Genomic DNA, 72,089 nt, shown 5'->3' on the forward strand with positions numbered 1-72,089 from the left:
AGGTGGGTGCTGTGGTACCAGGAAAGATTTACAAAAGGGGGTGGTGATGAACAGAGTGTCTGAATAGAGCAGACCACTCTTACCCAGTCCAAAGATCAGGGCTTGATCCATCACCGTTATTTATCTCACTGCCCCATCCCAGCTCAGAACCTGGCTATATGCAAATCAGTCTGTCCCTGGCCCAGTGCATCATGGGAACAGGGCAGACTAAACTACCAAGCCAATTCTTTACCAGAAAGGAGACAAGCTACCGGGGACCGGTTTCTGGCATTTCAGCCGTCTTCGGCCCGGCTTGCTTGAATCCTGATGGAGCAGTGAGAAAGGGACTCATGTCTGAGTATACCCTGCCACACCTATAGTGGCCAAAATCGATTTACAAAAGGGGGTGGTGATGAACAGAGTGTCTGAATAGAGCAGACCACTCTTACCCAGTCCAAAGATCAGGGCTTGATCCATCACTGTTATTTATCTCACTGCCCCATCCCAGCTCAGAACCTGGCTATATGCAAATCAGTCTGTCCCTGGCCCAGTGCATCATGGGAACAGGGCAGACTAAACTACCAAGCCAATTCTTTACCAGAAAGGAGACAAGCTACCGGGGACCGGTTTCTGGCATTTCAGCCGTCTTCGGCCCGGCTTGCTTGAATCCTGATGGAGCAGTGAGAAAGGGACTCATGTCTGAGTATACCCTGCCACACCTATAGTGGCCAAAATCGATTTGCAAAAGGGGGTGGTGATGAACAGAGTGTCTGAATAGAGCAGACCACTCTTACCCAGTCCAAAGATCAGGGCTTGATCCATCACGTTATTTATCTCACTGCCCCATCCCAGCTCAGAACCTGGCTATATGCAAATCAGTCTGTCCCTGGCCCAGTGCATCATGGGAACAGGGCAGACTAAACTACCAAGCCAATTCTTTACCAGAAAGGAGACAAGCTACCGGGGACCGGTTTCTGGCATTTCAGCCGTCTTCGGCCCGGCTTGCTTGAATCCTGATGGAGCAGTGAGAAAGGGACTCATGTCTGAGTATACCCTGCCACACCTATAGTGGCCAAAATCGATTTACAAAAGGGGGTGGTGATGAACAGAGTGTCTGAATAGAGCAGACCACTCTTACCCAGTCCAAAGATCAGGGCTTGATCCATCACCGTTATTTATCTCACTGCCCCATCCCAGCTCAGAACCTGGCTATATGCAAATCAGTCTGTCCCTGGCCCAGTGCATCATGGGAACAGGGCAGACTAAACTACCAAGCCAATTCTTTACCAGAAAGGAGACAAGCTACCGGGGACCGGTTTCTGGCATTTCAGCCGTCTTCGGCCCGGCTTGCTTGAATCCTGATGGAGCAGTGAGAAAGGGACTCATGTCTGAGTATACCCTGCCACACCTATAGTGGCCAAAATCGATTTACAAAAGGGGGTGGTGATGAACAGAGTGTCTGAATAGAGCAGACCACTCTTACCCAGTCCAAAGATCAGGGCTTGATCCATCACCGTTATTTATCTCACTGCCCCATCCCAGCTCAGAACCTGGCTATATGCAAATCAGTCTGTCCCTGGCCCAGTGCATCATGGGAACAGGGCAGACTAAACTACCAAGCCAATTCTTTACCAGAAAGGAGACAAGCTACCGGGGACCGGTTTCTGGCATTTCAGCCGTCTTCGGCCCGGCTTGCTTGAATCCTGATGGAGCAGTGAGAAAGGGACTCATGTCTGAGTATACCCTGCCACACCTATAGTGGCCAAAATCGATTTACAAAAGGGGGTGGTGATGAACAGAGTGTCTGAATAGAGCAGACCACTCTTACCCAGTCCAAAGATCAGGGCTTGATCCATCACCGTTATTTATCTCACTGCCCCATCCCAGCTCAGAACCTGGCTATATGCAAATCAGTCTGTCCCTGGCCCAGTGCATCATGGGAACAGGGCAGACTAAACTACCAAGCCAATTCTTTACCAGAAAGGAGACAAGCTACCGGGGACCGGTTTCTGGCATTTCAGCCTTCTTCGGCCCGGCTTGCTTGAATCCTGATGGAGCAGTGAGAAAGGGACTCATGTCTGAGTATACCCTGCCACACCTATAGTGGCCAAAATCGATTTACAAAAGGGGGTGGTGATGAACAGAGTGTCTGAATAGAGCAGACCACTCTTACCCAGTCCAAAGATCAGGGCTTGATCCATCACCGTTATTTATCTCACTGCCCCATCCCAGCTCAGAACCTGGCTATATGCAAATCAGTCTGTCCCTGGCCCAGTGCATCATGGGAACAGGGCAGACTAAACTACCAAGCCAATTCTTTACCAGAAAGGAGACAAGCTACCGGGGACCGGTTTCTGGCATTTCAGCCGTCTTCGGCCCGGCTTGCTTGAATCCTGATGGAGCAGTGAGAAAGGGACTCATGTCTGAGTATACCCTGCCACACCTATAGTGGCCAAAATCGATTTACAAAAGGGGGTGGTGATGAACAGAGTGTCTGAATAGAGCAGACCACTCTTACCCAGTCCAAAGATCAGGGCTTGATCCATCACCGTTATTTATCTCACTGCCCCATCCCAGCTCAGAACCTGGCTATATGCAAATCAGTCTGTCCCTGGCCCAGTGCATCATGGGAACAGGGCAGACTAAACTACCAAGCCAATTCTTTACCAGAAAGGAGACAAGCTACCGGGGACCGGTTTCTGGCATTTCAGCCGTCTTCGGCCCGGCTTGCTTGAATCCTGATGGAGCAGTGAGAAAGGGACTCATGTCTGAGTATACCCTGCCACACCTATAGTGGCCAAAATCGATTTACAAAAGGGGGTGGTGATGAACAGAGTGTCTGAATAGAGCAGACCACTCTTACCCAGTCCAAAGATCAGGGCTTGATCCATCACTGTTATTTATCTCACTGCCCCATCCCAGCTCAGAACCTGGCTATATGCAAATCAGTCTGTCCCTGGCCCAGTGCATCATGGGAACAGGGCAGACTAAACTACCAAGCCAATTCTTTACCAGAAAGGAGACAAGCTACCGGGGACCGGTTTCTGGCATTTCAGCCGTCTTCGGCCCGGCTTGCTTGAATCCTGATGGAGCAGTGAGAAAGGGACTCATGTCTGAGTATACCCTGCCACACCTATAGTGGCCAAAATCGATTTGCAAAAGGGGGTGGTGATGAACAGAGTGTCTGAATAGAGCAGACCACTCTTACCCAGTCCAAAGATCAGGGCTTGATCCATCACGTTATTTATCTCACTGCCCCATCCCAGCTCAGAACCTGGCTATATGCAAATCAGTCTGTCCCTGGCCCAGTGCATCATGGGAACAGGGCAGACTAAACTACAAAGCCAATTCTTTACCAGAAAGGAGACAAGCTACCGGGGACCGGTTTCTGGCATTTCAGCCGTCTTCGGCCCGGCTTGCTTGAATCCTGATGGAGCAGTGAGAAAGGGACTCATGTCTGAGTATACCCTGCCACACCTACAGTGGCCAAAATCGATTTACAAAAGGGGGTGGTGATGAACAGAGTGTCTGAATAGAGCAGACCACTCTTACCCAGTCCAAAGATCAGGGCTTGATCCATCACCGTTATTTATCTCACTGCCCCATCCCAGCTCAGAAACCTGGCTATATGCAAATCAGTCTGTCCCTGGCCCAGTGCATCATGGGAACAGGGCAGACTAAACTACCAAGCCAATTCTTTACCAGAAAGGAGACAAGCTACCGGGGACCGGTTTCTGGCATTTCAGCCGTCTTCGGCCCGGCTTGCTTGAATCCTGATGGAGCAGTGAGAAAGGGACTCATGTCTGAGTATACCCTGCCACACCTATAGTGGCCAAAATCGATTTACAAAAGGGGGTGGTGATGAACAGAGTGTCTGAATAGAGCAGACCACTCTTACCCAGTCCAAAGATCAGGGCTTGATCCATCACCGTTATTTATCTCACTGCCCCATCCCAGCTCAGAACCTGGCTATATGCAAATCAGTCTGTTCCTGGCCCAGTGCATCATGGGAACAGGGCAGACTAAACTACCATGCCAATTCTGTACCAGAAAGGCGACAAGCTACCGGGGACCGGTTTCTGGCATTTCAGCCGTCTTCGGCCCGGCTTGCTTGAATCCTGATGGAGCAGTGAGAAAGGGACTCATGTCTGAGTATACCCTGCCACACCTATAGTGGCCAAAATCGATTTACAAAAGGGGGTGGTGATGAACAGAGTGTCTGAATAGAGCAGACCACTCTTACCCAGTCCAAAGATCAGGGCTTGATCCATCACCGTTATTTATCTCACTGCCCCATCCCAGCTCAGAACCTGGCTATATGCAAATCAGTCTGTCCCTGGCCCAGTGCATCATGGGAACAGGGCAGAATAAACTACCAAGCCAATTCTTTACCAGAAAGGAGACAAGCTACCGGGGACCGGTTTCTGGCATTTCAGCCGTCTTCGGCCCGGCTTGCTTGAATCCTGATGGAGCAGTGAGAAAGGGACTCATGTCTGAGTATACCCTGCCACACCTATAGTGGCCAAAATCGATTTACAAAAGGGGGTGGTGATGAACAGAGTGTCTGAATAGAGCAGACCACTCTTACCCAGTCCAAAGATCAGGGCTTGATCCATCACCGTTATTTATCTCACTGCCCCATCCCAGCTCAGAACCTGGCTATATGCAAATCAGTCTGTCCCTGGCCCAGTGCATCATGGGAACAGGGCAGACTAAACTACCAAGCCAATTCTTTACCAGAAAGGAGACAAGCTACCGGGGACCGGTTTCTGGCATTTCAGCCTTCTTCGGCCCGGCTTGCTTGAATCCTGATGGAGCAGTGAGAAAGGGACTCATGTCTGAGTATACCCTGCCACACCTATAGTGGCCAAAATCGATTTACAAAAGGGGGTGGTGATGAACAGAGTGTCTGAATAGAGCAGACCACTCTTACCCAGTCCAAAGATCAGGGCTTGATCCATCACCGTTATTTATCTCACTGCCCCATCCCAGCTCAGAACCTGGCTATATGCAAATCAGTCTATCCCTGGCCCAGTGCATCATGGGAACAGGGCAGACTAAACTACCAAGCCAATTCTTTACCAGAAAGGAGACAAGCTACCGGGGACCGGTTTCTGGCATTTCAGCCGTCTTCGGCCCGGCTTGCTTGAATCCTGATGGAGCAGTGAGAAAGGGACTCATGTCTGAGTATACCCTGCCACACCTATAGTGGCCAAAATCGATTTACAAAAGGGGGTGGTGATGAACAGAGTGTCTGAATAGAGCAGACCACTCTTACCCAGTCCAAAGATCAGGGCTTGATCCATCACTGTTATTTATCTCACTGCCCCATCCCAGCTCAGAACCTGGCTATATGCAAATCAGTCTGTCCCTGGCCCAGTGCATCATGGGAACAGGGCAGACTAAACTACCAAGCCAATTCTTTACCAGAAAGGAGACAAGCTACCGGGGACCGGTTTCTGGCATTTCAGCCGTCTTCGGCCCGGCTTGCTTGAATCCTGATGGAGCAGTGAGAAAGGGACTCATGTCTGAGTATACCCTGCCACACCTATAGTGGCCAAAATCGATTTGCAAAAGGGGGTGGTGATGAACAGAGTGTCTGAATAGAGCAGACCACTCTTACCCAGTCCAAAGATCAGGGCTTGATCCATCACGTTATTTATCTCACTGCCCCATCCCAGCTCAGAACCTGGCTATATGCAAATCAGTCTGTCCCTGGCCCAGTGCATCATGGGAACAGGGCAGACTAAACTACCAAGCCAATTCTTTACCAGAAAGGAGACAAGCTACCGGGGACCGGTTTCTGGCATTTCAGCCGTCTTCGGCCCGGCTTGCTTGAATCCTGATGGAGCAGTGAGAAAGGGACTCATGTCTGAGTATACCCTGCCACACCTATAGTGGCCAAAATCGATTTACAAAAGGGGGTGGTGATGAACAGAGTGTCTGAATAGAGCAGACCACTCTTACCCAGTCCAAAGATCAGGGCTTGATCCATCACCGTTATTTATCTCACTGCCCCATCCCAGCTCAGAACCTGGCTATATGCAAATCAGTCTGTCCCTGGCCCAGTGCATCATGGGAACAGGGCAGACTAAACTACCAAGCCAATTCTTTACCAGAAAGGAGACAAGCTACCGGGGACCGGTTTCTGGCATTTCAGCCGTCTTCGGCCCGGCTTGCTTGAATCCTGATGGAGCAGTGAGAAAGGGACTCATGTCTGAGTATACCCTGCCACACCTATAGTGGCCAAAATCGATTTACAAAAGGGGGTGGTGATGAACAGAGTGTCTGAATAGAGCAGACCACTCTTACCCAGTCCAAAGATCAGGGCTTGATCCATCACAGTTATTTATCTCACTGCCCCATCCCAGCTCAGAACCTGGCTATATGCAAATCAGTCTGTTCCTGGCCCAGTGCATCATGGGAACAGGGCAGACTAAACTACCATGCCAATTCTGTACCAGAAAGGCGACAAGCTACCGGGGACCGGTTTCTGGCATTTCAGCCGTCTTCGGCCCGGCTTGCTTGAATCCTGATGGAGCAGTGAGAAAGGGACTCATGTCTGAGTATACCCTGCCACACCTATAGTGGCCAAAATCGATTTACAAAAGGGGGTGGTGATGAACAGAGTGTCTGAATAGAGCAGACCACTCTTACCCAGTCCAAAGATCGGGGCTTGATCCATCACCGTTATTTATCTCACTGCCCCATCCCAGCTCAGAACCTGGCTATATGCAAATCAGTCTGTCCCTGGCCCAGTGCATCATGGGAACAGGGCAGACTAAACTACCAAGCCAATTCTTTACCAGAAAGGAGACAAGCTACCGGGGACCGGTTTCTGGCATTTCAGCCGTCTTCGGCCCGGCTTGCTTGAATCCTGATGGAGCAGTGAGAAAGGGACTCATGTCTGAGTATACCCTGCCACACCTATAGTGGCCAAAATCGATTTACAAAAGGGGGTGGTGATGAACAGAGTGTCTGAATAGAGCAGACCACTCTTACCCAGTCCAAAGATCAGGGCTTGATCCATCACCGTTATTTATCTCACTGCCCCATCCCAGCTCAGAACCTGGCTATATGCAAATCAGTCTGTCCCTGGCCCAGTGCATCATGGGAACAGGGCAGACTAAACTACCAAGCCAATTCTTTACCAGAAAGGAGACAAGCTACCGGGGACCGGTTTCTGGCATTTCAGCCTTCTTCGGCCCGGCTTGCTTGAATCCTGATGGAGCAGTGAGAAAGGGACTCATGTCTGAGTATACCCTGCCACACCTATAGTGGCCAAAATCGATTTACAAAAGGGGGTGGTGATGAACAGAGTGTCTGAATAGAGCAGACCACTCTTACCCAGTCCAAAGATCAGGGCTTGATCCATCACCGTTATTTATCTCACTGCCCCATCCCAGCTCAGAACCTGGCTATATGCAAATCAGTCTGTCCCTGGCCCAGTGCATCATGGGAACAGGGCAGACTAAACTACCAAGCCAATTCTTTACCAGAAAGGAGACAAGCTACCGGGGACCGGTTTCTGGCATTTCAGCCGTCTTCGGCCCGGCTTGCTTGAATCCTGATGGAGCAGTGAGAAAGGGACTCATGTCTGAGTATACCCTGCCACACCTATAGTGGCCAAAATCGATTTACAAAAGGGGGTGGTGATGAACAGAGTGTCTGAATAGAGCAGACCACTCTTACCCAGTCCAAAGATCAGGGCTTGATCCATCACCGTTATTTATCTCACTGCCCCATCCCAGCTCAGAACCTGGCTATATGCAAATCAGTCTGTCCCTGGCCCAGTGCATCATGGGAACAGGGCAGACTAAACTACCAAGCCAATTCTTTACCAGAAAGGAGACAAGCTACCGGGGACCGGTTTCTGGCATTTCAGCTGTCTTCGGCCCGGCTTGCTTGAATCCTGATGGAGCAGTGAGAAAGGGACTCATGTCTGAGTATACCCTGCCACACCTATAGTGGCCAAAATCGATTTACAAAAGGGGGTGGTGATGAACAGAGTGTCTGAATAGAGCAGACCACTCTTACCCAGTCCAAAGATCAGGGCTTGATCCATCACTGTTATTTATCTCACTGCCCCATCCCAGCTCAGAACCTGGCTATATGCAAATCAGTCTGTCCCTGGCCCAGTGCATCATGGGAACAGGGCAGACTAAACTACCAAGCCAATTCTTTACCAGAAAGGAGACAAGCTACCGGGGACCGGTTTCTGGCATTTCAGCCGTCTTCGGCCCGGCTTGCTTGAATCCTGATGGAGCAGTGAGAAAGGGACTCATGTCTGAGTATACCCTGCCACACCTATAGTGGCCAAAATCGATTTGCAAAAGGGGGTGGTGATGAACAGAGTGTCTGAATAGAGCAGACCACTCTTACCCAGTCCAAAGATCAGGGCTTGATCCATCACGTTATTTATCTCACTGCCCCATCCCAGCTCAGAACCTGGCTATATGCAAATCAGTCTGTCCCTGGCCCAGTGCATCATGGGAACAGGGCAGACTAAACTACCAAGCCAATTCTTTACCAGAAAGGAGACAAGCTACCGGGGACCGGTTTCTGGCATTTCAGCCGTCTTCGGCCCGGCTTGCTTGAATCCTGATGGAGCAGTGAGAAAGGGACTCATGTCTGAGTATACCCTGCCACACCTACAGTGGCCAAAATCGATTTACAAAAGGGGGTGGTGATGAACAGAGTGTCTGAATAGAGCAGACCACTCTTACCCAGTCCAAAGATCAGGGCTTGATCCATCACTGTTATTTATCTCACTGCCCCATCCCAGCTCAGAACCTGGCTATATGCAAATCAGTCTGTCCCTGGCCCAGTGCATCATGGGAACAGGGCAGACTAAACTACCAAGCCAATTCTTTACCAGAAAGGAGACAAGCTACCGGGGACCGGTTTCTGGCATTTCAGCCGTCTTCGGCCCGGCTTGCTTGAATCCTGATGGAGCAGTGAGAAAGGGACTCATGTCTGAGTATACCCTGCCACACCTATAGTGGCCAAAATCGATTTACAAAAGGGGGTGGTGATGAACAGAGTGTCTGAATAGAGCAGACCACTCTTACCCAGTCCAAAGATCAGGGCTTGATCCATCACCGTTATTTATCTCACTGCCCCATCCCAGCTCAGAACCTGGCTATATGCAAATCAGTCTGTCCCTGGCCCAGTGCATCATGGGAACAGGGCAGACTAAACTACCAAGCCAATTCTTTACCAGAAAGGAGACAAGCTACCGGGGACCGGTTTCTGGCATTTCAGCCGTCTTCGGCCCGGCTTGCTTGAATCCTGATGGAGCAGTGAGAAAGGGACTCATGTCTGAGTATACCCTGCCACACCTATAGTGGCCAAAATCGATTTACAAAAGGGGGTGGTGATGAACAGAGTGTCTGAATAGAGCAGACCACTCTTACCCAGTCCAAAGATCAGGGCTTGATCCATCACTGTTATTTATCTCACTGCCCCATCCCAGCTCAGAACCTGGCTATATGCAAATCAGTCTGTCCCTGGCCCAGTGCATTATGGGAACAGGGCAGACTAAACTACCAAGCCAATTCTTTACCAGAAAGGAGACAAGCTACCGGGGACCGGTTTCTGGCATTTCAGCCGTCTTCGGCCCGGCTTGCTTGAATCCTGATGGAGCAGTGAGAAAGGGACTCATGTCTGAGTATACCCTGCCACACCTATAGTGGCCAAAATCGATTTGCAAAAGGGGGTGGTGATGAACAGAGTGTCTGAATAGAGCAGACCACTCTTACCCAGTCCAAAGATCAGGGCTTGATCCATCACGTTATTTATCTCACTGCCCCATCCCAGCTCAGAACCTGGCTATATGCAAATCAGTCTGTCCCTGGCCCAGTGCATCATGGGAACAGGGCAGACTAAACTACCAAGCCAATTCTTTACCAGAAAGGAGACAAGCTACCGGGGACCGGTTTCTGGCATTTCAGCCGTCTTCGGCCCGGCTTGCTTGAATCCTGATGGAGCAGTGAGAAAGGGACTCATGTCTGAGTATACCCTGCCACACCTACAGTGGCCAAAATCGATTTACAAAAGGGGGTGGTGATGAACAGAGTGTCTGAATAGAGCAGACCACTCTTACCCAGTCCAAAGATCAGGGCTTGATCCATCACCGTTATTTATCTCACTGCCCCATCCCAGCTCAGAACCTGGCTATATGCAAATCAGTCTGTCCCTGGCCCAGTGCATCATGGGAACAGGGCAGACTAAACTACCAAGCCAATTCTTTACCAGAAAGGAGACAAGCTACCGGGGACCGGTTTCTGGCATTTCAGCCGTCTTCGGCCCGGCTTGCTTGAATCCTGATGGAGCAGTGAGAAAGGGACTCATGTCTGAGTATACCCTGCCACACCTATAGTGGCCAAAATCGATTTACAAAAGGGGGTGGTGATGAACAGAGTGTCTGAATAGAGCAGACCACTCTTACCCAGTCCAAAGATCAGGGCTTGATCCATCACCGTTATTTATCTCACTGCCCCATCCCAGCTCAGAACCTGGCTATATGCAAATCAGTCTGTTCCTGGCCCAGTGCATCATGGGAACAGGGCAGACTAAACTACCATGCCAATTCTGTACCAGAAAGGCGACAAGCTACCGGGGACCGGTTTCTGGCATTTCAGCCGTCTTCGGCCCGGCTTGCTTGAATCCTGATGGAGCAGTGAGAAAGGGACTCATGTCTGAGTATACCCTGCCACACCTATAGTGGCCAAAATCGATTTACAAAAGGGGGTGGTGATGAACAGAGTGTCTGAATAGAGCAGACCACTCTTACCCAGTCCAAAGATCAGGGCTTGATCCATCACCGTTATTTATCTCACTGCCCCATCCCAGCTCAGAACCTGGCTATATGCAAATCAGTCTGTCCCTGGCCCAGTGCATCATGGGAACAGGGCAGACTAAACTACCAAGCCAATTCTTTACCAGAAAGGAGACAAGCTACCGGGGACCGGTTTCTGGCATTTCAGCCGTCTTCGGCCCGGCTTGCTTGAATCCTGATGGAGCAGTGAGAAAGGGACTCATGTCTGAGTATACCCTGCCACACCTATAGTGGCCAAAATCGATTTACAAAAGGGGGTGGTGATGAACAGAGTGTCTGAATAGAGCAGACCACTCTTACCCAGTCCAAAGATCAGGGCTTGATCCATCACCGTTATTTATCTCACTGCCCCATCCCAGCTCAGAACCTGGCTATATGCAAATCAGTCTGTCCCTGGCCCAGTGCATCATGGGAACAGGGCAGACTAAACTACCAAGCCAATTCTTTACCAGAAAGGAGACAAGCTACCGGGGACCGGTTTCTGGCATTTCAGCCTTCTTCGGCCCGGCTTGCTTGAATCCTGATGGAGCAGTGAGAAAGGGACTCATGTCTGAGTATACCCTGCCACACCTATAGTGGCCAAAATCGATTTACAAAAGGGGGTGGTGATGAACAGAGTGTCTGAATAGAGCAGACCACTCTTACCCAGTCCAAAGATCAGGGCTTGATCCATCACCGTTATTTATCTCACTGCCCCATCCCAGCTCAGAACCTGGCTATATGCAAATCAGTCTGTTCCTGGCCCAGTGCATCATGGGAACAGGGCAGACTAAACTACCATGCCAATTCTGTACCAGAAAGGCGACAAGCTACCGGGGACCGGTTTCTGGCATTTCAGCCGTCTTCGGCCCGGCTTGCTTGAATCCTGATGGAGCAGTGAGAAAGGGACTCATGTCTGAGTATACCCTGCCACACCTATAGTGGCCAAAATCGATTTACAAAAGGGGGTGGTGATGAACAGAGTGTCTGAATAGAGCAGACCACTCTTACCCAGTCCAAAGATCAGGGCTTGATCCATCACCGTTATTTATCTCACTGCCCCATCCCAGCTCAGAACCTGGCTATATGCAAATCAGTCTGTCCCTGGCCCAGTGCATCATGGGAACAGGGCAGAATAAACTACCAAGCCAATTCTTTACCAGAAAGGAGACAAGCTACCGGGGACCGGTTTCTGGCATTTCAGCCGTCTTCGGCCCGGCTTGCTTGAATCCTGATGGAGCAGTGAGAAAGGGACTCATGTCTGAGTATACCCTGCCACACCTATAGTGGCCAAAATCGATTTACAAAAGGGGGTGGTGATGAACAGAGTGTCTGAATAGAGCAGACCACTCTTACCCAGTCCAAAGATCAGGGCTTGATCCATCACCGTTATTTATCTCACTGCCCCATCCCAGCTCAGAACCTGGCTATATGCAAATCAGTCTGTCCCTGGCCCAGTGCATCATGGGAACAGGGCAGACTAAACTACCAAGCCAATTCTTTACCAGAAAGGAGACAAGCTACCGGGGACCGGTTTCTGGCATTTCAGCCTTCTTCGGCCCGGCTTGCTTGAATCCTGATGGAGCAGTGAGAAAGGGACTCATGTCTGAGTATACCCTGCCACACCTATAGTGGCCAAAATCGATTTACAAAAGGGGGTGGTGATGAACAGAGTGTCTGAATAGAGCAGACCACTCTTACCCAGTCCAAAGATCAGGTCTTGATCCATCACCGTTATTTATCTCACTGCCCCATCCCAGCTCAGAACCTGGCTATATGCAAATCAGTCTATCCCTGGCCCAGTGCATCATGGGAACAGGGCAGACTAAACTACCAAGCCAATTCTTTACCAGAAAGGAGACAAGCTACCGGGGACCGGTTTCTGGCATTTCAGCCATCTTCGGCCCGGCTTGCTTGAATCCTGATGGAGCAGTGAGAAAGGGACTCATGTCTGAGTATACCCTGCCACACCTATAGTGGCCAAAATCGATTTACAAAAGGGGGTGGTGATGAACAGAGTGTCTGAATAGAGCAGACCACTCTTACCCAGTCCAAAGATCAGGGCTTGATCCATCACTGTTATTTATCTCACTGCCCCATCCCAGCTCAGAACCTGGCTATATGCAAATCAGTCTGTCCCTGGCCCAGTGCATCATGGGAACAGGGCAGACTAAACTACCAAGCCAATTCTTTACCAGAAAGGAGACAAGCTACCGGGGACCGGTTTCTGGCATTTCAGCCGTCTTCGGCCCGGCTTGCTTGAATCCTGATGGAGCAGTGAGAAAGGGACTCATGTCTGAGTATACCCTGCCACACCTATAGTGGCCAAAATCGATTTGCAAAAGGGGGTGGTGATGAACAGAGTGTCTGAATAGAGCAGACCACTCTTACCCAGTCCAAAGATCAGGGCTTGATCCATCACGTTATTTATCTCACTGCCCCATCCCAGCTCAGAACCTGGCTATATGCAAATCAGTCTGTCCCTGGCCCAGTGCATCATGGGAACAGGGCAGACTAAACTACCAAGCCAATTCTTTACCAGAAAGGAGACAAGCTACCGGGGACCGGTTTCTGGCATTTCAGCCGTCTTCGGCCCGGCTTGCTTGAATCCTGATGGAGCAGTGAGAAAGGGACTCATGTCTGAGTATACCCTGCCACACCTATAGTGGCCAAAATCGATTTACAAAAGGGGGTGGTGATGAACAGAGTGTCTGAATAGAGCAGACCACTCTTACCCAGTCCAAAGATCAGGGCTTGATCCATCACCGTTATTTATCTCACTGCCCCATCCCAGCTCAGAACCTGGCTATATGCAAATCAGTCTGTCCCTGGCCCAGTGCATCATGGGAACAGGGCAGACTAAACTACCAAGCCAATTCTTTACCAGAAAGGAGACAAGCTACCGGGGACCGGTTTCTGGCATTTCAGCCGTCTTCGGCCCGGCTTGCTTGAATCCTGATGGAGCAGTGAGAAAGGGACTCATGTCTGAGTATACCCTGCCACACCTATAGTGGCCAAAATCGATTTACAAAAGGGGGTGGTGATGAACAGAGTGTCTGAATAGAGCAGACCACTCTTACCCAGTCCAAAGATCAGGGCTTGATCCATCACCGTTATTTATCTCACTGCCCCATCCCAGCTCAGAACCTGGCTATATGCAAATCAGTCTGTTCCTGGCCCAGTGCATCATGGGAACAGGGCAGACTAAACTACCATGCCAATTCTGTACCAGAAAGGCGACAAGCTACCGGGGACCGGTTTCTGGCATTTCAGCCGTCTTCGGCCCGGCTTGCTTGAATCCTGATGGAGCAGTGAGAAAGGGACTCATGTCTGAGTATACCCTGCCACACCTATAGTGGCCAAAATCGATTTACAAAAGGGGGTGGTGATGAACAGAGTGTCTGAATAGAGCAGACCACTCTTACCCAGTCCAAAGATCGGGGCTTGATCCATCACCGTTATTTATCTCACTGCCCCATCCCAGCTCAGAACCTGGCTATATGCAAATCAGTCTGTCCCTGGCCCAGTGCATCATGGGAACAGGGCAGACTAAACTACCAAGCCAATTCTTTACCAGAAAGGAGACAAGCTACCGGGGACCGGTTTCTGGCATTTCAGCCGTCTTCGGCCCGGCTTGCTTGAATCCTGATGGAGCAGTGAGAAAGGGACTCATGTCTGAGTATACCCTGCCACACCTATAGTGGCCAAAATCGATTTACAAAAGGGGGTGGTGATGAACAGAGTGTCTGAATAGAGCAGACCACTCTTACCCAGTCCAAAGATCAGGGCTTGATCCATCACCGTTATTTATCTCACTGCCCCATCCCAGCTCAGAACCTGGCTATATGCAAATCAGTCTGTCCCTGGCCCAGTGCATCATGGGAACAGGGCAGACTAAACTACCAAGCCAATTCTTTACCAGAAAGGAGACAAGCTACCGGGGACCGGTTTCTGGCATTTCAGCCTTCTTCGGCCCGGCTTGCTTGAATCCTGATGGAGCAGTGAGAAAGGGACTCATGTCTGAGTATACCCTGCCACACCTATAGTGGCCAAAATCGATTTACAAAAGGGGGTGGTGATGAACAGAGTGTCTGAATAGAGCAGACCACTCTTACCCAGTCCAAAGATCAGGGCTTGATCCATCACCGTTATTTATCTCACTGCCCCATCCCAGCTCAGAACCTGGCTATATGCAAATCAGTCTGTCCCTGGCCCAGTGCATCATGGGAACAGGGCAGACTAAACTACCAAGCCAATTCTTTACCAGAAAGGAGACAAGCTACCGGGGACCGGTTTCTGGCATTTCAGCCGTCTTCGGCCCGGCTTGCTTGAATCCTGATGGAGCAGTGAGAAAGGGACTCATGTCTGAGTATACCCTGCCACACCTATAGTGGCCAAAATCGATTTACAAAAGGGGGTGGTGATGAACAGAGTGTCTGAATAGAGCAGACCACTCTTACCCAGTCCAAAGATCAGGGCTTGATCCATCACCGTTATTTATCTCACTGCCCCATCCCAGCTCAGAACCTGGCTATATGCAAATCAGTCTGTCCCTGGCCCAGTGCATCATGGGAACAGGGCAGACTAAACTACCAAGCCAATTCTTTACCAGAAAGGAGACAAGCTACCGGGGACCGGTTTCTGGCATTTCAGCTGTCTTCGGCCCGGCTTGCTTGAATCCTGATGGAGCAGTGAGAAAGGGACTCATGTCTGAGTATACCCTGCCACACCTATAGTGGCCAAAATCGATTTACAAAAGGGGGTGGTGATGAACAGAGTGTCTGAATAGAGCAGACCACTCTTACCCAGTCCAAAGATCAGGGCTTGATCCATCACTGTTATTTATCTCACTGCCCCATCCCAGCTCAGAACCTGGCTATATGCAAATCAGTCTGTCCCTGGCCCAGTGCATCATGGGAACAGGGCAGACTAAACTACCAAGCCAATTCTTTACCAGAAAGGAGACAAGCTACCGGGGACCGGTTTCTGGCATTTCAGCCGTCTTCGGCCCGGCTTGCTTGAATCCTGATGGAGCAGTGAGAAAGGGACTCATGTCTGAGTATACCCTGCCACACCTATAGTGGCCAAAATCGATTTGCAAAAGGGGGTGGTGATGAACAGAGTGTCTGAATAGAGCAGACCACTCTTACCCAGTCCAAAGATCAGGGCTTGATCCATCACGTTATTTATCTCACTGCCCCATCCCAGCTCAGAACCTGGCTATATGCAAATCAGTCTGTCCCTGGCCCAGTGCATCATGGGAACAGGGCAGACTAAACTACCAAGCCAATTCTTTACCAGAAAGGAGACAAGCTACCGGGGACCGGTTTCTGGCATTTCAGCCGTCTTCGGCCCGGCTTGCTTGAATCCTGATGGAGCAGTGAGAAAGGGACTCATGTCTGAGTATACCCTGCCACACCTACAGTGGCCAAAATCGATTTACAAAAGGGGGTGGTGATGAACAGAGTGTCTGAATAGAGCAGACCACTCTTACCCAGTCCAAAGATCAGGGCTTGATCCATCACCGTTATTTATCTCACTGCCCCATCCCAGCTCAGAACCTGGCTATATGCAAATCAGTCTGTCCCTGGCCCAGTGCATCATGGGAACAGGGCAGACTAAACTACCAAGCCAATTCTTTACCAGAAAGGAGACAAGCTACCGGGGACCGGTTTCTGGCATTTCAGCCGTCTTCGGCCCGGCTTGCTTGAATCCTGATGGAGCAGTGAGAAAGGGACTCATGTCTGAGTATACCCTGCCACACCTATAGTGGCCAAAATCGATTTACAAAAGGGGGTGGTGATGAACAGAGTGTCTGAATAGAGCAGACCACTCTTACCCAGTCCAAAGATCAGGGCTTGATCCATCACCGTTATTTATCTCACTGCCCCATCCCAGCTCAGAACCTGGCTATATGCAAATCAGTCTGTCCCTGGCCCAGTGCATCATGGGAACAGGGCAGACTAAACTACCAAGCCAATTCTTTACCAGAAAGGAGACAAGCTACCGGGGACCGGTTTCTGGCATTTCAGCCGTCTTCGGCCCGGCTTGCTTGAATCCTGATGGAGCAGTGAGAAAGGGACTCATGTCTGAGTATACCCTGCCACACCTATAGTGGCCAAAATCGATTTACAAAAGGGGGTGGTGATGAACAGAGTGTCTGAATAGAGCAGACCACTCTTACCCAGTCCAAAGATCAGGGCTTGATCCATCACTGTTATTTATCTCACTGCCCCATCCCAGCTCAGAACCTGGCTATATGCAAATCAGTCTGTCCCTGGCCCAGTGCATCATGGGAACAGGGCAGACTAAACTACCAAGCCAATTCTTTACCAGAAAGGAGACAAGCTACCGGGGACCGGTTTCTGGCATTTCAGCCGTCTTCGGCCCGGCTTGCTTGAATCCTGATGGAGCAGTGAGAAAGGGACTCATGTCTGAGTATACCCTGCCACACCTATAGTGGCCAAAATCGATTTGCAAAAGGGGGTGGTGATGAACAGAGTGTCTGAATAGAGCAGACCACTCTTACCCAGTCCAAAGATCAGGGCTTGATCCATCACGTTATTTATCTCACTGCCCCATCCCAGCTCAGAACCTGGCTATATGCAAATCAGTCTGTCCCTGGCCCAGTGCATCATGGGAACAGGGCAGACTAAACTACCAAGCCAATTCTTTACCAGAAAGGAGACAAGCTACCGGGGACCGGTTTCTGGCATTTCAGCCGTCTTCGGCCCGGCTTGCTTGAATCCTGATGGAGCAGTGAGAAAGGGACTCATGTCTGAGTATACCCTGCCACACCTACAGTGGCCAAAATCGATTTACAAAAGGGGGTGGTGATGAACAGAGTGTCTGAATAGAGCAGACCACTCTTACCCAGTCCAAAGATCAGGGCTTGATCCATCACCGTTATTTATCTCACTGCCCCATCCCAGCTCAGAACCTGGCTATATGCAAATCAGTCTGTCCCTGGCCCAGTGCATCATGGGAACAGGGCAGACTAAACTACCAAGCCAATTCTTTACCAGAAAGGAGACAAGCTACCGGGGACCGGTTTCTGGCATTTCAGCCGTCTTCGGCCCGGCTTGCTTGAATCCTGATGGAGCAGTGAGAAAGGGACTCATGTCTGAGTATACCCTGCCACACCTATAGTGGCCATAATCGATTTACAAAAGGGGGTGGTGATGAACAGAGTGTCTGAATAGAGCAGACCACTCTTACCCAGTCCAAAGATCAGGGCTTGATCCATCACCGTTATTTATCTCACTGCCCCATCCCAGCTCAGAACCTGGCTATATGCAAATCAGTCTGTTCCTGGCCCAGTGCATCATGGGAACAGGGCAGACTAAACTACCATGCCAATTCTGTACCAGAAAGGCGACAAGCTACCGGGGACCGGTTTCTGGCATTTCAGCCGTCTTCGGCCCGGCTTGCTTGAATCCTGATGGAGCAGTGAGAAAGGGACTCATGTCTGAGTATACCCTGCCACACCTATAGTGGCCAAAATCGATTTACAAAAGGGGGTGGTGATGAACAGAGTGTCTGAATAGAGCAGACCACTCTTACCCAGTCCAAAGATCAGGGCTTGATCCATCACCGTTATTTATCTCACTGCCCCATCCCAGCTCAGAACCTGGCTATATGCAAATCAGTCTGTCCCTGGCCCAGTGCATCATGGGAACAGGGCAGACTAAACTACCAAGCCAATTCTTTACCAGAAAGGAGACAAGCTACCGGGGACCGGTTTCTGGCATTTCAGCCGTCTTCGGCCCGGCTTGCTTGAATCCTGATGGAGCAGTGAGAAAGGGACTCATGTCTGAGTATACCCTGCCACACCTATAGTGGCCAAAATCGATTTACAAAAGGGGGTGGTGATGAACAGAGTGTCTGAATAGAGCAGACCACTCTTACCCAGTCCAAAGATCAGGGCTTGATCCATCACCGTTATTTATCTCACTGCCCCATCCCAGCTCAGAACCTGGCTATATGCAAATCAGTCTGTCCCTGGCCCAGTGCATCATGGGAACAGGGCAGACTAAACTACCAAGCCAATTCTTTACCAGAAAGGAGACAAGCTACCGGGGACCGGTTTCTGGCATTTCAGCCTTCTTCGGCCCGGCTTGCTTGAATCCTGATGGAGCAGTGAGAAAGGGACTCATGTCTGAGTATACCCTGCCACACCTATAGTGGCCAAAATCGATTTACAAAAGGGGGTGGTGATGAACAGAGTGTCTGAATAGAGCAGACCACTCTTACCCAGTCCAAAGATCAGGGCTTGATCCATCACCGTTATTTATCTCACTGCCCCATCCCAGCTCAGAACCAGGCTATATGCAAATCAGTCTGTCCCTGGCCCAGTGCATCATGGGAACAGGGCAGACTAAACTACCAAGCCAATTCTTTACCAGAAAGGAGACAAGCTACCGGGGACCGGTTTCTGGCATTTCAGCCGTCTTCGGCCCGGCTTGCTTGAATCCTGATGGAGCAGTGAGAAAGGGACTCATGTCTGAGTATACCCTGCCACACCTATAGTGGCCAAAATCGATTTACAAAAGGGGGTGGTGATGAACAGAGTGTCTGAATAGAGCAGACCACTCTTACCCAGTCCAAAGATCAGGGCTTGATCCATCACTGTTATTTATCTCACTGCCCCATCCCAGCTCAGAACCTGGCTATATGCAAATCAGTCTGTCCCTGGCCCAGTGCATCATGGGAACAGGGCAGACTAAACTACCAAGCCAATTCTTTACCAGAAAGGAGACAAGCTACCGGGGACCGGTTTCTGGCATTTCAGCCGTCTTCGGCCCGGCTTGCTTGAATCCTGATGGAGCAGTGAGAAAGGGACTCATGTCTGAGTATACCCTGCCACACCTATAGTGGCCAAAATCGATTTGCAAAAGGGGGTGGTGATGAACAGAGTGTCTGAATAGAGCAGACCACTCTTACCCAGTCCAAAGATCAGGGCTTGATCCATCACGTTATTTATCTCACTGCCCCATCCCAGCTCAGAACCTGGCTATATGCAAATCAGTCTGTCCCTGGCCCAGTGCATCATGGGAACAGGGCAGACTAAACTACCAAGCCAATTCTTTACCAGAAAGGAGACAAGCTACCGGGGACCGGTTTCTGGCATTTCAGCCGTCTTCGGCCCGGCTTGCTTGAATCCTGATGGAGCAGTGAGAAAGGGACTCATGTCTGAGTATACCCTGCCACACCTATAGTGGCCAAAATCGATTTACAAAAGGGGGTGGTGATGAACAGAGTGTCTGAATAGAGCAGACCACTCTTACCCAGTCCAAAGATCAGGGCTTGATCCATCACCGTTATTTATCTCACTGCCCCATCCCAGCTCAGAACCTGGCTATATGCAAATCAGTCTGTCCCTGGCCCAGTGCATCATGGGAACAGGGCAGACTAAACTACCAAGCCAATTCTTTACCAGAAAGGAGACAAGCTACCGGGGACCGGTTTCTGGCATTTCAGCCGTCTTCGGCCCGGCTTGCTTGAATCCTGATGGAGCAGTGAGAAAGGGACTCATGTCTGAGTATACCCTGCCACACCTATAGTGGCCAAAATCGATTTACAAAAGGGGGTGGTGATGAACAGAGTGTCTGAATAGAGCAGACCACTCTTACCCAGTCCAAAGATCAGGGCTTGATCCATCACCGTTATTTATCTCACTGCCCCATCCCAGCTCAGAACCTGGCTATATGCAAATCAGTCTGTCCCTGGCCCAGTGCATCATGGGAACAGGGCAGACTAAACTACCAAGCCAATTCTTTACCAGAAAGGAGACAAGCTACCGGGGACCGGTTTCTGGCATTTCAGCCGTCTTCGGCCCGGCTTGCTTGAATCCTGATGGAGCAGTGAGAAAGGGACTCATGTCTGAGTATACCCTGCCACACCTATAGTGGCCAAAATCGATTTACAAAAGGGGGTGGTGATGAACAGAGTGTCTGAATAGAGCAGACCACTCTTACCCAGTCCAAAGATCAGGGCTTGATCCATCACCGTTATTTATCTCACTGCCCCATCCCAGCTCAGAACCTGGCTATATGCAAATCAGTCTGTTCCTGGCCCAGTGCATCATGGGAACAGGGCAGACTAAACTACCATGCCAATTCTGTACCAGAAAGGCGACAAGCTACCGGGGACCGGTTTCTGGCATTTCAGCCGTCTTCGGCCCGGCTTGCTTGAATCCTGATGGAGCAGTGAGAAAGGGACTCATGTCTGAGTATACCCTGCCACACCTATAGTGGCCAAAATCGATTTACAAAAGGGGGTGGTGATGAACAGAGTGTCTGAATAGAGCATACCACTCTTACCCAGTCCAAAGATCAGGGCTTGATCCATCACCGTTATTTATCTCACTGCCCCATCCCAGCTCAGAACCTGGCTATATGCAAATCAGTCTGTCCCTGGCCCAGTGCATCATGGGAACAGGGCAGACTAAACTACCAAGCCAATTCTTTACCAGAAAGGAGACAAGCTACCGGGGACCGGTTTCTGGCATTTCAGCCGTCTTCGGCCCGGCTTGCTTGAATCCTGATGGAGCAGTGAGAAAGGGACTCATGTCTGAGTATACCCTGCCACACCTATAGTGGCCAAAATCGATTTACAAAAGGGGGTGGTGATGAACAGAGTGTCTGAATAGAGCAGACCACTCTTACCCAGTCCAAAGATCAGGGCTTGATCCATCACCGTTATTTATCTCACTGCCCCATCCCAGCTCAGAACCTGGCTATATGCAAATCAGTCTGTCCCTGGCCCAGTGCATCATGGGAACAGGGCAGACTAAACTACCAAGCCAATTCTTTACCAGAAAGGAGACAAGCTACCGGGGACCGGTTTCTGGCATTTCAGCCTTCTTCGGCCCGGCTTGCTTGAATCCTGATGGAGCAGTGAGAAAGGGACTCATGTCTGAGTATACCCTGCCACACCTATAGTGGCCAAAATCGATTTACAAAAGGGGGTGGTGATGAACAGAGTGTCTGAATAGAGCAGACCACTCTTACCCAGTCCAAAGATCAGGGCTTGATCCATCACCGTTATTTATCTCACTGCCCCATCCCAGCTCAGAACCTGGCTATATGCAAATCAGTCTGTCCCTGGCCCAGTGCATCATGGGAACAGGGCAGACTAAACTACCAAGCCAATTCTTTACCAGAAAGGAGACAAGCTACCGGGGACCGGTTTCTGGCATTTCAGCCGTCTTCGGCCCGGCTTGCTTGAATCCTGATGGAGCAGTGAGAAAGGGACTCATGTCTGAGTATACCCTGCCACACCTATAGTGGCCAAAATCGATTTACAAAAGGGGGTGGTGATGAACAGAGTGTCTGAATAGAGCAGACCACTCTTACCCAGTCCAAAGATCAGGGCTTGATCCATCACTGTTATTTATCTCACTGCCCCATCCCAGCTCAGAACCTGGCTATATGCAAATCAGTCTGTCCCTGGCCCAGTGCATCATGGGAACAGGGCAGACTAAACTACCAAGCCAATTCTTTACCAGAAAGGAGACAAGCTACCGGGGACCGGTTTCTGGCATTTCAGCCGTCTTCGGCCCGGCTTGCTTGAATCCTGATGGAGCAGTGAGAAAGGGACTCATGTCTGAGTATACCCTGCCACACCTATAGTGGCCAAAATCGATTTGCAAAAGGGGGTGGTGATGAACAGAGTGTCTGAATAGAGCAGACCACTCTTACCCAGTCCAAAGATCAGGGCTTGATCCATCACGTTATTTATCTCACTGCCCCATCCCAGCTCAGAACCTGGCTATATGCAAATCAGTCTGTCCCTGGCCCAGTGCATCATGGGAACAGGGCAGACTAAACTACCAAGCCAATTCTTTACCAGAAAGGAGACAAGCTACCGGGGACCGGTTTCTGGCATTTCAGCCGTCTTCGGCCCGGCTTGCTTGAATCCTGATGGAGCAGTGAGAAAGGGACTCATGTCTGAGTATACCCTGCCACACCTATAGTGGCCAAAATCGATTTACAAAAGGGGGTGGTGATGAACAGAGTGTCTGAATAGAGCAGACCACTCTTACCCAGTCCAAAGATCAGGGCTTGATCCATCACCGTTATTTATCTCACTGCCCCATCCCAGCTCAGAACCTGGCTATATGCAAATCAGTCTGTACCTGGCCCAGTGCATCATGGGAACAGGGCAGACTAAACTACCAAGCCAATTCTTTACCAGAAAGGAGACAAGCTACCGGGGACCGGTTTCTGGCATTTCAGCCGTCTTCGGCCCGGCTTGCTTGAATCCTGATGGAGCAGTGAGAAAGGGACTCATGTCTGAGTATACCCTGCCACACCTATAGTGGCCAAAATCGATTTACAAAAGGGGGTGGTGATGAACAGAGTGTCTGAATAGAGCAGACCACTCTTACCCAGTCCAAAGATCAGGGCTTGATCCATCACCGTTATTTATCTCACTGCCCCATCCCAGCTCAGAACCTGGCTATATGCAAATCAGTCTGTTCCTGGCCCAGTGCATCATGGGAACAGGGCAGACTAAACTACCATGCCAATTCTGTACCAGAAAGGCGACAAGCTACCGGGGACCGGTTTCTGGCATTTCAGCCGTCTTCGGCCCGGCTTGCTTGAATCCTGATGGAGCAGTGAGAAAGGGACTCATGTCTGAGTATACCCTGCCACACCTATAGTGGCCAAAATCGATTTACAAAAGGGGGTGGTGATGAACAGAGTGTCTGAATAGAGCAGACCACTCTTACCCAGTCCAAAGATCGGGGCTTGATCCATCACCGTTATTTATCTCACTGCCCCATCCCAGCTCAGAACCTGGCTATATGCAAATCAGTCTGTCCCTGGCCCAGTGCATCATGGGAACAGGGCAGACTAAACTACCAAGCCAATTCTTTACCAGAAAGGAGACAAGCTACCGGGGACCGGTTTCTGGCATTTCAGCCGTCTTCGGCCCGGCTTGCTTGAATCCTGATGGAGCAGTGAGAAAGGGACTCATGTCTGAGTATACGCTGCCACACCTATAGTGGCCAAAATCGATTTACAAAAGGGGGTGGTGATGAACAGAGTGTCTGAATAGAGCAGACCACTCTTACCCAGTCCAAAGATCAGGGCTTGATCCATCACCGTTATTTATCTCACTGCCCCATCCCAGCTCAGAACCTGGCTATATGCAAATCAGTCTGTCCCTGGCCCAGTGCATCATGGGAACAGGGCAGACTAAACTACCAAGCCAATTCTTTACCAGAAAGGAGACAAGCTACCGGGGACCGGTTTCTGGCATTTCAGCCTTCTTCGGCCCGGCTTGCTTGAATCCTGATGGAGCAGTGAGAAAGGGACTCATGTCTGAGTATACCCTGCCACACCTATAGTGGCCAAAATCGATTTACAAAAGGGGGTGGTGATGAACAGAGTGTCTGAATAGAGCAGACCACTCTTACCCAGTCCAAAGATCAGGGCTTGATCCATCACTGTTATTTATCTCACTGCCCCATCCCAGCTCAGAACCTGGCTATATGCAAATCAGTCTGTCCCTGGCCCAGTGCATCATGGGAACAGGGCAGACTAAACTACCAAGCCAATTCTTTACCAGAAAGGAGACAAGCTACCGGGGACCGGTTTCTGGCATTTCAGCCGTCTTCGGCCCGGCTTGCTTGAATCCTGATGGAGCAGTGAGAAAGGGACTCATGTCTGAGTATACCCTGCCACACCTATAGTGGCCAAAATCGATTTACAAAAGGGGGTGGTGATGAACAGAGTGTCTGAATAGAGCAGACCACTCTTACCCAGTCCAAAGATCAGGGCTTGATCCATCACCGTTATTTATCTCACTGCCCCATCCCAGCTCAGAACCTGGCTATATGCAAATCAGTCTGTCCCTGGCCCAGTGCATCATGGGAACAGGGCAGACTAAACTACCAAGCCAATTCTTTACCAGAAAGGAGACAAGCTACCGGGGACCGGTTTCTGGCATTTCAGCCGTCTTCGGCCCGGCTTGCTTGAATCCTGATGGAGCAGTGAGAAAGGGACTCATGTCTGAGTATACCCTGCCACACCTATAGTGGCCAAAATCGATTTACAAAAGGGGGTGGTGATGAACAGAGTGTCTGAATAGAGCAGACCACTCTTACCCAGTCCAAAGATCAGGGCTTGATCCATCACTGTTATTTATCTCACTGCCCCATCCCAGCTCAGAACCTGGCTATATGCAAATCAGTCTGTCCCTGGCCCAGTGCATCATGGGAACAGGGCAGACTAAACTACCAAGCCAATTCTTTACCAGAAAGGAGACAAGCTACCGGGGACCGGTTTCTGGCATTTCAGCCGTCTTCGGCCCGGCTTGCTTGAATCCTGATGGAGCAGTGAGAAAGGGACTCATGTCTGAGTATACCCTGCCACACCTATAGTGGCCAAAATCGATTTGCAAAAGGGGGTGGTGATGAACAGAGTGTCTGAATAGAGCAGACCACTCTTACCCAGTCCAAAGATCAGGGCTTGATCCATCACGTTATTTATCTCACTGCCCCATCCCAGCTCAGAACCTGGCTATATGCAAATCAGTCTGTCCCTGGCCCAGTGCATCATGGGAACAGGGCAGACTAAACTACCAAGCCAATTCTTTACCAGAAAGGAGACAAGCTACCGGGGACCGGTTTCTGGCATTTCAGCCGTCTTCGGCCCGGCTTGCTTGAATCCTGATGGAGCAGTGAGAAAGGGACTCATGTCTGAGTATACCCTGCCACACCTACAGTGGCCAAAATCGATTTACAAAAGGGGGTGGTGATGAACAGAGTGTCTGAATAGAGCAGACCACTCTTACCCAGTCCAAAGATCAGGGCTTGATCCATCACCGTTATTTATCTCACTGCCCCATCCCAGCTCAGAACCTGGCTATATGCAAATCAGTCTGTCCCTGGCCCAGTGCATCATGGGAACAGGGCAGACTAAACTACCAAGCCAATTCTTTACCAGAAAGGAGACAAGCTACCGGGGACCGGTTTCTGGCATTTCAGCCGTCTTCGGCCCGGCTTGCTTGAATCCTGATGGAGCAGTGAGAAAGGGACTCATGTCTGAGTATACCCTGCCACACCTATAGTGGCCAAAATCGATTTACAAAAGGGGGTGGTGATGAACAGAGTGTCTGAATAGAGCAGACCACTCTTACCCAGTCCAAAGATCAGGGCTTGATCCATCACCGTTATTTATCTCACTGCCCCATCCCAGCTCAGAACCTGGCTATATGCAAATCAGTCTGTTCCTGGCCCAGTGCATCATGGGAACAGGGCAGACTAAACTACCATGCCAATTCTGTACCAGAAAGGCGACAAGCTACCGGGGACCGGTTTCTGGCATTTCAGCCGTCTTCGGCCCGGCTTGCTTGAATCCTGATGGAGCAGTGAGAAAGGGACTCATGTCTGAGTATACCCTGCCACACCTATAGTGGCCAAAATCGATTTACAAAAGGGGGTGGTGATGAACAGAGTGTCTGAATAGAGCAGACCACTCTTACCCAGTCCAAAGATCAGGGCTTGATCCATCACCGTTATTTATCTCACTGCCCCATCCCAGCTCAGAACCTGGCTATATGCAAATCAGTCTGTCCCTGGCCCAGTGCATCATGGGAACAGGGCAGACTAAACTACCAAGCCAATTCTTTACCTGAAAGGAGACAAGCTACCGGGGACCGGTTTCTGGCATTTCAGCCGTCTTCGGCCCGGCTTGCTTGAATCCTGATGGAGCAGTGAGAAAGGGACTCATGTCTGAGTAGACCCTGCCACACCTATAGTGGCCAAAATCGATTTACAAAAGGGGGTGGTGATGAACAGAGTGTCTGAATAGAGCAGACCACTCTTACCCAGTCCAAAGATCAGGGCTTGATCCATCACCGTTATTTATCTCACTGCCCCATCCCAGCTCAGAACCTGGCTATATGCAAATCAGTCTGTCCCTGGCCCAGTGCATCATGGGAACAGGGCAGACTAAACTACCAAGCCAATTCTTTACCAGAAAGGAGACAAGCTACCGGGGACCGGTTTCTGGCATTTCAGCCTTCTTCGGCCCGGCTTGCTTGAATCCTGATGGAGCAGTGAGAAAGGGACTCATGTCTGAGTATACCCTGCCACACCTATAGTGGCCAAAATCGATTTACAAAAGGGGGTGGTGATGAACAGAGTGTCTGAATAGAGCAGACCACTCTTACCCAGTCCAAAGATCAGGGCTTGATCCATCACCGTTATTTATCTCACTGCCCCATCCCAGCTCAGAACCTGGCTATATGCAAATCAGTCTGTCCCTGGCCCAGTGCATCATGGGAACAGGGCAGACTAAACTACCAAGCCAATTCTTTACCAGAAAGGAGACAAGCTACCGGGGACCGGTTTCTGGCATTTCAGCCGTCTTCGGCCCGGCTTGCTTGAATCCTGATGGAGCAGTGAGAAAGGGACTCATGTCTGAGTATACCCTGCCACACCTATAGTGGCCAAAATCGATTTACAAAAGGGGGTGGTGATGAACAGAGTGTCTGAATAGAGCAGACCACTCTTACCCAGTCCAAAGATCAGGGCTTGATCCATCACTGTTATTTATCTCACTGCCCCATCCCAGCTCAGAACCTGGCTATATGCAAATCAGTCTGTCCCTGGCCCAGTGCATCATTGGAACAGGGCAGACTAAACTACCAAGCCAATTCTTTACCAGAAAGGAGACAAGCTACCGGGGACCGGTTTCTGGCATTTCAGCCGTCTTCGGCCCGGCTTGCTTGAATCCTGATGGAGCAGTGAGAAAGGGACTCATGTCTGAGTATACCCTGCCACACCTATAGTGGCCAAAATCGATTTACAAAAGGGGGTGGTGATGAACAGAGTGTCTGAATAGAGCAGACCACTCTTACCCAGTCCAAAGATCAGGGCTTGATCCATCACCGTTATTTATCTCACTGCCCCATCCCAGCTCAGAACCTGGCTATATGCAAATCAGTCTGTCCCTGGCCCAGTGCATCATGGGAACAGGGCAGACTAAACTACCAAGCCAATTCTTTACCAGAAAGGAGACAAGCTACCGCGGACCGGTTTCTGGCATTTCAGCCGTCTTCGGCCCGGCTTGCTTGAATCCTGATGGAGCAGTGAGAAAGGGACTCATGTCTGAGTATACCCTGCCACACCTATAGTGGCCAAAATCGATTTACAAAAGGGGGTGGTGATGAACAGAGTGTCTGAATAGAGCAGACCACTCTTACCCAGTCCAAAGATCAGGGCTTGATCCATCACCGTTATTTATCTCACTGCCCCATCCCAGCTCAGAACCTGGCTATATGCAAATCAGTCTGTCCCTGGCCCAGTGCATCATGGGAACAGGGCAGACTAAACTACCAAGCCAATTCTTTACCAGAAAGGAGACAAGCTACCGGGGACCGGTTTCTGGCATTTCAGCCGTCTTCGGCCCGGCTTGCTTGAATCCTGATGGAGCAGTGAGAAAGGGACTCATGTCTGAGTATACCCTGCCACACCTATAGTGGCCAAAATCGATTTACAAAAGGGGGTGGTGATGAACAGAGTGTCTGAATAGAGCAGACCACTCTTACCCAGTCCAAAGATCAGGGCTTGATCCATCACCGTTATTTATCTCACTGCCCCATCCCAGCTCAGAACCTGGCTATATGCAAATCAGTCTGTCCCTGGCCCAGTGCATCATGGGAACAGGGCAGACTAAACTACCAAGCCAATTCTTTACCAGAAAGGAGACAAGCTACCGGGGACCGGTTTCTGGCATTTCAGCCATCTTCGGCCCGGCTTGCTTGAATCCTGATGGAGCAGTGAGAAAGGGACTCATGTCTGAGTATACCCTGCCACACCTATAGTGGCCAAAATCGATTTACAAAAGGCGGTGGTGATGAACAGAGTGTCTGAATAGAGCAGACCACTCTTACCCAGTCCAAAGATCAGGGCTTGATCCATCACCGTTATTTATCTCACTGCCCCATCCCAGCTCAGAACCTGGCTATATGCAAATCAGTCTGTCCCTGGCCCAGTGCATCATGGGAACAGGGCAGACTAAACTACCAAGCCAATTCTTTACCAGAAAGGCGACAAGCTACCGGGGACCGGTTTCTGGCATTTCAGCCGTCTTCGGCCCGGCTTGCTTGAATCCTGATGGAGCAGTGAGAAAGGGACTCATGTCTGAGTATACCCTGCCACACCTATAGTGGCCAAAATCGAATTACAAAAGGGGGTGGTGATGAACAGAGTGTCTGAATAGAGCAGACCACTCTTACCCAGTCCAAAGATCAGGGCTTGATCCATCACCGTTATTTATCTCACTGCCCCATCCCAGCTCAGAACCTGGCTATATGCAAATCAGTCTGTCCCTGGCCCAGTGCATCATGGGAACAGGGCAGACTAAACTACCAAGCCAATTCTTTACCAGAAAGGAGACAAGCTACCGGGGACCGGTTTCTGGCATTTCAGCCGTCTTCGGCCCGGCTTGCTTGAATCCTGATGGAGCAGTGAGAAAGGGACTCATGTCTGAGTATACCCTGCCACACCTATAGTGGCCAAAATCGATTTACAAAAGGGGGTGGTGATGAACAGAGTGTCTGAATAGAGCAGACCACTCTTACCCAGTCCAAAGATCAGGGCTTGATCCATCACCGTTATTTATCTCACTGCCCCATCCCAGCTCAGAACCTGGCTATATGCAAATCAGTCTGTCCATGGCCCAGTGCATCATGGGAACAGGGCAGACTAAACTACCAAGCCAATTCTTTACCAGAAAGGAGACAAGCTACCGGGGACCGGTTTCTGGCATTTCAGCCGTCTTCGGCCCGGCTTGCTTGAATCCTGATGGAGCAGTGAGAAAGGGACTCATGTCTGAGTATACCCTGCCACACCTATAGTGGCCAAAATCGATTTACAAAAGGGGGTGGTGATGAACAGAGTGTCTGAATAGAGCAGACCACTCTTACCCAGTCCAAAGATCAGGGCTTGATCCATCACCGTTATTTATCTCACTGCCCCATCCCAGCTCAGAACCTGGCTATATGCAAATCAGTCTGTCCCTGGCCCAGTGCATCATGGGAACAGGGCAGACTAAACTACCAAGCCAATTCTTTACCAGAAAGGAGACAAGCTACCGGGGACCGGTTTCTGGCATTTCAGCCGTCTTCGGCCCGGCTGCGTTGAATCCTGATGGAGCAGTGAGAAAGGGACTCATGTCTGAGTATACCCTGCCACACCTATAGTGGCCAAAATCGATTTACAAAAGGGGGTGGTGATGAACAGAGTGTCTGAATAGAGCAGACCACTCTTACCCAGTCCAAAGATCAGGGCTTGATCCATCACCGTTATTTATCTCACTGCCCCATCCCAGCTCAGAACCTGGCTATATGCAAATCAGTCTGTCCCTGGCCCAGTGCATCATGGGAACAGGGCAGAATAAACTACCAAGCCAATTCTTTACCAGAAAGGAGACAAGCTACCGGGGACCGGTTTCTGGCATTTCAGCCATCTTCGGCCCGGCTTGCTTGAATCCTGATGGAGCAGTGAGAAAGGGACTCATGTCTGAGTATACCCTGCCACACCTATAGTGGCCAAAATCGATTTACAAAAGGGGGTGGTGATGAACAGAGTGTCTGAATAGAGCAGACCACTCTTACCCAGTCCAAAGATCAGGGCTTGATCCATCACCGTTATTTATCTCACTGCCCCATCCCAGCTCAGAACCTGGCTATATGCAAATCAGTCTGTCCCTGGCCCAGTGCATCATGGGAACAGGGCAGACTAAACTACCAAGCCAATTCTTTACCAGAAAGGAGACAAGCTACCGGGGACCGGTTTCTGGCATTTCAGCCGTCTTCGGCCCGGCTTGCTTGAATCCTGATGGAGCAGTGAGAAAGGGACTCATGTCTGAGTATACCCTGCCACACCTATAGTGGCCAAAATCGATTTACAAAAGGGGGTGGTGATGAACAGAGTGTCTGAATAGAGCAGACCACTCTTACCCAGTCCAAAGATCAGGGCTTGATCCATCACCGTTATTTATCTCACTGCCCCATCCCAGCTCAGAACCTGGCTATATGCAAATCAGTCTGTCCCTGGCCCAGTGCATCATGGGAACAGGGCAGACTAAACTACCAAGCCAATTCTTTACCAGAAAGGAGACAAGCTACCGGGGACCGGTTTCTGGCATTTCAGCCGTCTTCGGCCCGGCTTGCTTGAATCCTGATGGAGCAGTGAGAAAGGGACTCATGTCTGAGTATACCCTGCCACACCTATAGTGGCCAAAATCGATTTACAAAAGGGGGTGGTGATGAACATAGTGTCTGAATAGAGCAGACCACTCTTACCCAGTCCAAAGATCAGGGCTTGATCCATCACCGTTATTTATCTCACTGCCCAATCCCAGCTCAGAACCTGGCTATATGCAAATCAGTCTGTCCCTGGCCCAGTGCATCATGGGAACAGGGCAGACTAAACTACCAAGCCAATTCTTTACCAGAAAGGAGACAAGCTACCGGGGACCGGTTTCTGGCATTTCAGCCGTCTTCGGCCCGGCTTGCTTGAATCCTGATGGAGCAGTGAGAAAGGGACTCATGTCTGAGTATACCCTGCCACACCTATAGTGGCCAAAATCGATTTACAAAAGGGGGTGGTGATGAACAGAGTGTCTGAATAGAGCAGACCACTCTTACCCAGTCCAAAGATCAGGGCTTGATCCATCACCGTTATTTATCTCACTGCCCCATCCCAGCTCAGAACCTGGCTATATGCAAATCAGTCTGTCCCTGGCCCAGTGCATCATGGGAACAGGGCAGACTAAACTACCAAGCCAATTCTTTACCAGAAAGGAGACAAGCTACCGGGGACCGGTTTCTGGCATTTCAGCCGTCTTCGGCCCGGCTTGCTTGAATCCTGATGGAGCAGTGAGAAAGGGACTCATGTCTGAGTATACCCTGCCACACCTATAGTGGCCAAAATCGATTTACAAAAGGGGGTGGTGATGAACAGAGAGTCTGAATAGAGCAGACCACTCTTACCCAGTCCAAAGATCAGGGCTTGATCCATCACAGTTATTTATCTCACTGCCCCATCCCAGCTCAGAACCTGGCTATATGCAAATCAGTCTGTCCCTGGCCCAGTGCATCATGGGAACAGGGCAGACTAAACTACCAAGCCAATTCTTTACCAGAAAGGAGACAAGCTACCGGGGACCGGTTTCTGGCATTTCAGCCGTCTTCGGCCCGGCTTGCTTGAATCCTGATGGAGCAGTGAGAAAGGGACTCATGTCTGAGTATACCCTGCCACACCTATAGTGGCCAAAATCGATTTACAAAAGGGGGTGGTGATGAACAGAGTGTCTGAATAGAGCAGACCACTCTTACCCAGTCCAAAGATCAGGGCTTGATCCATCACCGTTATTTATCTCACTGCCCCATCCCAGCTCAGAACCTGGCTATATGCAAATCAGTCTGTCCCTGGCCCAGTGCATCATGGGAACAGGGCAGACTAAACTACCAAGCCAATTCTTTACCAGAAAGGAGACAAGCTACCGGGGACCGGTTTCTGGCATTTCAGCCGTCTTCGGCCCGGCTTGCTTGAATCCTGATGGAGCAGTGAGAAAGGGACTCATGTCTGAGTATACCCTGCCACACCTATAGTGGCCAAAATCGATTTACAAAAGGGGGTGGTGATGAACAGAGTGTCTGAATAGAGCAGACCACTCTTACCCAGTCCAAAGATCAGGGCTTGATCCATCACCGTTATTTATCTCACTGCCCCATCCCAGCTCAGAACCTGGCTATATGCAAATCAGTCTGTCCCTGGCCCAGTGCATCATGGGAACAGGGCAGACTAAACTACCAAGCCAATTCTTTACCAGAAAGGAGACAAGCTACCGGGGACCGGTTTCTGGCATTTCAGCCGTCTTCGGCCCGGCTTGCTTGAATCCTGATGGAGCAGTGAGAAAGGGACTCATGTCTGAGTATACCCTGCCACACCTATAGTGGCCAAAATCGATTTACAAAAGGGGGTGGTGATGAACAGAGTGTCTGAATAGAGCAGACCACTCTTACCCAGTCCAAAGATCAGGGCTTGATCCATCACCGTTATTTATCTCACTGCCCCATCCCAGCTCAGAACCTGGCTATATGCAAATCAGTCTGTCCCTGGCCCAGTGCATCATGGGAACAGGGCAGACTAAACTACCAAGCCAATTCTTTACCAGAAAGGAGACAAGCTACCGGGGACCGGTTTCTGGCATTTCAGCCGTCTTCGGCCCGGCTTGCTTGAATCCTGATGGAGCAGTGAGAAAGGGACTCATGTCTGAGTATACCCTGCCACACCTATAGTGGCCAAAATCGATTTACAAAAGGGGGTGGTGATGAACAGAGTGTCTGAATAGAGCAGACCACTCTTACCCAGTCCAAAGATCAGGGCTTGATCCATCACCGTTATTTATCTCACTGCCCCATCCCAGCTCAGAACCTGGCTATATGCAAATCAGTCTGTCCCTGGCCCAGTGCATCATGGGAACAGGGCAGAATAAACTACCAAGCCAATTCTTTACCAGAAAGGAGCCAAGCTACCGGGGACCGGTTTCTGGCATTTCAGCCATCTTCGGCCCGGCTTGCTTGAATCCTGATGGAGCAGTGAGAAAGGGACTCATGTCTGAGTATACCCTGCCACACCTATAGTGGCCAAAATCGATTTACAAAAGGGGGTGGTGATGAACAGAGTGTCTGAATAGAGCAGACCACTCTTACCCAGTCCAAAGATCAGGGCTTGATCCATCACCGTTATTTATCTCACTGCCCCATCCCAGCTCAGAACCTGGCTATATGCAAATCAGTCTGTCCCTGGCCCAGTGCATCATGGGAACAGGGCAGACTAAACTACCAAGCCAATTCTTTACCAGAAAGGAGACAAGCTACCGGGGACCGGTTTCTGGCATTTCAGCCGTCTTCGGCCCGGCTTGCTTGAATCCTGATGGAGCAGTGAGAAAGGGACTCATGTCTGAGTATACCCTGCCACACCTATAGTGGCCAAAATCGATTTACAAAAGGGGGTGGTGATGAACAGAGTGTCTGAATAGAGCAGACCACTCTTACCCAGTCCAAAGATCAGGGCTTGATCCATCACCGTTATTTATCTCACTGCCCCATCCCAGCTCAGAACCTGGCTATATGCAAATCAGTCTGTCCCTGGCCCAGTGCATCATGGGAACAGGGCAGACTAAACTACCAAGCCAATTCTTTACCAGAAAGGAGACAAGCTACCGGGGACCGGTTTCTGGCATTTCAGCCGTCTTCGGCCCGGCTTGCTTGAATCCTGATGGAGCAGTGAGAAAGGGACTCATGTCTGAGTATACCCTGCCACACCTATAGTGGCCAAAATCGATTTACAAAAGGGGGTGGTGATGAACAGAGTGTCTGAATAGAGCAGACCACTCTTACCCAGTCCAAAGATCAGGGCTTGATCCATCACCGTTATTTATCTCACTGCCCCATCCCAGCTCAGAACCTGGCTATATGCAAATCAGTCTGTCCCTGGCCCAGTGCATCATGGGAACAGGGCAGACTAAACTACCAAGCCAATTCTTTACCAGAAAGGAGACAAGCTACCGGGGACCGGTTTCTGGCATTTCAGCCGTCTTCGGCCCGGCTTGCTTGAATCCTGATGGAGCAGTGAGAAAGGGACTCATGTCTGAGTATACCCTGCCACACCTATAGTGGCCAAAATCGATTTACAAAAGGGGGTGGTGATGAACAGAGTGTCGGAATAGAGCAGACCACTCTTACCCAGTCCAAAGATCAGGGCTTGATCCATCACCGTTATTTATCTCACTGCCCCATCCCAGCTCAGAACCTGGCTATATGCAAATCAGTCTGTCCCTGGCCCAGTGCATCATGGGAACAGGGCAGACTAAACTACCAAGCCAATTCTTTACCAGAAAGGAGACAAGCTACCGGGGACCGGTTTCTGGCATTTCAGCCGTCTTCGGCCCGGCTTGCTTGAATCCTGATGGAGCAGTGAGAAAGGGACTCATGTCTGAGTATACCCTGCCACACCTATAGTGGCCAAAATCGATTTACAAAAGGGGGTGGTGATGAACAGAGTGTCTGAATAGAGCAGACCACTCTTACCCAGTCCAAAGATCAGGGCTTGATCCATCACCGTTATTTATCTCACTGCCCCATCCCAGCTCAGAACCTGGCTATATGCAAATCAGTCTGTCCCTGGCCCAGTGCATCATGGGAACAGGGCAGACTAAACTACCAAGCCAATTCTTTACCAGAAAGGAGACAAGCTACCGGGGACCAGTTTCTGGCATTTCAGCCGTCTTCGGCCCGGCTTGCTTGAATCCTGATGGAGCAGTGAGAAAGGGACTCATGTCTGAGTATACCCTGCCACACCTATAGTGGCCAAAATCGATTTACAAAAGGGGGTGGTGATGAACAGAGTGTCTGAATAGAGCAGACCACTCTTACCCAGTCCAAAGATCAGGGCTTGATCCATCACCGTTATTTATCTCACTGCCCCATCCCAGCTCAGAACCTGGCTATATGCAAATCAGTCTGTCCCTGGCCCAGTGCATCATGGGAACAGGGCAGACTAAACTACCAAGCCAATTCTTTACCAGAAAGGAGACAAGCTACCGGGGACCGGTTTCTGGCATTTCAGCCGTCTTCGGCCCGGCTTGCTTGAATCCTGATGGAGCAGTGAGAAAGGGACTCATGTCTGAGTATACCATGCCACACCTATAGTGGCCAAAATCGATTTACAAAAGGGGGTGGTGATGAACAGAGTGTCTGAATAGAGCAGACCACTCTTACCCAGTCCAAAGATCAGGGCTTGATCCATCACCGTTATTTATCTCACTGCCTCATCCCAGCTCAGAACCTGGCTATATGCAAATCAGTCTGTCCCTGGCCCAGTGCATCATGGGAACAGGGCAGACTAAACTACCAAGCCAATTCTTTACCAGAAAGGAGACAAGCTACCGGGGACCGGTTTCTGGCATTTCAGCCGTCTTCGGCCCGGCTTGCTTGAATCCTGATGGAGCAGTGAGAAAGGGACTCATGTCTGAGTATACCCTGCCACACCTATAGTGGCCAAAATCGATTTACAAAAGGGGGTGGTGATGAACAGAGTGTCTGAATAGAGCAGACCACTCTTACCCAGTCCAAAGATCAGGGCTTGATCCCCGGGAGCTTGTTTCCTTCCCAGTGTAAGAATTGGCTTTTGTAGTTTTGTTTGCCCTGTTCCCATCATGCACTGGGACAGGAACAGACTAATTTGCATACAGCCAGGTTCTGAAACTGGGATTGTGCAGGGAGCTAAAAAACGGTGTTGGATCTAGCCCTGATCTCTTGACTGGGTGAGAGCTTTCTGCTTAATTCAGAGACTCTGTCCCTCACCACCCCTTGTTGTAAATATTTTTGTCCACCCTAAGCGTGGAAGGGTATTCTCAGATGTGAGACCCTTGCTCATTGCACCATCAGGATTCAAGCAAACCGGGCCGAAGACGGCTGTAATGCTAGAAACCGGTCCCCGGGAGCTTGTTTCCTTCCCAGTGTAAGAATTGGCTTTTGTAGTTTTGTTTGCCCTGTTCCCATCATGCACTGGGACAGGAACAGACTAATTTGCATACAGCCAGGTTCTGAAACTGGGATTGTGCAGTGAGCTAAAAAACGGTGTTGGATCTAGCCCTGATCTCTTGACTGGGTGAGAGCTTTCTGCTTAATTCAGAGACTCTGTCCCTCACCACCCCTTGTTGTAAATATTTTTGTCCACCCTAAGCGTGGAAGGGTATTCTCAGATGTGAGACCCTTGCTCATTGCACCATCAGGATTCAAGGAAACCGGGCCGAAGACGGCTGTAATGCTAGAAACCGGTCCCCGGGAGCTTGTTTCCTTCCCAGTGTAAGAATTGGCTTTTGTAGTTTTGTTTGCCCTGTTCCCATCATGCACTGGGACAGGAACAGACTCATTTGCATACAGCCAGGTTCTGAAACTGGGATTGTGCAGTGAGCTAAAAAACGGTGTTGGATCTAGCCCTGATCTCTTGACTGGGTGAGAGCTTTCTGCTTAATTCAGAGACTCTGTCCCTCACCACCCCTTGTTGTAAATATTTTTGTCCACCCTAAGCGTGGAAGGGTATTCTCAGATGTGAGACCCTTGCTCATTGCACCATCAGGATTCAAGCAAACCGGGCCGAAGACGGCTGTAATGCTAGAAACCGGTCCCCGGGAGCTTGTTTCCTTCCCAGTGTAAGAATTGGCTTTTGTAGTTTTGTTTGCCCTGTTCCCATCATGCACTGGGACAGGAACAGACTAATTTGCATACAGCCAGGTTCTGAAACTGGGATTGTGCAGTGAGCTAAAAAACGGTGTTGGATCTAGCCCTGATCTCTTGACTGGGTGAGAGCTTTCTGCTTAATTCAGAGACTCTGTCCCTCACCACCCCTTGTTGTAAATATTTTTGTCCACCCTAAGCGTGGAAGGGTATTCTCAGATGTGAGACCCTTGCTCATTGCACCATCAGGATTCAAGCAAACCGGGCCGAAGACGGCTGTAATGCTAGAAACCGGTCCCCGGGAGCTTGTTTCCTTCCCAGTGTAAGAATTGGCTTTTGTAGTTTTGTTTGCCCTGTTCCCATCATGCACTGGGACAGGAACAGACTAATTTGCATACAGCCAGGTTCTGAAACTGGGATTGTGCAGTGAGCTAAAAAACGGTGTTGCATCTAGCCCTGATCTCTTGACTGGGTGAGAGCTTTCTGCTTAATTCAGAGACTCTGTCCCTCACCACCCCTTGTTGTAAATATTTTTGTCCACCCTAAGCGTGGAAGGGTATTCTCAGATGTGAGACCCTTGCTCATTGCACCATCAGGATTCAAGCAAACCGGGCCGAAGACGGCTGGAATGCTAGAAACCGGTCCCCGGGAGCTTGTTTCCTTCCCAGTGTAAGAATTGGCTTTTGTAGTTTTGTTTGCCCTGTTCCCATCATGCACTGGGACAGGAACAGACTAATTTGCATACAGCCAGGTTCTGAAACTGGGATTGTGCAGTGAGCTAAAAAACGGTGTTGGATCTAGCCCTGATCTCTTGACTGGGTGAGAGCTTTCTGCTTAATTCAGAGACTCTGTCCCTCACCACCCCTTGTTGTAAATATTTGTGTCCACCCTAAGCGTGGAAGGGTATTCTCAGATGTGAGACCCTTGCTCATTGCACCATCAGGATTCAAGCAAACCGGGCCGAAGACGGCTGTAATGCTAGAAACCGGTCCCCGGGAGCTTGTTTCCTTCCCAGTGTAAGAATTGGCTTTTGTAGTTTTGTTTGCCCTGTTCCCATCATGCACTGGGACAGGAACAGACTAATTTGCATACAGCCAGGTTCTGAAACTGGGATTGTGCAGTGAGCTAAAAAACGGTGTTGGATCTAGCCCTGATCTCTTGACTGGGTGAGAGCTTTCTGCTTAATTCAGAGACTCTGTCCCTCACCACCCCTTGTTGTAAATATTTTTGTCCACCCTAAGCGTGGAAGGGTATTCTCAGATCTGAGACCCTTGCTCATTGCACCATCAGGATTCAAGCAAACCGGGCCGAAGACGGCTGTAATGCTAGAAACCGGTCCCTGGGAGCTTGTTTCCTTCCCAGTGTAAGAATTGGCTTTTGTAGTTTTGTTTGCCCTGTTCCCATCATGCACCGGGACAGGAACAGACTAATTTGCATACAGCCAGGTTCTGAAACTGGGATTGTGCAGTGAGCTAAAAAACGGTGTTGGATCTAGCCCTGATCTCTTGACTGGGTGAGAGCTTTCTGCTTAATTTAGAGACTCTGTCCCTCACCACCCCTTGTTGTAAATATTTTTGTCCACCCTAAGCGTGGAAGGGTATTCTCAGATGTGAGACCCTTGCTCATTGCACCATCAGGATTCAAGCAAACCGGGCCGAAGACGGCTGTAATGCTAGAAACCGGTCCCCGGGAGCTTGTTTCCTTCCCAGTGTAAGAATTGGCTTTTGTAGTTTTGTTTGCCCTGTTCCCATCATGCACTGGGACAGGAACAGACTAATTTGCATACAGCCAGGTTCTGAAACTGGGATTGTGCAGTGAGCTAAAAAACGGTGTTGGATCTAGCCCTGATCTCTTGACTGGGTGAGAGCTTTCTGCTTAATTCAGAGACTCTGTCCCTCACCACCCCTTGTTGTAAATATTTTTGTCCACCCTAAGCGTGGAAGGGTATTCTCAGATGTGAGACCCTTGCTCATTGCACCATCAGGATTCAAGCAAACCGGGCCGAAGACGGCTGTAATGCTAGAAACCGGTCCCCGGGAGCTTGTTTCCTTCCCAGTGTAAGAATTGGCTTTTGTAGTTTAGTTTGCCCTGTTCCCATCATGCACTGGGACAGGAACAGACTAATTTGCATACAGCCAGGTTTTGAAACTGGGATTGTGCAGTGAGCTAAAAAACTGTGTTGGATCTAGCCCTGATCTCTTGACTGGGTGAGAGCTTTCTGCTTAATTCAGAGACTCTGTCCCTCACCACCCCTTGTTGTAAATATTTTTGTCCACCCTAAGCGTGGAAGGGTATTCTCAGATGTGAGACCCTTGCTCATTGCACCATCAGGATTCAAGCAAACCGGGCCGAAGACGGCTGTAATGCTAGAAACCGGTCCCCGGGAGCTTGTTTCCTTCCCAGTGTAAGAATTGGCTTTTGTAGTTTTGTTTGCCTTGTTCCCATCATGCACTGGGACAGGAACAGACTAATTTGCATACAGCCAGGTTCTGAAACTGGGATTGTGCAGTGAGCTAAAAAACGGTGTTGGATCTAGCCCTGATCTCTTGACTGGGTGAGAGCTTTCTGCTTAATTCAGAGACTCTGTCCCTCACCACCCCTTGTTGTAAATATTTTTGTCCACCCTAAGCGTGGAAGGGTATTCTCAGATGTGAGACCCTTGCTCATTGCACCATCAGGATTCAAGGAAACCGGGCCGAAGACGGCTGTAATGCTAGAAACCGGTCCCCGGGAGCTTGTTTCCTTCCCAGTGTAAGAATTGGCTTTTGTAGTTTTGTTTGCCCTGTTCCCATCATGCACTGGGACAGGAACAGACTAATTTGCATACAGCCAGGTTCTGAAACTGGGATTGTGCAGTGAGCTAAAAAACGGTGTTGGATCTAGCCCTGATCTCTTGACTGGGTGAGAGCTTTCTGCTTAATTCAGAGACTCTGTCCCTCACCACCCCTTGTTGTAAATATTTTTGTCCACCCTAAGCGTGGAAGGGTATTCTCAGATGTGAGACCCTTGCTCATTGCACCATCAGGATTCAAGCAAACCGGGCCGAAGACGGCTGTAATGCTAGAAACCGGTCCCCGGGAGCTTGTTTCCTTCCCAGTGTAAGAATTGGCTTTTGTAGTTTTGTTTGCCCTGTTCCCATCATGCACTGGGACAGGAACAGACTCATTTGCATACAGCCAGGTTCTGAAACTGGGATTGTGCAGTGAGATAAAAAACGGTGTTGGATCTAGCCCTGATGTCTTGACTGGGTGAGAGATTTCTGCTTAATTCAGAGACTCTGTCCCTCACCACCCCTTGTTGTAAATATTTTTGTCCACCCTAAGCGTGGAAGGGTATTCTCAGATGTGAGATCCTTGCTCATTGCACCATCAGGATTCAAGCAAACCGGGCCGAAGACGGCTGTAATGCTAGAAACCGGTCCCCGGGAGCTTGTTTCCTTCCCAGTGTAAGAATTGGCTTTTGTAGTTTTGTTTGCCCTGTTCCCATCATGCACTGGGACAGGAACAGACTAATTTGCATACAGCCAGGTTCTGAAACTGGGATTGTGCAGTGAGCTAAAAAACGGTGTTGGATCTAGCCCTGATCTCTTGACTGGGTGAGAGCTTTCTGCCTAATTCAGAGACTCTGTCCCTCACCACCCCTTGTTGTAAATATTTTTGTCCACCCTAAGCGTGGAAGGGTATTCTCAGATGTGAGACCCTTGCTCATTGCACCATCAGGATTCAAGCAAACCGGGCCGAAGACGGCTGTAATGCTAGAAACCGGTCCCCGGGAGCTTGTTTCCTTCCCAGTGTAAGAATTGGCTTTTGTAGTTTTGTTTGCCCTGTTCCCATCATGCACTGGGACAGGAACAGACTAATTTGCATACAGCCAGGTTCTGAAACTGGGATTGTGCAGTGAGCTAAAAAACGGTGTTGGATCTAGCCCTGATCTCTTGACTGGGTGAGAGCTTTCTGCTTAATTCTGAGACTCTGTCCCTCACCACCCCTTGTTGTAAATATTTTTGTCCACCCTAAGCGTGGAAGGGTATTCTCAGATGTGAGACCCTTGCTCATTGCACAATCAGGATTCAAGCAAACCGGGCCGAAGACGGCTGTAATGCTAGAAACCGGTCCCCGGGAGCTTGTTACCTTCCCAGTGTAAGAATTGGCTTTTGTAGTTTTGTTTGCCCTGTTCCCATCATGCACTGGGACAGGAACAGACTAATTTGCATACAGCCAGGTTCTGAAACTGGGATTGTGCAGTGAGCTAAAAAACGGTGTTGGATCTAGCCCTGATCTCTTGACTGGGTGAGAGCTTTCTGCTTAATTCAGAGACTCTGTCCCTCACCACCCCTTGTTGTAAATATTTTTGTCCACCCTAAGCGTGGAAGGGTATTCTCAGATGTGAGACCCTTGCTCATTGCACCATCAGGATTCAAGCAAACCGGGCCGAAGACGGCTGTAATGCTAGAAACCGGTCCCCGGGAGCTTGTTTCCTTCCCAGTGTAAGAATTGGCTTTTGTAGTTTTGTTTGCCCTGTTCCCATCATGCACTGGGACAGGAACAGACTAATTTGCATACAGCCAGGTTCTGAAACTGGGATTGTGCAGTGAGCTAAAAAACGGTGTTGGATCTAGTCCTGATCTCTTGACTGGGTGAGAGCTTTCTGCTTAATTCAGAGACTCTGTCCCTCACCACCCCTTGTTGTAAATATTTTTGTCCACCCTAAGCGTGGAAGGGTATTCTCAGATGTGAGACCCTTGCTCATTGCACCATTAGGATTCAAGCAAACCGGGCCGCAGACGGCTGTAATGCTAGAAACCGGTCCCCGGGAGCTTGTTTCCTTCCCAGTGTAAGAATTGGCTTTTGTAGTTTTGTTTGCCCTGTTCCCATCATGCACTGGGACAGGAACAGACTAATTTGCATACAGCCAGGTTCTGAAACTGGGATTGTGCAGTGAGCTAAAAAACGGTGTTGGATCTAGCCCTGATCTCTTGACTGGGTGAGAGCTTTCTGCTTAATTCAGAGACTCTGTCCCTCACCACCCCTTGTTGTAAATATTTTTGTCCACCCTAAGCGTGGAAGGGTATTCTCAGATGTGAGACCCTTGCTCATTGCACCATCAGGATTCAAGCAAACCGGGCCGAAGACGGCTGTAATGCTAGAAACCGGTCCCCGGGAGCTTGTTTCCTTCCCAGTGTAAGAATTGGCTTTTGTAGTTTTGTTTGCCCTGTTCCCATCATGCACTGGGACAGGAACAGACTCATTTGCATACAGCCAGGTTCTGAAACTGGGATTGTGCAGTGAGCTAAAAAACGGTGTTGGATCTAGCCCTGATCTCTTGACTGGGTGAGAGCTTTCTGCTTAATTCAGAGACTCTGTCCCTCACCACCCCTTGTTGTAAATATTTTTGTCCACCCTAAGCGTGGAAGGGTATTCTCAGATGTGAGACCCTTGCTCATTGCACCATCAGGATTCAAGCAAACCGGGCCGAAGACGGCTGTAATGCTAGAAACCGGTCCCCGGGAGCTTGTTTCCTTCCCAGTGTAAGAATTGGCTTTTGTAGTTTTGTTTGCCCTGTTCCCATCATGCACTGGGACAGGAACAGACTAATTTGCATACAGCCAGGTTCTGAAACTGGGATTGTGCAGTGAGCTAAAAAACGGTGTTGGATCTAGCCCTGATCTCTTGACTGGGTGAGAGCTTTCTGCTTAATTCAGAGACTCTGTCCCTCACCACCCCTTGTTGTAAATATTTTTGTCCACCCTAAGCGTGGAAGGGTATTCTCAGATGTGAGACCCTTGCTCATTGCACCATCAGGATTCAAGCAAACCGGGCCGAAGACGGCTGTAATGCTAGAAACCGGTCCCCGGGAGCTTGTTTCCTTCCCAGTGTAAGAATTGGCTTTTGTAGTTTTGTTTGCCCTGTTCCCATCATGCACTGGGACAGGAACAGACTAATTTGCATACAGCCAGGTTCTGAAACTGGGATTGTGCAGTGAGCTAAAAAACGGTGTTGCATCTAGCCCTGATCTCTTGACTGGGTGAGAGCTTTCTGCTTAATTCAGAGACTCTGTCCCTCACCACCCCTTGTTGTAAATATTTTTGTCCACCCTAAGCGTGGAAGGGTATTCTCAGATGTGAGACCCTTGCTCATTGCACCATCAGGATTCAAGCAAACCGGGCCGAAGACGGCTGGAATGCTAGAAACCGGTCCCCGGGAGCTTGTTTCCTTCCCAGTGTAAGAATTGGCTTTTGTAGTTTTGTTTGCCCTGTTCCCATCATGCACTGGGACAGGAACAGACTAATTTGCATACAGCCAGGTTCTGAAACTGGGATTGTGCAGTGAGCTAAAAAACGGTGTTGGATCTAGCCCTGATCTCTTGACTGGGTGAGAGCTTTCTGCTTAATTCAGAGACTCTGTCCCTCACCACCCCTTGTTGTAAATATTTGTGTCCACCCTAAGCGTGGAAGGGTATTCTCAGATGTGAGACCCTTGCTCATTGCACCATCAGGATTCAAGCAAACCGGGCCGAAGACGGCTGTAATGCTAGAAACCGGTCCCCGGGAGCTTGTTTCCTTCCCAGTGTAAGAATTGGCTTTTGTAGTTTTGTTTGCCCTGTTCCCATCATGCACTGGGACAGGAACAGACTAATTTGCATACAGCCAGGTTCTGAAACTGGGATTGTGCAGTGAGCTAAAAAACGGTGTTGGATCTAGCCCTGATCTCTTGACTGGGTGAGAGCTTTCTGCTTAATTCAGAGACTCTGTCCCTCACCACCCCTTGTTGTAAATATTTTTGTCCACCCTAAGCGTGGAAGGGTATTCTCAGATGTGAGACCCTTGCTCATTGCACCATCAGGATTCAAGCAAACCGGGCCGAAGACGGCTGTAATGCTAGAAACCGGTCCCCGGGAGCTTGTTTCCTTCCCAGTGTAAGAATTGGCTTTTGTAGTTTTGTTTGCCCTGTTCCCATCATGCACTGGGACAGGAACAGACTAATTTGCATACAGCCAGGTTCTGAAACTGGGATTGTGCAGTGAGCTAAAAAACGGTGTTGGATCTAGCCCTGATCTCTTGACTGGGTGAGAGCTTTCTGCTTAATTTAGAGACTCTGTCCCTCACCACCCCTTGTTGTAAATATTTTTGTCCACCCTAAGCGTGGAAGGGTATTCTCAGATGTGAGACCCTTGCTCATTGCACCATCAGGATTCAAGCAAACCGGGCCGAAGACGGCTGTAATGCTAGAAACCGGTCCCCGGGAGCTTGTTTCCTTCCCAGTGTAAGAATTGGCTTTTGTAGTTTTGTTTGCCCTGTTCCCATCATGCACTGGGACAGGAACAGACTAATTTGCATACAGCCAGGTTTTGAAACTGGGATTGTGCAGTGAGCTAAAAAACGGTGTTGGATCTAGCCCTGATCTCTTGACTGGGTGGGAGCTTTCTGCTTAATTCAGAGACTCTGTCCCTCACCACCCCTTGTTGTAAATATTTTTGTCCACCCTAAGCGTGGAAGGGTATTCTCAGATGTGAGACCCTTGCTCATTGCACCATCAGGATTCAAGCAAACCGGGCCGAAGACGGCTGTAATGCTAGAAACCGGTCCCCGGGAGCTTGTTTCCTTCCCAGTGTAAGAATTGGCTTTTGTAGTTTTGTTTGCCCTGTTCCCATCATGCACTGGGACAGGAACAGACTAATTTGCATACAGCCAGGTTCTGAAACTGGGATTGTGCAGTGAGCTAAAAAACGGTGTTGGATCTAGCCCTGATCTCTTGACTGGGTGAGAGCTTTCTGCTTAATTCAGAGACTCTGTCCCTCACCACCCCTTGTTGTAAATATTTTTGTCCACCCTAAGCGTGGAAGGGTATTCTCAGATGTGAGACCCTTGCTCATTGCACCATCAGGATTCAAGCAAACCGGGCCGAAGACGGCTGTAATGCTAGAAACCGGTCCCCGGGAGCTTGTTTCCTTCCCAGTGTAAGAATTGGCTTTTGTAGTTTTGTTTGCCCTGTTCCCATCATGCACTGGGACAGGAACAGACTAATTTGCATACAGCCAGGTTCTGAAACTGGGATTGTGCAGTGAGCTAAAAAACGGTGTTGGATCTAGCCCTGATCTCTTGACTGGGTGAGAGCTTTCTGCTTAATTCAGAGACTCTGTCCCTCACCACCCCTTGTTGTAAATATTTTTGTCCACCCTAAGCGTGGAAGGGTATTCTCAGATGTGAGACCCTTGCTCATTGCACCATCAGGATTCAAGCAAACTGGGCCGAAGACGGCTGTAATGCTAGAAACCGGTCCCCGGGAGCTTGTTTCCTTCCCAGTGTAAGAATTGGCTTTTGTAGTTTTGTTTGCCCTGTTCCCATCATGCACTGGGACAGGAACAGACTAATTTGCATACAGCCAGGTTCTGAAACTGGGATTGTGCAGTGAGCTAAAAAACGGTGTTGGATCTAGCCCTGATCTCTTGACTGGGTGAGAGCTTTCTGCTTAATTCAGAGACTCTGTCCCTCACCACCCCTTGTTGTAAATATTTTTGTCCACCCTAAGCGTGGAAGGGTATTCTCAGATGTGAGACCCTTGCTCATTGCACCATCAGGATTCAAGCAAACCGGGCCGAAGACGGCTGTAATGCTAGAAACCGGTCCCCGGGAGCTTGTTTCCTTCCCAGTGTAAGAATTGGCTTTTGTAGTTTTGTTTGCCCTGTTCCCATCATGCACTGGGACAGGAACAGACTAATTTGCATACAGCCAGGTTCTGAAACTGGGATTGTGCAGTGAGCTAAAAAACGGTGTTGGATCTAGCCCTGATCTCTTGACTGGGTGAGAGCTTTCTGCCTAATTCAGAGACTCTGTCCCTCACCACCCCTTGTTGTAAATATTTTTGTCCACCCTAAGCGTGGAAGGGTATTCTCAGATGTGAGACCCTTGCTCATTGCACCATCAGGATTCAAGCAAACCGGGCCGAAGACGGCTGTAATGCTAGAAACCGGTCCCCGGGAGCTTGTTTCCTTCCCAGTGTAAGAATTGGCTTTTGTAGTTTTGTTTGCCCTGTTCCCATCATGCACTGGGACAGGAACAGACTAATTTGCATACAGCCAGGTTCTGAAACTGGGATTGTGCAGTGAGCTAAAAAACGGTGTTGGATCTAGCCCTGATCTCTTGACTGGGTGAGAGCTTTCTGCTTAATTCAGAGACTCTGTCCCTCACCACCCCTTGTTGTAAATATTTTTGTCCACCCTAAGCGTGGAAGGGTATTCTCAGATGTGAGACCCTTGCTCATTGCACCATCAGGATTCAAGCAAACCGGGCCGAAGACGGCTGTAATGCTAGAAACTGGTCCCCGGGAGCTTGTTTCCTTCCCAGTGTAAGAATTGGCTTTTGTAGTTTTGTTTGCCCTGTTCCCATCATGCACTGGGACAGGAACAGACTAATTTGCATACAGCCAGGTTCTGAAACTGGGATTGTGCAGTGAGCTAAAAAACGGTGTTGGATCTAGCCCTGATCTCTTGACTGGGTGAGAGCTTTCTGCTTAATTCAGAGACTCTGTCCCTCACCACCCCTTGTTGTAAATATTTTTGTCCACCCTAAGCGTGGAAGGGTATTCTCAGATGTGAGACCCTTGCTCATTGCACAATCAGGATTCAAGCAAACCGGGCCGAAGACGGCTGTAATGCTAGAAACCGGTCCCCGGGAGCTTGTTTCCTTCCCAGTGTAAGAATTGGCTTTTGTAGTTTTGTTTGCCCTGTTCCCATCATGCACTGGGACAGGAACAGACTAATTTGCATACAGCCAGGTTCTGAAACTGGGATTGTGCAGTGAGCTAAAAAACGGTGTTGGATCTAGCCCTGATCTCTTGACTGGGTGAGAGCTTTCTGCTTAATTCAGAGACTCTGTCCCTCACCACCCCTTGTTGTAAATATTTTTGTCCACCCTAAGCGTGGAAGGGTATTCTCAGATGTGAGACCCTTGCTCATTGCACCATCAGGATTCAAGCAAACCGGGCCGAAGACGGCTGTAATGCTAGAAACCGGTCCCCGGGAGCTTGTTTCCTTCCCAGTGTAAGAATTGGCTTTTGTAGTTTTGTTTGCCCTGTTCCCATCATGCACTGGGACAGGAACAGACTAATTTGCATACAGCCAGGTTCTGAAACTGGGATTGTGCAGTGAGCTAAAAAACGGTGTTGGATCTAGCCCTGATCTCTTGACTGGGTGAGAGCTTTCTGCTTAATTCAGAGACTCTGTCCCTCACCACCCCTTGTTGTAAATATTTTTGTCCACCCTAAGCGTGGAAGGGTATTCTCAGATGTGAGACCCTTGCTCATTGCACCATCAGGATTCAAGCAAACCGGGCCGAAGACGGCTGTAATGCTAGAAACCGGTCCCCGGGAGCTTGTTTCCTTCCCAGTGTAAGAATTGGCTTTTGTAGTTTTGTTTGCCCTGTTCCCATCATGCACTGGGACAGGAACAGACTAATTTGCATACAGCCAGGTTCTGAAACTGGGATTGTGCAGTGAGCTAAAAAACGGTGTTGGATCTAGCCCTGATCTCTTGACTGGGTGAGAGCTTTCTGCTTAATTCAGAGACTCTGTCCCTCACCACCCCTTGTTGTAAATATTTTTGTCCACCCTAAGCGTGGAAGGGTATTCTCAGATGTGAGACCCTTGCTCATTGCACCATCAGGATTCAAGCAAACCGGGCCGAAGACGGCTGTAATGCTAGAAACCGGTCCCCGGGAGCTTGTTTCCTTCCCAGTGTAAGAATTGGCTTTTGTAGTTTTGTTTGCCCTGTTCCCATCATGCACTGGGACAGGAACAGACTAATTTGCATACAGCCAGGTTCTGAAACTGGGATTGTGCAGTGAGCTAAAAAACGGTGTTGGATCTAGCCCTGATCTCTTGACTGGGTGAGAGCTTTCTGCTTAATTCAGAGACTCTGTCCCTCACCACCCCTTGTTGTAAATATTTTTGTCCACCCTAAGCGTGGAAGGGTATTCTCAGATGTGAGACCCTTGCTCATTGCACCATCAGGATTCAAGCAAACCGGGCCGAAGACGGCTGTAATGCTAGAAACCGGTCCCTGGGAGCTTGTTTCCTTCCCAGTGTAAGAATTGGCTTTTGTAGTTTTGTTTGCCCTGTTCCCATCATGCACTGGGACAGGAACAGACTAATTTGCATACAGCCAGGTTCTAAAACTGGGATTGTGCACTGAGCTAAAAAACGGTGTTGGATCTAGCCCTGATCTCTTGACTGGGTGAGAGCTTTCTGCTTAATTCAGAGACTCTGTCCCTCACCACCCCTTGTTGTAAATATTTTTGTCCACCCTAAGCGTGGAAGGGTATTCTCAGATGTGAGACCCTTGCTCATTGCACCATCAGGATTCAAGCAAACCGGGCCGAAGACGGCTGTAATGCTAGAAACCGGTCCCCGGGAGCTTGTTTCCTTCCCAGTGTAAGAATTGGCTTTTGTAGTTTTGTTTGCCCTGTTCCCATCATGCACTGGGACAGGAACAGACTAATTTGCATACAGCCAGGTTCTGAAACTGGGATTGTGCAGTGAGCTAAAAAACGGTGTTGGATCTAGCCCTGATCTCTTGACTGGGTGAGAGCTTTCTGCTTAATTCAGAGACTCTGTCCCTCACCACCCCTTGTTGTAAATATTTTTGTCCACCCTAAGCGTGGAAGGGTATTCTCAGATGTGAGACCCTTGCTCATTGCACCATCAGGATTCAAGCAAACCGGGCCGAAGACGGCTGTAATGCTAGAAACCGGTCCCCGGGAGCTTGTTTCCTTCCCAGTGTAAGAATTGGCTTTTGTAGTTTTGTTTGCCCTGTTCCCATCATGCACTGGGACAGGAACAGACTAATTTGCATACAGCCAGGTTCTGAAACTGGGATTGTGCAGTGAGCTAAAAAACGGTGTTGGATCTAGCCCTGATCTCTTGACTGGGTGAGAGCTTTCTGCTTAATTCAGAGACTCTGTCCCTCACCACCCCTTGTTGTAAATATTTTTGTCCACCCTAAGCGTGGAAGGGTATTCTCAGATGTGAGACCCTTGCTCATTGCACCATCAGGATTCAAGCAAACCGGGCCGAAGACGGCTGTAATGCTAGAAACCGGTCCCCGGGAGCTTGTTTCCTTCCCAGTGTAAGAATTGGCTTTTGTAGTTTTGTTTGCCCTGTTCCCATCATGCACTGGGACAGGAACAGACTAATTTGCATACAGCCAGGTTCTGAAACTGGGATTGTGCAGTGAGCTAAAAAACGGTGTTGGATCTAGCCCTGATCTCTTGACTGGGTGAGAGCTTTCTGCTTAATTCAGAGACTCTGTCCCTCACCACCCCTTGTTGTAAATATGTGGTACCAGGAAAGAGCAGGTGCAAATTCCTTGCTGCTAACGCGCCTTATGACATGTTTTGTGATCTTATCGCCGATCTGGCTGGTCGTTGAAAATTTTGCGAAGTGGTGTTGTCACAGCTTTTTGTACGGGAACGCCTACTCTGTATCCCCTTAGCGTTAGTTCGCAGTGTCATCCGTGGCGATGTTTTTTGTGGCTGCTATCGCAGGAAAACTGGCGATATCAGCTGTTAGCACCAGCTTGTGAATCGGGCGATAAACCTATCGCCACTTTAGCTGCAATAAACTGCTGCTAACTCGGGGATAAGTCCTTGAGAATATGCCCCATAGTCTCTTAACCATGTAGGACGTCTCCTAAATCTCTGAAACTCGCAGTTCCCATATTTTCTTTGGGTTACTCCTGTATTAAAATTCTCCATCCTTCAAGTCAAACACACTTCTCCAGAAACAGCACCCCCTCTCATCATACGATTTCCTAATTACATCGGGCAAACACTCTTCCTTCATTTCTCCACTTGTCATCACCATCGAACCTTTGCACCCATAATCGTCATCCTCCTCCTCGTTTATATCTAATTTGCATGTACCTTTCTTTTTATATAATGCTACTAGGCTTAACATCTATCTCTGTCCATTCTCTAAATCCACAACTGTATCATTGGCAAATGGTATGGTGTGGTCTATTTAACCTTGACCCAATCACCCTTCTTAATCATTCGGCAACCGATTTTGCTTCCTCTTACTCCTTGTTCTTTATCATTATATTTTCCTTCTCCCAATTATTTCAGCCAACAAAGTACCATTTTCAAACCACCTTTCCTATCCCTCCTATTGAAGAAGGGAGTTACTGCAGTTCAATCATTGACATTGGTGTGAAACGCCACACCATAACCCGGATAGCATTCTCAACATCCAATCCACTCTTGACTGCCAATTCCATTATGTCCCTTATCAACCTATTCACCCTCTCCACTTGAACACTGAATTGGGGGTTATAAAGTGAAAGTCTAGTCTGCTTAATACTATATATTCCTAAAAACCTCCTTCATCTGGGTTGAGACCAATTATGTTCCATTAACTATAACCAGTTATTGCGACACTTCTTACCTCACAAGCACCTCCTTCAAGACTCTTGTGCTAGTTGTAGTAATTGTCCTAATGAAAACCACTACCACACACTTGGAATGCATGTCAGCAATAAGGACTAAAAATTGTTTGGCCTCTGGTAACATATTAAAAGGACTAACAAAAACCATATGAATCTTAACCCATGGTGCATCAGGATTCTCAATATGCTGACACTCATATTTATACCCACTATTGGACCTGGCCCTTTTTGCAGGGTTATCCCCAAACCTTTTGCCTTCCTTCTATATTTTATATCAACTGTTTTGTTGGCTATAGGACTTCGGCACTTTACCACTGCTATTCAGTGCTAAAGTGCATGCGATCTCTCCTTTAAACTTGGTATGATTGACTTACACCTGTTTGGCATATATTTATTTTCCTGTAAGTCTCTTGCACAGTGGTTTCCCATATAACCAAGGCCTGCAAATTAAATGCTCCTAATTGGCCTGCGACTCTGCTTGTGCCACCTAAAGTAGTAGCCTTTCAAACTTGTCTCAGGCCTTTGCCACTGCAGGGCCTACGAGCGCAGTTTACTGCTACGGTGACATGACATTTAAAGTTATTTACCAAACCTGAAACTTCCCTTTTACTACATATAGGTCCCCTTTAACGCAGGCCCATAGGTAGCCCTATGGGCAGGGTGCTGTGTAGGTAAAAGGCAGGACATGTGCCTGCAATGTTTGGCATGTCCTGGTAGTGGCTAACAGCCTAATTGGTTTCTCACTGCTGTGAGGCCTGCTCCTCTCATAGGTTTGCATTGGGAATTCCCTGATATGGTGGTAATTTCTGATCTGAAAGGAGTAGCGTTACCATGTTTGGTATGTTTGGAATAGCGGTGATGAATCCTGCTTATTGGTGAAGGTGGATTTTTCATTACTATTTTAGAAATGCCACTTTTATGAAGTGGGCATTTCGATGTGCTTATGACTCTTTGTGCTCTGCAGCATGAATATAATCCGCATCTTGGGTAAAGTGACAGCGGGTTGTGTGCCTACTTTCCAGATTGCCACACCACAGGAAGGGCTAGGATGGGACAGGAGAAGTGTCTATGTCCATCTGCATACTGATAGTCTTCCTAGGCTGGAGATGGGGCCCACTTACATTTGTATAGGCTTGAAGTCACCTCTACCTCAAAGACATTTTGAGTATAAGTACAGGGGCTTTAACCCCACATTTGTAGAGTACTTTTGGAACTGGGACCAAACCTGTGTCAGAAGGAATGCTGAACTGCTCCAAGGACTAATCTGGACTGCTCGTCTGTTGTTGCCCTGCTGCCAGCAATCTGTTGGGTGGCCTAAAGGACTCACTGGATTGCCTTTCTTCTTGCTGCCCTGCTGTCAGCAGCCCACTGACTCTGATCTAACCAGACTCTCCAGGCAGCACAATTACCAGTGGACTGCTAAGTTACCAGGAGGGACCGCCAATTTGCATCTCGTATTCTCATGAGCTAGCCTGCATGTCTGCCTCTTCCTGCTCTGTTCCCAGGGTTCCCAGAGGGCTTGTTGGTTGTCCCACCTGTTGATCGGGGAATCTCACAAACAACAAAAGATTCCTCCAGAGTGCTGTGTATTGCTCCTTATGGATGTCCCTCAGCAGCACGGTGCTTATTTTGAACCCCCATGCTGCCCTGCCAAAGTGAGCTGCATGGAGCTCTGAGGCATGAGTCTTGGTCCCGAGACCCGCTGCACTTGACATCTGTTAAAAATGAGGGACCGTAGACCTGTGTGGGACCATAGACCTGTGTGAGCCTTCTGAAGGCTCTCAAGCAACTAAAAATTCAGCCTGGTGCGCTCTAGATGGCCCTTCAATCACGCCTCTGTCCTGAGACATGAGCGCTCCAGAGTTCCCAAACCCAGCGGGGATGCCCCAACCCCAGGAGTCTGGCCGGGATATATGCCCAGCTCCACTGCCTATCGGGGAGGCGCAAGCATTCCACAACGCGGACCCCAGGACTGGGATCCATCAACGGTCTCTGCTTGCCCTCCCACCCTGTGGCTGGGTTTCAAACTACTGGGTGTGTGTTCCCCACCGTTTGGACCCGACTCGTCCTTGGGGGTTTTCCACACTCCATACCACATTTCAGTCTCCCCTCCCTTCAATTCATGGAGGGATGCTTGAGTCTCGTGTTTTTCCACATGGCTGAAAAGCTCCAAAATAAGCCAGAAGAAGGAGGTATGGAAGAGATAATTTTGTAGGTCTGTGAGTGATATTCAAGAAACCTGGAAGTGCATACCTGGCTTACAATGGTTGGAGCGTACTGTGTTCAGATGTGGCTGGATAGGGGACTTGCTGTACTTGAAAACCCCTCAAAATTACAGTAACACATGTAATAGGCATAAAGATGCTCCTGCGCCCCCCTCTATTAATTAAAGCTCACATTTCGACTGGGCTCACCATGATGTCCCCATTCTTGCGAATTGGAAGACAGGCATTCCTAGGCCCATGGTCCCTTGGTGTACCTGATGTGCTTAGAGTTGTATTATTTTGATTCATGTACTACATGTAATGTTTGGGTATTTATTTGTTTTATTTCTGACCTATCTGCTGAATTACAGGCCGTGATACCATGACGCATATCAGTTGGATTCTTGCTTATTCAGGATAACGAGTACCATTTCAGGATCTGAATAACATGCATGGTACTTATGATACCTGGTGATTCATATGTTTTCTGCTATAACCTAATTGTTGTGTTTCATGCCCTGATATTGCGATGTATGGCATTTTGATTCTTGCATAGCCAAGATAGTGAGTATTGACTTTATATTTGCATAGCAAGCACAATATTTATAAATAAGGTAATTTTGGTCCATGTGTTAGGTACAATATATACAAAATGTTTATATAATCCTGTGTGGAGTCTCCTTTGTGGTGTATCTATTGTGTCACTGGAATGAGTGTGTTGTGCAAACGGTTTACACATTGCCTCTGGGGACAAGCCTGACTGCTCTGTGTGAAGCTGCCAGGGGGTGAGCACTAGTTATCTTTGATGTATAACTGATTTGCCCTGACTATTGTGGTGGGCTCTGCCTAGCTTAAGTGCATCCCCTAGCCAACCAGAAACCCAATTTCTACCATTCAACGTTTCTCACTCTGTTTACATACAGTGCAATCAACTACCTTTCTAGATACTTCTGCTCCCATACCTGCCCACCAACACCTATCTTTATGTTTTTTTTCATATAGTCTGCCCTAAATTGCATTTTTGTGCCAGTGTAATTAATTATTTCCTTACACCAAGAGGAGGCATAAACCTATTTCTCTTTATAAGCAGTTGGTTACTACATTCTTCTGTCACCTTATCCAAAATGTTGCAATATGGTCAAACACTCAGTGATACTGAACTCTTTCTATGTTCTCCTCTTTGAATCATATGTATTACTTGGTTTAATTATTTCATCCTTTTCCATTTCAGTCAGCCACTCTTTTTTGATAATAGCATCACACAAATCTTCACTAGCATCACTGACACCAGCAGCAACTTCGTCTGTTCTATAGGCTTTAACAGGTTTACCCTCATAAGGTAAGATGATAAGCAGTTTGTAGTCTAGTGACAAATCGTGCCAATCTAGCTGAGCTTATGTCTGTTTACCCTGGTCTTAAAAATGTTCAAAATCAGTCCTCCATATAGTTTTGTAGACATACAGCCTGATTCATGTAGGCAATAGCGCTCGCAAAAGGGCCAGATTCTGAGAATCTGGCCCTTTGCGAGTGCGATTTTTGCATTTGGTATTCATGATACCAAATGCAAAAATCGCTATTTAAGAAGTCGCAAATATGCGAGGAATAGCATTTAAGGAATCTCTATTAGAGATTCCTCAAATGCTATTCATGACACATCCTGAAATTGCGATTTAGCACTTTTGGGGCCGCTATTTACCGAGAGGTCAGACCTGTCGGTAAATAGCAGAAACTCAGAAAAATGCTTTTAAAAGCATTTTTCTAAGTTGCATGTTGCACACACACATGTCCTTTGGACATGTGTGTGCGCAACACCTGTCCAAATGTGCATTTTAGGGGTGCTACAGGGCGTCCTTTGGACACCCCTGGCACCCTTTCAGTCGCTATCTCATTTGCGAGTAGCAAATTGCTACTCGCAAATAAGGGATACTCCCCATTCATTCCTATGGGCCTCTTGGCCCATAGGAATGAATGGGGAGTATTTGCGAGTAGCAAATTGCTACTCGCAAATAAAGAACATGTAGGAATCGCTATTTTATTAGCAATTCCTACATGAATGCCGTTTTGCGTGTCCTCAATAGCGAGTCGCTATGACTCGCTATTAGGGACACGCAAAACGGATTGTACATGAATCAGGCTGATACATTCTAAGGTATTCTGTGCAATACTGCTCGTAATCCTTTTCTGTCCATGACTGAGCATTGTTTTCAGAAACATTTAATACAAAAGAGGTGAAAGGAACTATCATTCCTTTACCATTGTTCAGGGAAATAATTCCTGAAGCAATGGCATACACGGTTATTATAGGTTGTGTATTTATTTCAAATGGTGTAGGAATACACTTCTTGAAATCCTCTTTGTTGATGTTCTTGGCATGAAAAGCCTACTCCTTTATTTAACAACAACCAGAGACCATCATATTTCTCAGCAGAATTCACCAGAAATTCTGAGGAACATTCTACTAGACCCATAATTCATCTCAATTGATCTCTACCCACTTCTAACCTGAGGTGAATGTGTTTAGGAAGTAGTTTCACTCCAGGCGATGTTCCTCTAAATAGGTCATTCTGAACTATGGGGTATAAGGTGCCTGAGTTCACCACAATAATAATCTTCTTTTTTAACAATAAATAATGCTTTGGGTCTGTTTATGTTGGGGTAACCTCCCAGGTTCCTCTCATTCTTGAGTTTGTATGTGGCATCTTTCGATTTTCCCTCACCATCATCTTCACCTTCTTTATACAAAACTCTAGTTCCACTGTCACAATTCTACCCCTTGATTCCTATTGTGAGTAAAATGCCATTTTTGCTACATCTTTAACATTCTGTGCCAACTGTAAGGCAGCTCTTAGATTCCAGACCATTGTATAAACTTCCACATCTATGGTAATTCTGTTAACCTGAAAATCCTGGTGTACTCTGTTGTGATTTCTATCATTTGTAGTGTGGAGCAGAATTTTTGAACCATGGATTACTTTGTTTCCTTTTAAAACATTTACTTCTGTACTAGCTTCTTGTTGGTATTTCTCTGCTACAGCTACTTTTAGGATGGTCATTGCTCCTAAGTGCTTCATCTCTTTCTTTTCTTTGTGTTTAACTGTCCTCATTCGCCTTGGTGAAAACAAACAAAACAAAAACGTACTCTGGGGTCCCCCTTAACATAGCACCAGGCAAAGATCTTTGTTTTTCAGCAAATGATGGGTCACTTTACATGCAACTTCACCGTCCATGGTAAGTTCAGTCTGATCCAGCCATCTGTGGAGTGACCACCAGAGTAGTGAAGTAATGCGGTATAAAGGCCTAATCATCGGACTATATCAGCAAAGGCTTTTAGTCAGTTTTCATAAGGAACTCAAAACTCATTCTTCTTACTTTCTGTCTCCCTGTCTAAATGGAACATGTATTTTACAGAATTTATCCGATCTACCTTGGTTGGGGGGACGATTTTATTACACTTTTACAAATTCCCTACGGACAAGCAAAATCAAATAGAAAGCTAGCTTTCTTGCATTTACGGAAAAAGCTTTGTAATCTTCCGAAACCCCAAAAAAGACAAGGGTTTTGCTTACTTGAAGTGTCTCGCAGAGTATAATAGACATACAATTACTCACATCAGTCCAGAAACATTGGCTCTCGGGACACTCCAAAACCATATGAATATCATCCCCCTTTTCCTGGCCACATTTAGGATATCTCGACGAGGCACCTTTCCCTAGGTTAGACAACCTGAGTGGTGCCCAATAGGCCCTGTGGAGACAAAACATGTGGTTCCTCCTTAAATTTGCAGCACGCACTGTGGAGTACAGAATGTTACAAGATACTTGCCACAAACCTTCTAACTGCATACCCAGCAAGCTCTTCTTAAAGGTCTGTTGGAAGTCTAAAATCGCTATCCGACAGGTCCACCAGCAGCCAGCACCATTTCACCACTTCCTTTCTTGTGGCACTGCAGACCATTGAAGTCTATAATTAATTTGAGACACCCAAGTCTACCCCAGCAGAAAAACATCAATTTTTTATCTGACAATATTAGAACCTCAATAGCCTACTACTGGTAATCTCTTGTTCCGTAATCCAGGAAATCAGACATCTGTTTTCCATTAGCTGACCCCACCTCAGTACCCCTGCTTCCTTTAGCGGAACGGCCAGGCTGTCTTTAGTCCACTCTGGAGAACCAGTGGCATCCGAAATTGGTGCCATAGCTGAGTTTTGTCTCTTTTCTTTTTTTGTGCCACGTAGCTGCAAAACACTGTAAGGTCTTAAGATGTACTTTAAAAAAAAATACAGGGTCTCCAAACTTGAAGATGAATCCTTGCTCACCACCCTTCACATCTGATAACATTGCCCTGACCATTTTTTCAATATCCAACCAATCCAGTTTATTGAAGAGCATCTTCCCACCCTTTAACAAAAAGATCCAGGCATAGTAGGACAATTCTGGAAGCCGCAAACCCCCCTTGTCATTCTTCCGTCTAAGCTTTTTCCATGCAATTCGGACCCCTTTCGAGGCCCAAGTAAAGCTACTAATCTTGGCCTGCACCTTTTTGAGTCACTCCTCTTTGAAAGGCATATTTTGAAATAGGAATGTGAGTTTAGGGAGAATCGTCATCTTTACGAGATTTTCTCTTCCTAAGATTGTCAAAGGCAGATGAGACCAACTTAAAAGTTGCTTACTGATTTCCTTGCTGACTTTTTTAGAAATTAGCTTCTGGTATTTTTTGGATGTTTTGTACAACTCTCATACCTAAATATTTCATTTTATTTTTAATGCTTTGCTGCTGAGGGTTAGTGTTTCGAGCCATTATCACTGTTTTTTGCTCATTCACTTCATAACCTGAGATGTGCCCAAATTGTGAAGCTAGATCATATACTTGTGGAAGTGAGCTGAACAAATCGTATGTATACACCATTAGGTCATCAGCATACAAACCAACCTTTCTCTCCCAACCATTACACCTGAAAGGAAATATTCCTTCAGGATTTCTAATTTTTACAGCTAGTGGTTCAATATACAAATTAAAAAGAAGTGGGGATAGTGTGCATCCTGTCTGGTTCCCCTTGAAATTTTAAAGGACCTTGACAGGTTTCCATTTACCAGGACCCTAGCAGAAGGCATTCTATATCAGTTCTATGGTCCTGCAGATGTTTTCACCCAGATTGGTCAGCCTTAAAACTTTCTGAAGATAGGGCCAAATTACCCTATCAGGCCTTTGTCGCATCTAAAATAATAACTGCCAGGGGAACTTTGTGAACAGATGCTATGTTGATTGCTCCAATTAGATTATACATAAGATCCTGTATCTCTCTCCCCCTCACAAAACCCTTCTGATCCTGGTGCAGGAGATCCCCCACAATCCCATTCAACCTACCTGCAAGTATTTTTGCGAAGATTTTATAATCACTGTTCAATAGCGAAATAGGCCTGTAGGAATCACAGACATTGAGAGGTTTATCTGGTTTTGGGATCCGGGTCACTCTAGCCTCATTCCAACAAAAAGGGATCACTTTGCCTTCATCAAAGAGAACCAAAAAACATTTCACTGTTACTGGTATGAGAAATTTCCCCAGTTTTTTATGTATCTTGGAAGGAAGGCCATCCGGACCTGCTGCTTTGCCTGATTTCCCTGTCAAAATTTCCTTCCCAATCTCACTTTCTGTCATCGTACTATTTATAGCATCTCTGCTAACTTCGCAAATTAACTTCGCCTTGCATCTTTTCTTGTGTTATTACCAGATCCTTAGGATACACTTTCTCAAAATGGGTGAAAATGGCCTCTTCTATACCCTCCCTAGTCCGAAAAGAGCTTCCTGGTACCTCACTTTTAACTTCCTCTATGAAACATCTTGCCTGATCATTCTCCACTTTCCAGGGACCAGGGAAGCAACTTACAACACTCTTCCCTATATTCATAGTGGGCAAGTTTGCTTGCCTGCCATCTTTTCTGTACTCTTACCTCGACTACCGCTGCAAAATCCTATGTAAGGGCTTGAAGAGAGGATTGTGTTGACCCCTGCTGCTCTACCCTAGTTGTTCATAGCTGTTGCTCCAACCACTGTATCTTACCCTCGATTGCAGCAAGCTCAGCTCCATATTTTTTGCTTTTATATGATTGGATGGAGGTTATTTTCCCCCTCAAAAAAGCCTAGTAAGTGTCCCAGACAACCCCCAATGTTGCACTGTCCAGGTTATCCGCAAATAACTCCTGGGACTCTAGACCTAATTTCTCCACTACAGCATCATCCAACAATAGTGTAGGATCCATTGTCCATCTACCCTCTACTGTGGTCTTCGAAAGGACTAAAACAAGGGTTACAGCAGAGTGATCTGAAAGGTGCGCTCCTAAATGGCTTACTTCTTGCACCTGGACTTTTAACTCTTGGTTCATCAAGAAGAAATCAATTCTTGATTGATGACCGTATTTTTTATTATTGAAAGCAAAACTCTTCAAGCCACCCATCTTCTCTCTCCATATGTCACACTATCCTAGCTGCTTCATAGAGGTTTTTTATCAAAGATCGCATCCTATTATTTGTTGCTGCTCTACATTTGGTTGAACGGTCCAATTTTCCATCAAACACCCCGCTAAGATAATTGGGTCTGGGAAATTCAGAAGCTCTGAAAGCAAATTACTAAAAGGAGCAGGGTCATATAAATTTGGTCCATTTTATCCTACTAGATATCCAATCGCAAAAACCTTTGATGCATGTGCCCCTTAATTAATTCCTCCCCTTCTCTTACACGTTGAAAATTATGCATATTATTATTGTGCATAACGCGCAAGCAGGCAGGAAATCTTAGTTGCGCTGTAGCACCTAGTTTTTTTAAAGGGTCAATCAGTTTGCCTAGCTAATTTGGGACATATCCAACCTGATCTCAAAACTGAAACCGTCCACAGTTAGCGTTTTCATTTTTAAGGCCCTAGTGAGAATTTCTTCCTTGATTTTATACGTGTGGAAGTGAACCAACATTTTTCTGGGCTTTGTTTTGTTCGGAGATAACCTGAAAGTTTCCCTGTGGACCCTCTGCATGTCATTTATTTATTTATTTATTTTTAAAATATATTTTTATTGCAGAGTTAGAAACCACAGGATACAAGTAGTCAGCCAGTGCACCCGTGACCTCCCCCCGGTCAATAGTAGAACACAGATCGTACACAGCCATTCAGCCCGCATCCCGGAGGCCGGGCGGCATGATACTCCGCTCAATAGGAAAACATCACTGTGCACGTCCCATAGGGACCATGGTTGATATGTCGTTTTACGTATCTGCTTTTACCCCCCCACCCTCAACAACACTCCGTCAGCCATCCCAGTGGTTATCGGTGGTACCGCCCATGTCGGGTCCTGCCCCGAACACTGTAGGTCTATCATGCCTGGCCGCACCCCCCAGCCATTCCTCACTCCGCATAGTACTCCACCATCCTATTGGATTCAAGGTGCCCTGTTGGGTAACCATCTATTTGGCTTCCGACCCACCCCAAACTCCCATTAACCAACCCCCCCGAAGCCCCCCCCCCTGGCAACTGCGAAAGGTATATGCCTCGTTCAGACATGTTGGATGGATCCACTACAGTGCGGATTATGATTCTGTTGTGTTCGCCCCGCAGTGTCCGCTGGCCTAATTCCCACCGTCCTCATCCTCCACCAAAGAATCATGCAAGGCCTGCACCACTAACTCCCATGCACGCGCCGCATCCAAAGCCTTCTCATTCCCAATCTTGACAGCCTGCTTCATCCGGAGCACACTCTCGCAGTCTGACCACCGCAGCAATTCATTCTTCTATCTACGCAGTGAGGGTCCCCCCCTGGACTTCCAATGCCACGATATTTCCCTTTGCGCCAGTATCAGACCCAGATCAATAAATTTGCTCGTCACCTTGGTGTGTTTGGTGTGCGGGAACCAGAGCAACAGGCATGCCGCCATATCGAAGTCCACCTCCCTGTCAGTCACTTCGTTTAGGAGGTCCCCCACCTCCGCCCAATAGGCCTCCAAGTGCGAGCACCCCCAGAACAAATGGTCCATGTCCGCTCCCGGAGACGAGCACCGTGGGCATCGGGCATCCGGTACCTGAAAGTGCCGCTGTATTTTCTCAGGGGTTAAGTAGGCCCTATGAAGCACGTAGAAATGCACTTGCTGGAAGCGCGCATTTCTCGTGCCTTTCCACGTGCGCCGCAAGATGTGGCCCCATGCCGTGTCCGGTATGGGCCGGCCCACACTCTCCTCCCATTTAGTCTTGAGCCTCCGGAGCGGTTCCAGTCCCTCATTCAGCATCCTATTATGGAGGCATGTCACAGCCTTGAACGTACCCGCCGCCATTACCACATACTGGCACGCCATAGTCGTTGTCGGTTCCATGAGCCCCCCTTTCCAGTGCTTCTGTATGGCAGCCACCACTGCCCCGTGCAGAAGGAACCCCCCTTCGGGCAGCCCAAACTGTTCCCGGAGCACATCGAACGGTGCTAAGGCCCCATCTATGTATAGGTCGCCCACTACCTGTAGGCCCGCCTCCTCCCAGTCCAGCAATGGGGACCAATCTCCCCCGTGCGGCAAGGCCGTCAGCATACCGATCGGGATCTCCGGTGCATAAGGCCGCGTCGCCTTCGCTCTCCGAAGGCTCCTCTGCCAGCACAGCCGGAGCGTCCGTTCCTCCATAGTGAGGCCCCGCAACTCGAGCCTCTGTTGCATGATAATATAGGATAGCACATGGCGTGGTATCCCCCGGTTCCGGTCCTCCTCTGGACCCCTGAACACCCTAGCCACGTTCTGTGTGAGGACCTGCAACTGCGCCGCTAAATAATACAGCTCAAAATCGGGCACAGCCATGCCCCCCTCTATCTTGGGGCGAAGTAGCGTGCTCAGCGCCACTCTACGGCGACCATGCCCCCATAGGAAGCCAATGATCATTGTCCTCAGGTCTTTGAAGATCCCCTGAGGGATCCAGACAGGCAACGTCCGGAAGTAGTAGAGAAAGCGGGGGAGCGCCACCATTTTTAAAAGCGCGATCCTACCCAGAACCGTCAGCGGGAGGGTCGACCAGAAGGACAAGCTGCCCCTCAGTGCCCGGACACATCGACCAATGTTGCCCTCCAATAGGTCCGCAGTCGCGTGGTAGATGCGGACTCCTAGATAGGTGAAACAAGATGGCTCCCAGACCACACCCAGATCGCCACCAGGGTCGGGCGATCCCGCTCTAAGCGGAAACACACAAGTCTTTGCCCAATTGACCTTAAGGCCCGATAGCTGGCCAAACTCCGATAACAGGTCCATCGCTCCGTCCAGGGCCCGCGCCGTGTTGTCGAGGTACAGGAGCAGGTCATCCGCATATAACGATATATAATGCCGCTGCTCACCGTTGGCTATCCCCGCGTACCTGTCGCCCGACCTCGCATGGACCGCCAAAGGTTCCAACGCCAGAGCAAACAATAGGGGGGATAGGGAGCACCCCTGTCGCGTGCCCCTACCCACCGGGTATGCCGCCGACACCAGACCGCCCAAGCGCACCCTCGCCGTCGCCGAGGCATATAGGACCTTCGTCCACTGGCGGAACCCCTCTCCCATGCCAAACCTCTCTAACACTCCATCCAGAAAAGACCATTCTAAACTATCAAAAGCCTTCTCGATGTCCACGGACAGGACCGCCGGAGCTCCTTCCCCGTCCAAGATGGCGTCCATTATTCCCACCAAGCGGAGAATGTTCAGCGCCGTGCTCCTCGTGGGTATAAACCCGGCCTGATCCCTGTGCACCAAGCCCGTCATGTGTGGGGCCAGTCTGGTGGCTAGGATTCGGCTCAGAATCTTGTAATCCACCGTCAACATGGATAGCGGGCGGTAGGACCGTACATCCGCCGTATCCCTGCCAGGCTTTAAGAGCGGTATAATCAAGGCCTCTCGCATGGACCCAGGCAGTTCCCCGGCCTCAAAAGCTTCCGTATACACCACCAGAAGCCTGGGAGCCAAGCTGTCGACATATTGTTGGTAAAATTCAATTGGCAAGGGGGCGTGGCTTGGCGGGCGAAGATGGCGGTCGCAGCCTTGTAGAGCTCCCGCCGGCCCGGACTTAATTCGATCATTTATCCTGTCCCCCGAGCCCGCTGTTGGTGCCCAGTGATTGCTTTCGATCTGGGGAAGTCTCCTGTCTACTTTGGTGTGCTGATCCTGCAATTCCTCCCTTCCTGAGATCGGAGGGAGGCGGCGGCGGAGTGCGGCCTGGTGGCCGGCCGGAGACCGGGGTCCTCGAGTTTCGCGACACCTGGTGGCAGCTGCGGCCTGGCGGGTGCGGGTGGCATCCGCTACGCCGCCCTTGGCTCATTTCTTCGACCGCGATCGCCTGGAGATCGGGACGGTGCCAACAGCTCCTACCCATCGGCTCATCCCCTGAACGACCAACGAGCGGTGGCGGTGAGGCGTGGCCCCGCGACAGTCTGGGGACGGGGTTCCTTGTGCCCGGAGGCGGCCGGGGATGGACTAGTGGCCGGTAGGGGCATTTGATCCGCCTCCCCTGGCTCGGCCCGCTGGATACGGCTGCCCACAGGCTGCGGACCCACAGATTTCTCCTGCTATACCCTGGACGGCTGCTTGTGGGGACGAGTGGGGTTACGGCCTGTTCTGCCGGGGTGACGCCGGGGCCTCGATTTTCGCGACATCCGACCGCGGCGGCCGGCCCGCATCCTTCCCTCCCTGGGGCCTCATCTGGGCCGCCCCGCTCAGGATTTGTGACAGTGCCCGAAGGTTCGAAGGTGGTGTCCGCCCTGCCCGGCGCTTGCCATGACCAGGGACAGGGGAGGTGGCCCGCCTAAACATGGCCCCATCAATAAATTCACCGGGCCGAGTGGTGGCGCCGGGGCGGCCGGTGGCAGCGGCGGCCCCGGGCTGGACAATGCAGCTATCCTGGCGGCCATCACCCAATCTAGAGACATGCTCGATGCCAAGATTGGAGCGGTTGGGGCGGATGTCACGCTCCTGCGCCAGGACCTTCGCAACGCGGTGGAGCGGATCGCTGGGGCCGAGACCCGTATCACTGAGACTGAGGCGGACATTAGTGGCCTGAAGAAGCGCCTAGCTGAGGTGGAGGGCGTCCAAAAGACTTTGGCGGCCCGCGTGGAGGATGCAGAAGGGCGCGCGCGGCGCAACAACCTCCGCTTCATCGGATTTCCAGAGCGGTGCGAGAAGGACAACATGGAGCGGTTCCTGACCGGGTGGCTGGAGAGCTGGCTCCCCGAAGGGGCACTGTCTACGTGCTTCGTGATTGAGAGGGCCCACAGGGCTCTGACCCAGCGGCCACCGGAGGGTGAGCGCCCACGGCCAGTTATCGCTCGCCTGCTGAACTATCATGACCGGGATGTTATCCTGCGGGAGGCGAGGAGCAAGGGCTCCCTCACCTTCGAGAATCATACCATCATGATTTTCCCAGACTACACGAAGATGGTGCAGCAGCAGAGGCAATCCTTCATGGACGCTAAGGCTAAGCTTCGGTGCCTCAAGCTCCAATACTCGCTCCTGTATCCGGCTCGCCTGCGAGTAATCTATCAGTCTCGGACCCATTTCTTCGAGTCGCCTGAGGAGGTGTTCCGCTGGACAGATGAGGCGGTGCGACTCCGGCCCCATGCCCAGCCGGGGCTGGACCCGGGCAGGTCTCAGGGATCGTCGCCGGAGCGGACGGATCGCCAGCCCAAGAAGGGCCGCCATCGGAGGTCTCGTTCCAAGAAAAGATCGGCTTCCGCCTGTGCATCGCAATCGGGTGGTGCCAGGGACTCGGAACACTCCGATGCGGGCAGCTGAACACTGTTGGGCCTACTCGCATTTTGTATGCTGCATACTGACTTGCTCTGCCTTGGCTGGTGAGACTGTTTCATTTTGTCCTTGATGTGCCAGCCGATTCCCATGTGAAGACTTCAGTTATTGTCATGGGACGCAGTGTGGCTCGCAGGGTACCATATGTGGGCCTCAGACCCTCACGGATGTGAGTGTTGTTGGGGGGGTGGTGAGTGTGTGTCATGGTGGGGTTGTGGGGATCCATTGGTATGGCGGGCCCTGGGTCCTCTGTTTTGGGCCCGGGTCTCTCCATGCCGCGACAGGTACTTCAATGTTTTCTGAGGTATTGGGGTGGTGGGTGTGGGGTGTGGGGGGGTGTTTTGGTGTTGCAATTGTTGGGGGGGTTCTGGGTTGGGAAGGGGGCGCTGTGTTTGCGGGCTGGGGGGGTGGTTCCACACATGTCGGGGGCTGTGATTCTTGTCGATTTGCGGGTTGCACCTGGGTGGGAGGGTGGGCCAGATTTTGGACTGTATATTGACAATGGCTGATGCTGCGATGGTGTCTCCTTCAAAGACCCTGCGGGTGGTGACATGGAATGTGCGGGGTATCCTGGATAAGATCAAGCGTGGGGCTGTGCTGCGGTGGGGGAAGAGGGAGATGGTGGATGTCCTCCTGCTTCAGGAAACGCACATGCTGGGCTCCAAGGCCCTTAGCCTCCAGAGGTTCGGTTATCACCAGGTCTATCATGCTGGCTTTACGAGGGGATCACGGGGGGTGGCCATATTGATACATCGTAGGGTGGCCTATGTTCATGAGAAGCAATGGATCGACCCTCAGGGCAGGTTTGTCTTTGTTAAGGGCCTACTGGGTTCCGAGCCGGTGGTCTTTGGAAGTGTTTACGCCCCTCCCCCCCTGCAATGGGCACTGTCTGAGCGGCTGTTTGCGTTGTGGGATGACATCCCTGAGGTCCTGACTGTGGTGGGGGGTGATTGGAATGAAGTCATGGATGTGGGCCTGGACCGCCAGCGGCGTGCGCGTGTGGTGTCTGACCCCCCCCCCGCGGCTGCCCCCACCCGGTTGTGTGCGACTGTGCGCAGTCTGGGCTGGATCGATGTGTGGCGGCATTTTCATCCCGCTGTGCAGGCCTTCACGTATGTATCGGCGGTGCATGGGTCGTTCTCGAGACTCGATTATTTGTTTGTACCGGGTGCCTGTCTGAGCCGTGTCAGGGACGCCGCGATACTCCCCAGGGGCCTCTCGGATCATTCCCCTGTCTTAGCCACCCTGACCCTCCCCTCTAGACGACAACCCTTTCGCTGGCGTATGTCCGCCTGGCAGTTGCAGCGGCCAGAGTATGTGGCGCACCTACGCGAAGCGATCGATCACTTCTGGCGCGAGAACTTGGTGGGGGGCGTCGATGCCATTGTTGTGTGGGAGGCGCTGAAGCCCACGATCCGGGGCATTGATATAGCTTGGTGTGCGGCCGCTAGGCGGGAGCGTCGGGAGGCCATTGTGACTGCCGCGGCCCGCGTGGAGGAGCTGGAGCAGCGTGCTCGGCTCGAGGGTGACGAGGGCGTCGTGCGACAGCTCCTGCAGGCCCAGCAGACATATTCCTCGGTCCTGTACGAGGAGGCCCGGCAGGCGTGGCTCGCCACGCGCAGCAGGGTGTATCAGTGGGGCGATAAGTCCTGCACTATGCTACATAGGCTTTGTCAGGTGACTTTCCAGCCCCTTGAGCTACCCGGCCTTACGGCGGGGGATGGCTCAGTTATGACTGACCCGGATCGGTTGGCGGCTAGCTTTGCCCGCTACTACGAGGCACAATACGCTCCTCGTGACCCGCTGGTGGAGGGCGAGATTGCCTCATACTTGGATGACCTACTCCCGCAGGCAGTCCCGGAGGAGACTAGAACGGCCTTGGAGGCCCCGCTTACGTCCGAGGAACTTGGGGAGGCCCTTGGCCAATTGAATACTGGGAAGGCGCCCGGCCCTAGCGGTTATCCTGCCGAATTTTATAAGAAGTTTCATGTCCAGCTGGGACCCCACTTTCGCGATGCCCTGGAGGCAGCTCGGTCTAGAGGCGAGCTGCCACCTGACTGGCGTCATGCTGAGATTGTGGTCTTTTTGAAGCCTGGCAGGGCGCCGGACCGCCACGACTCTTACAGGCCAATCTCCCTCCTCAATATCGAGGCCAAGATCTTGGCGAAGGCCCTGGCGAACCGCCTTCTGCCCCACATCACCGACCTGGTCCACCCTGATCAGGCCGGGTTCATGCCGCACAGGGCCACCCGACATAATATCCGGCGGGCGCAGGCAGCGATCGATGCCATGGGTACTAGGGATGAGCAGGCCGCGCTCCTCCTCGCGGACATGGACCGGGCCTTTGACTCGGTGAGTTGGGCGTATTTGTTCACCTTGTTGGCCCGCCTCAATCTAGGGCCTATTTTCTTGTCCTATATCCGTCTCCTGTATACCAATGTTACGGCATCGGTCCGTGTGGCCGGTGCGGTCTCAGGGCGCTTCCAGATCGGCCGTGGTACTCGGCAGGGCTGCCCGCTGTCCCCCTATTTGTTTGCCCTGGCCATGGAGCCCCTGGCGTCGCGGATACGAATGGATGCCCGTCTGCGTGGCTTTGTCTGGAACGATACCCTTACGGATCGAATTGCACTTTATGCGGACGACGTCCTCCTGTTCCTTACCGACCTGCGGAGTTCGGGCCCTCGAGTGTTGGAGATCATGCGGGGGTTTGGCGAAGTCTCAGGGCTCCGCCTTAACCTGTCTAAGTCGACCCTATGGGTATTACGTGGCGGAGTGGTTACCGACCCTTGGGCCGCCGACCTGCGCGTGGCGACGGACGGCCTGAAATATTTGGGTGTTTTCCTCTCGACTTCGCGAGCTGTGGCCTGGACACGCAGTGTCTTGCCGGTGTGGGAACGGGTCCAGGCTGATGTTAAAACATGGTCCAGAATGCCACTTACAATCTTTGGGAGGTCGGCCATCTTTAAGATGGTGGCGCTGCCGAGACTGTTGTACCAACTTCAACATTTCCCGCATCCTATTGGCATGGAGTGGTTCCGTCAGGTGAACTCTGTGCTGAGCCGCTTCCTGTGGGATGGCGGAGCAGCCAGGGTGGCCCTGAGGACATGCTTTCTGTCCACCTACTGTGGTGGTTTGGCCACGTCCGACCTCCTCTCCTACTACCAGGCGTCACACCTTCTTGTCCTCAATGAATGGTGGTACGGGGACAGGAGTGACCCGGCCTATGCCCTGGAGAGACATCTCATGGGTGACCGCACGCTCCATACCGTTCTTTACTCGGCCCGTATACGCCGTGGGTTGCCGTCGGTGACAAAAGTGGTCTTTGCAGTGTGGCGGCAGTCCTTGCGCCGCATGGGTTGGTGGGGCAAATTAACGGCTGAAACGCCGCTGTGGCACAACGGTTTGCTCCCAGAACTGGCGGCCCTGGCCGGGTTCGAGGGCTGGGAGGCTATTGGGATTACGCAACTAGGCCAAGTCATGTCAGGCGCAACCCTCAAGTCCTTTGAAGATATCCGAGTGGAGTTCCAGATGCCTCAGTCTCAGTTCTTCTGTTATTTACAGCTGAGACATGCCCTCGCCCCGAGCATTGCCGGCCTCGACTCCCTACCGGAGTTCAGCCCGATTGAGGCGAAAGTGTTTATGGGGGACTTGGGCGACAAGAAGGTCTCTAGGATTTATCAGTCCCTTGTTATTCACTGCTCATCCACTCTCAGCTCCCTTCGGGAGGCATGGGAGGTAGACGTGGGCGCCTTGGATGAGGACGACTGGAGGGAGGCACTGGAGTCCCCGCGCGGCACCGCTATCGCGGTTCGGCTCCGCCTGATACAATTCAAGTACCTGCATCGCGCCTATTACACACGTGAACGACTGTGGAAGGCTGGTTTGATTGCGTCGTCGGAGTGCCTGCGCTGTGGGAATGTGCCTGGCTCCCTGTTGCATACGGTGTGGTCGTGTGGTCGCCTGGCTGGATTCTGGAGGGGCGTGTGGAATTGTCTGGCTGAGGTCCTGGGCTGGGATCTTCCTCGAACCCACAGGCTAGGCCTGCTGCACATCATGGAAGGGGTCGGGGGCAACATATATAAACGTCACCTGTTGCTCCTGGGCCTGGTGGTTGCTAAGCGTGACTTGGCTCGGGCCTGGAAATCTGTGAGGGCCCCCCCCCTGTCTGCGTGGAAGGCTGGGCTGGACTACTTTATGGGTCTTGAGAAACCGGTCTTTGAGGCGCGGGGCTGCCCACGCAAACACTTCAAGATCTGGAAGCGGTGGGCCGACTACCATGGCCTGTCCTTGGATCCCCCGGTGGAGCAGGAGGAGGACATTTAATCGCAGTGACTTTTCTGGCCCCAATGGCAAGACCCAGGTTGCGCTTTACCTGCTTCCTCTATGTGACTCGTCCTTGTGTTGCTTCTGTACATGTGTGTCGGGGGGGGGGTTGGTGGGTACGGGTGGGGGTGTAGTTGGGGTTGGGATGGGTTGTTAGGGCATTTTTAAAGCTGAGCTTCATTGATACTTGCTTCGTGAATATTATGTATGTCATCATTGCATTGATACTGATGTGGTGATCTTGGTGTGTGAAGGTGCCACATTCTCGATACTCTTTTGCTCAATAAAATTGGTTGTGAAAAAAAAAAATTCAATTGGCAATCCGTCCACCCCGGGTGTTTTATTACGGGCCATGTGTTTAATGGCCACCCGTATTTCAGTGAGCGTGATCGGGCCACCCAGCTCCTTCGCGTCCTCTTCGTCCAGGACCGGAAGCTGCCTCTCCCCCAGGTAGTCTGCAATGTCCTGAACCCCCACTCCCAGCTGACTCTGGTATAACCCTCATAGAACACCCTGAAACATTCCAACACCGCTGCCTGGGAGTGCACCATCTCCCCCCGCGCATTACTAATGCTGAGGACCGGGCAGCCCCTAAGTTCCGGGTTAGCTAATCTGGCCAAGAGTGTGCCCACCTTGTCCCATTCCGCATGTGCTCTGACGATATACTGCCTGTAGTCGTAACACCTCAGACGTTCTGTCTCGGTGGCGACCACTTCCTTCGCTTCCAGTAACTGGGTCTGCAAGTCCGGCCTAGCCGGCCTGCGGCGCACCAGGTCCCTCAAAGTCTCCTCCGCTTTCGTGAGCGCATTCAACACAGTCGTGCGAGCATTCGAAAACCTACCCAGACACACCCCTCTCACCACCACTTTCATTGCATCCCATTCCGTGGACCTACTCGTAGCCGTGCCCTCATTCACGCCGAAATAACTATCAATGCCTTGCTGGACCGCGTCTCTGAACACAGAATCCTCTAGCGTCTCCGGCCGAAGCCGCCATGTTGGTATCGCTGAGCGCTCCCGCTGCCACTGAATGTGCACCAATAGGGGGTTATGATCCGAGATGGTCCTAGCCAGGTACTCCGTATGAGAAATCAAGGGGGCTAGGGACCCTCCACAGAGCACCGAATCTATCCTGACATGCAGATCGTGGAGAGCAGAATAAAAGGAGTAATCCCTGGCGTTTCTGTGCTGCTACCGCCAAACATCCAGCAACCCCCATCTATCCTGCCAGTCCTTCCTGTGCAAGGCCAACCTGCGTACCGGGGAGTCCACCAGGGGGGGATGGGACCTATCCAGAGCCACATCCGTGATCGAATTGAAGTCCCCCCCTAACACTATCGGGCCCGCCAGGAAAGAGGCCAAGGACCCCGAGAGGCCATCAAAGTACCGAGCTTGATCAGTGTTCGGCGCATACACACAGCAGAGAACCACATCTCTTCCATACAACCTCCCCTCCACCGCCACGAACCGGCCATCAGGGTCCACCACTTGATTCAGCACTTGAAAGGGTATCCCCGCCCTCACCCAGATCAACACCCCCCTGGCATACGCTGAATAAGTGGTGCCAATTACCAGGCCCCGCCATCTTTTTTGCAATGCAGCGCACTCTTTTTTGGTGAGATGAGTCTCCTGTAGCATAGCGATCTGAACCCCCCTACGCACCAGGTATGCATGAACTTTGTGACGTTTCACCATAGTACGCAGCCCCCGGACATTCCACGTCAGGCATTTCAAATTAGGTAATGTCCCCATTCCAACATCGAACAGTCCGATTCAAATAATAAAGGTTCATAACCCCCACAATGCAGTTGCCCCCCCCCAAACACACCCGGAACAGAAAAACTCCCCAAACCCCACTCCCCAGGACAGAGCACACGAACCCAATGGCCGCCCCCATCCAAACCTTGAACCAACTTCCCACACTCCTACCCTGTGGTCTCCACCACAGCAGGCCTTAAGGGCCCAAGGGGGGTGAGTCACCGCCGATCCCAGCTAGCGGAGCCCGCGTCCCGCGCCTTCATCCCCCACTAGGCACTCAGCCCCCATACCCAGCAACCCGCTCTTCACCAACAGGATACCACCCTACCATGAAGTCTCGATCAAGTCCCATAACAGTCTCAGCCGCAAAATATTCCATCCGATGTTTGTGGGGTCACTATCGGTCCCTTCGAGCTTTCCGCCTCAGAGAGTTCTTCTCCCGTCCTGCTGCCTTCCCCGCCTGAGTCCGATTCTGCCAGTTCACTAGTCTGTTGCGACCCCGTAATGGCCGCCGTCACTGCGAGGGCATCCCTCTTCTCTGCCTCCATTTGAGCCTCTCGCTTCTCCCGCTGGCGCCTGTTGCGGGACCTGATGCGCTGCGATTGCCTAATCCAGGGCGGCTTAGGCTGATCTCGCCTACTTTTATGCGACCTGTCCGTCCCCGCTCTGTACGACTCCAGCCATTGCCAAACTTCGTCCGGAGTCTGAAAAAAGTGCGTAGTGCCATCCAGTATGATCCGCAGCTTGGCCGGGTAGAGCAGGGAATATTGGATGCCCTCCTCCCGGAGCTCCTTCTTCACCGCTAGGAACGATGCCCTGTTCTTCTGGACCGCTTGGGTGTAGTCCGGGAAAATTGTGACCTTACTGTTCTCCACCTCATATGGGCCCGACATCCTAGCCCGCTGGATGAGGAGATCCCGGTCCTTGTAGTGGAGGAGCCGCACCACCATCGGTCGGGGGGGGGCGGCCAAGCCCCGGCGGGCGAGCAGGTACCCGGTGAGCTCGCTCCAGAGTAAAGAAAGGAGTAAGCCCCTCCGGCGCCACCACTGTGCGGAACCAGTTCTCCATGTAGGCCACCGCATCTTCCCCCTCAATCCGTTCCGGCAGGCCTACGACCCGTACGTTGTTCCGTCTATTGCGGCCTTCGGCATCCTCCGCCCTTCGTTCCAGCGAGTCCAGCCGGGCCAAAATATCCGTGATCCTGTGTTCCGCCGTCACCACCGACGGCTTCAGGTCCAGCAACAGTTGGTCATGGTCCTTGACCCTGTCCGCCAGCTTCGCGTGGCCCGCTCGTAGTAGCCCCAGGCCCGTGGCCACTTGGGCGATATCTTGATGCAGCGCCTCCTTGGTCGAGGTGATCGCATCCAGTATGGCATCCAAACGTCGGTTCAGACGCTGCTCCTGGTCCAACTCCGGCGAAGGAATCTCGCCCATCCGAGTTGATGTCGCCGGGTCCCCCTCAGCGCGCTCCTCGGCCATCAGCCCTCCGATCGCCGCCATTCCAGGGTGCC

This window comes from Lissotriton vulgaris, chromosome 1_1, assembly GCF_964263255.1.
Source record: "Lissotriton vulgaris chromosome 1_1, aLisVul1.2, whole genome shotgun sequence".
NCBI lineage: Eukaryota > Metazoa > Chordata > Amphibia > Caudata > Salamandridae > Lissotriton > Lissotriton vulgaris.